Source organism: Coregonus clupeaformis, unplaced genomic scaffold (genome assembly GCF_020615455.1).
Source record: "Coregonus clupeaformis isolate EN_2021a unplaced genomic scaffold, ASM2061545v1 scaf0284, whole genome shotgun sequence".
Lineage (NCBI taxonomy): Eukaryota > Metazoa > Chordata > Actinopteri > Salmoniformes > Salmonidae > Coregonus > Coregonus clupeaformis.
The window spans coordinates 100,529-162,500 of NW_025533739.1; the positions used below are offsets into that span (position 1 = coordinate 100,529).

The 61,972-nt window shown below is 46.2% G+C and overlaps 2 protein-coding genes across 7 annotated transcripts in view; one reads left to right on the top strand and one right to left on the bottom strand.

Moving 5' to 3' along the window:
* Positions 1 to 7,152, bottom strand: part of LOC121537315 (protein diaphanous homolog 3) — a 77,211-nt gene extending 70,059 nt beyond the window's left edge. Inside the window, exon 1 of the mRNA XM_045214605.1 lies at positions 6,609 to 7,152. Coding sequence (XP_045070540.1) covers positions 6,609 to 6,728 — 120 coding nt within the window. The 5' untranslated portion in view covers positions 6,729 to 7,152. The remainder of the gene's footprint in view (positions 1 to 6,608) is intronic.
* Positions 7,153 to 23,937: 16,785 nt separating this feature from the next.
* On the top strand, positions 23,938 to 58,359 carry tdrd3 (tudor domain containing 3). 6 transcript variants are annotated; one of them, XM_045214609.1, is made up of 16 exons: positions 23,938 to 24,148; positions 24,864 to 24,948; positions 26,151 to 26,216; positions 27,849 to 28,009; positions 36,088 to 36,229; positions 38,563 to 38,634; positions 42,225 to 42,374; positions 42,623 to 42,826; positions 45,944 to 46,115; positions 47,548 to 47,694; positions 53,301 to 53,485; positions 53,534 to 54,210; positions 54,405 to 54,915; positions 55,973 to 56,098; positions 56,523 to 56,662; positions 57,930 to 58,017. In XM_045214609.1, the coding sequence occupies exons 1-15, from the start codon at positions 24,111 to 24,113 to the stop codon at positions 56,631 to 56,633; spliced, it is 2,847 nt and encodes a 948-aa protein (XP_045070544.1). In that variant the 5' UTR covers positions 23,938 to 24,110; the 3' UTR covers positions 56,634 to 56,662; positions 57,930 to 58,017. The 6 variants fall into 6 exon arrangements, with proteins under 6 accessions (XP_045070544.1, XP_045070542.1, XP_045070543.1 ...); XM_045214607.1 differs by having other exon boundaries at positions 53,301 to 53,475; positions 53,512 to 54,210; XM_045214608.1 differs by having other exon boundaries at positions 53,301 to 53,403; positions 53,440 to 54,210.
* The last annotated feature ends 3,613 nt before the right edge of the window (positions 58,360 to 61,972 follow it).

A 61,972-nucleotide genomic window follows, 5' to 3' on the forward strand; every position in this document is an offset into this window, starting at 1 on the left:
GGATTTCACCCCAAATACGGTATAAATGTGTGAACTGTGTAAGAGTTATAATGTAGTGTCAACCCACTAACAGAGAGGGGGGGAGTTAGAAACTGTTGAGACAAACATTCAGGAAGGAAGGAGACTTAGAAACTATTTAAACATTCTATCCTGTGGAAATGTACAGACCGCCTAAAGGTGGGCGGAGCAAAGTTCCTTTGTGTGAAGTCACATATAAAAAGCTGTACATGTGTTTTTTGGCGGCAGAGCTCTCCATGATTAAATTACACAGATCATTCTTGCTGGTTGTGGACCTTGAATCGTTCATGATTAAAACCAGAGCATTACAACCTCTGGGAATTATTCAAGCTGGAGTTTAATTAGAGATAGAAATTCTCGTGACATTGACCCAAATTGACTGATTGAAAGAAGGAAGAAAGCCTATCTCGTGTTGCCGTCATTTGAAGATGTTTTTTCTCCCCCAACTCGTGTAAAATTAGCGAATGTAAGATATGCAGGTTAGACCGAATGTACAAAAGCCACCGCAGCCTTATAAATGTAAAAAGGTTTGGACACTGTGGCAAGTGTTTGCAGAAGAAACAAATATGTAGTTGTTGAAGAATCTGAGGAAGCACTGTACTGTAATTATAATGAAATTCACGCTTCTGAGTTCCCTGAGTGCGCTGTTAGGGTAAAATAAGTTGCAGTAGCCTGAGAGTGATGCCCCCACAGCCTGAAGTGAACGTCCTTCATCAGAGACCATATAACAGCGAACAAGGTAGACTTTGTTGTGTTCATTGGACAAGTGATAAATTGCACTGGATAAACTAATACAAAATCTAAGAAACTAGAAATCATTGTGAAGGTTGCTAAATTATTTTTTGGGATCTTCAGGACTTCGTGGCCGAAACGCTACAGGGAATAGTGAAGAGGTCCCCCCCCCCCCCTCCCAGGCTCCTGGGGATGTGTAGGGATCGGAGTCGTCATTTGAATCCGATTGAAGGATTTGTTTTTGTTAGCCCGTCGCCTATTATTTCTGCGTTAAAGTTGATCCGTTTTAACCCCATCCAGTAGGTGGTGGCATGCACCTCTAAAGTTTGCTTGCGGACCACCATAATACCATAGAAGAAGAGACAGGTGGGTCCACCCTAATGTACCCCATGTCATGATGACACTCACCTGTCTCGATCAATGAGAGAAGATTTGAAATTGACAAGATGGCGGCGTACACATTGTTGGATTACTTCATGGAGCAAAAATTTTTTGATTTATTTTAATAACAGAGCATTTTCTAAATTCAAAACGCACCACTGCCACTGCCACTGGATATGGACATTTAAAAGATACATGTTTGGCCGAATCGAGAACGAAAATAGTAACGCCAATACCAGGTTAGTTGAAAAATCTATGGCAACGTTTTATATAGGCAAACCTGTAACGTCCAGTAATGGATACTAAAAATCTCAGGTGTACTATCAGTAGCCATGTTGACTGTTTTATATACTACAGACGACCATTAGACAAGAGAGACGAACGTCCCTTTCATTTGAAGAGAGGGAAGAGAGAGGCTTTGCAGCATTTGGCACAGAGCAAATCCTTGGAAAATGATTCATGTCAACATTTACATCATCAGTGCAGAAAGGATCATATCACCTCCACCTTCCCTGACACCCTGGAGGAGGGGGGGGGGGATACTGAGACCCCACAATGGCCTCTACCTTACCTGACACCCTAGACCCCACTTCAATTTGCTTACCGCCCCAATAGATCCACAGACGATGCAATCGCCATCACACTGCACACTGCCCTATCCCATCTGGACAAGAGGAATACCTATGTAAGAATGCTGTTCATTGACTATAGCTCAGCATTCAACACCATAGTACCCTCCAAGCTCATCATTAAGCTCGGGGGCCCTGGGTCTAAACCCCGCCCTGTGCAACTGGGTCCTGGACTTCCTGACGGGCCGCCCCCAGGTGGTGAAGGTAGGAAACAACATCTCCACTTCGCTGATCCTCAACACTGGGGCCCCACAAGGGTGCGTGCTCAGCCCCCTCCTGTACTCCCTGTTCACCCATCACTGCGTGGCCAAGCATGCCTCCAACTCAATCATCAAGTTGGCAGACGACACAACAGTAGTAGGCTTGATTACCAACAATGACGAGACCGCCTACAGGGAGGAGGTGAGGGCTCTGGGAGTGTGGTGCCAGGAAAATGACCTCTCACTCAATGTCGACAAAACAAAGGAGCTGATCATGGACTTCAGGAAACAGCAGAGGGAGCACATTCCCTATCCACATCGACAGGACCGCTGTGGAACAGGTGGAAAGCTTCAAGTTCCTCTGCGTACTAGGAGTGGGCGATATACCGGTTTGATAGTAAAAACCGGTATTGTGCCGCGCCATGATATGGATTTAGCAATATCATGGATACCGCGATTTATTCAGAATTCATAAATTCGAATTTTGCATCAATATTTTTTTGTTCCAAATTTCAACTGAGTGATAGTACTAAGTAGCTACATCTTTTTTTTTTTTTTTATCCAACCTTTCTTGGTTCTTACGAATAAAAGAATGTATGTTAATATGTTGACCTATTTTTATGAGCGCACGTCGCATGCACTTGTTGCACGCATGTAGTGCTAGCAACAAAGAAGTGTGCAGGCAGCTGCAGTTAGGAGGCAGGTTAACTATTGGGGGAAAACTTTACAATCCAGGATGAGCGAAAACACAGAAATTGATGTTGCTCAAGAGCAGGAGGATAAATTGGTTAAGAAGAAAGGGGGCACCTCTGTTGTTTGGAACTGGTTTGGCTTTAAAATCTCCGACCCCGACCAAAACACTACCCTATGCAAGTTGTGTCGTCGTGTTGTCTTAGCAAAAGGTGGAAACACGACCAACCTGTTCAATCACTTAAAAACATACATGTCCGTGAGTATGAACAATGCACCAGAATGCGTGAGACAGTAAGCCCAGGAGCTCGCCCGAAGACAAGCCAGACTCGCACTCAACAATCAATTATATCATCATTTGCTGCCGGTACTTGCTATGAGAAGACGAGCAAAAAATGGATAGACATCACAGCTGCGATTACAAATCACATAGCGAAGGACATGGTACCGATTCAAACTGTGGAGAAAGAGGGGTTCAGAAAGTTGATTCAAACTCTGGACCCAAGATATGAGATCCCGAGCCGCAAATATTTTAGCCAAAAATGCCTGCCACAGCTTTACACAGAATGCTGGGACAGAGTTTACAGTGAGATAAATAACATTCCATTCTTCTCCACTACTGCCGATCTATGGTCAAGTCGTACCCACAGAACCTTATATAAGCCTCACAATCCATTACATAGACGGTGACTGGAAACTGAAAAGTAAGTGCCTACAGACGTCTTATTTCCCAGACGACCACACCGGGGAAATAATTGCAGGTGGGCTGAGGGACATACTGTCGTCCTGGGGATTAAAAGAGTCGCGTCAAGTTTGTATGACGACCGACAGCGGATCGAACATGATCAAGGCATTGCAGCTGAACAAGTGGGCAAACCTTGGATGTTTCGGACACAGGCTGCACAATGCTATTGGTAAGTTTCAGGACTGTAGCCTAGGCCTACCCTGTATGATGCTTATTATTAAGAAAAATACAGCTCACATCAGCCATGTACCGTAGGCTAAATCTAAGCACATCAGATTTGTAAAATGTGTAACAGTTGAATGTAAATGCCGTAAATCCTCAAACAAAGATTAAAAGTTATATTGTATTGTGATTTCTATATAAAAATGCATTATTATTAATTATTATTGTATTGTGATTCGATTATTTTTCACCCTATTATTTTGATTTCTTATTCCCAATTTCCAGAGAGGAGTGTCCAAAACGCTCCCGGGCCACAGGGGTGTGCGATTTCCCGGGCCACAGGGGTTTGCAAAAAGGTGGTTAGCACGTTCTCATACAGCTGGAAAAAGCAGAAGGCCCTGATGACAGCACAGAATGAACTAAGCCTGCCCCTGCACAAGCTCATCACAGAATCTCCGACAAGGTGGGGATCTCGTCTGAAAATGATGGAAAGAGTCCTGGAGCAGGAAAAGGCCATTACACAGGTCCTGGCAGGGGACAAAAAGACACGGCACCTTGTACCTACCTGGCAAGACATCCAGGTCTTGGAATCAGTCACAGCAGCACTGAAGCCACTCCAGGACTTTACAGATGCCCTGTCAGGAGAAGCGTATGTGAGCGTGTCCTATTTGAAGCCTGTCATCAATCTGTTAAATGCAGAGGTTCTAAATCTGAGCAAGGACGATACAGAACTGACCAAAGAGATCAAGATCAAGGTTCTTGATTACTTGAATAACAAGTACACTGACCCTGCAACAGATGAGCTGCTCTCCATGGCTACCTTTCTAGATCCAAGGTTCAAGACCAGGTACATGTCCGCTGAGAAACTGGAGGACATTAAGGTATTTATTCATTTGTTCTTGTTTTATTGCTTCAAATGTAAAGCACTTTGGGCTGCATTTTATGTATGAAAGGTGCTATACAAATAAAGTTTAATTATTTTCATTTTTTAAGGTGAGAGCTGCCTCAGAGACCGAAGCCCTCCTGGTGGAGAACACAGCCCTGGGAAAATCGTCTCTTGCAGAGGATCACACTGACAGGGAGAAAGAAGCTTCCACTGCTCATCAATCAGGCAAGAAGCCCAAGAAGAGCCTTGGGAGCTTCTTTAAGCAGACCAGCAGTGCACCTGCCTCATGTTCAGAGAGGCAGATCATTGAGCAAGAGCTGAATAGCTACATTCTGGCAACGGCAGCAGACAGCGAGTCTGATCCTTTGGAGTGGTGGCGATTTCACGGATCTAATTTTCCACGTGTGAGTTGTCTGGCAAAGAAATACTTATGCATCCCTGCCACAAGTGCCCCCTCTGAGAGGGCATTCAGCACTGGGGGGCAATGTGGTGACATGTCACAGGGCAGCACTAAAGCCAGAAACAGTCAACATGCTGGTATTCCTGGCACGGAACTTGTGAAGAAAGTTCTAGTGAAGATTTGTTGATATTGTTGATAATTGATGGTTGAGGCTTGAAAGGTTTAGTTTCAAACGGTTAGTTTTTTACATATCTACGGACCGTAGCCAAAACAAACACACGTATTTGAATTTGTAATTACCTTATTTTCTTTATCTCCTGTTATTTTTTATTTAATTTTACTTAATATCTAATTTATATATATATATATATATATATATATATATAGGCCTACCTACCTCATGTTTACGGAATGCATGTTTGCACAATACAAATAAAAACTTTTCAGGTCCATACGGTCCAATGCCTCACTCTTTCTGGTTATATAAGGTTCAAATACATATTTTTCCTTAACTAATATAATTTAACCAAGAAGGGATATTAAAATGTGATTCATATTTTTTTACGTCATATATTGTGATATCATATCGATATCGTCTGGACAGTGGAAAATATCGTGATATGAATTTTAGCTCATATCGCCCACCCCTACTGCGTACACATCACTGATGATCTGAAATGGTCCACCCACACAGACAGTGTGGTGAAGAAGGCACAACAGCGCCTCTTCAACCTCAGGAGGCTGAAGAAATTTGGCTTGGCACCTAAAACCCTCACAAACTTTTACAGATGCACAATTGAGAGCATCCTGTCGGGCTGTATCACCGCCTGGTACGGCAACTGCACCGCCCGCAACCACAGGGCTCTCCAGAGGGTGGTGCGGTCTGCCCAACGCATCACCAGGGGCAAAGTACCTGCCCTGCAGGACACCTACAGCACCCAATGTCACAGGAAGGCCACAAATATAATCAAGGACATCAACCACCCGAGCCACTGCCTGTTCACCCCGCTATCATCCAGAAGGCGAGGTCAGTACAGGTGCATCAAAGCTGGGAACGAGAGAATGAAAAACAGCTTCTATCTCAAGGCCATCAGACTGTTAAATATCCATCACAAGGCGGCTTCCACCCGGTTATGTAACCCTGCACCTTAGAGGCTGCTGCCCTATATACATAGACTTGGACTCACTGGCCACTTTAATAATGGAACACTAGTCTCTCTAATAATGTTTACATATTGCTTTACTCATCTCATATGTATATACTGTATTCTATTCTACTGTATTTTAGTCTATTCCACTCCGACATTGCTCATCCTAATATTTATAATATTTATATATTCCTTAATTCCATTATTTTACTTTTTGGTTGTGAATTGTTAGATATACTGCACTGTTGGAGCTAGAAACACAAGCATTTCGCTACACCCACAATAACATCTGATAAACATGTGTTATGTGGCAAATAAATTTTGATTTGAAACAGGGATTTTGCACAATGTGAGTGCAGACAGCACAGATTGACTCTCATAAAACAATTATCAGTACATGGCATTGAACTGGAATGTCAGTTAGCAGGTTTATGGAACAAGTATTTAACTACCTAGCCTGAATCGTGGCATCGTGTAGGGTGGTCAATGTGCAGTGTCAAATGTCACCTTAGCTAGCCCTGAGAGCTACAATACAGGGCGAGTGGTGTGCCACTTGAGGTAAACTGTGTCGAGTCAGTGACACTTTCAGTGATTGAGTTTTAGAAAGGCCTACTTACAAATTTTGGTTTACGTTCTCCATCCTCGCATCCAGACGATCCCCCTAGTCCGGCGTTGAATCCTTTCTTTCGCTGTTTGTCTCGTCCACCGGACTGAAGATTATTCCACTGGTTCTCCATGATAACTAGGGTAGCAAGCTAGCTGGGCTACTCACTGTAACTACTGTACCCGACCTTGCAAAAACGGCGAAACATGCAATACGGTTGGTTAACAAAAGCGATTCTTGGGAAACGTTACTTAAACCTGCCAATGCAATGTGAACGCGAGGACAAACGGGGACAAGAGACCCTTCAAAGATGCCAACGAGGTGGCTAATGAGCTAGCTAACTATCACAGGCGGATTTCCTTAATCCAATTTGTGGCTTTTCATGGAAGTTTGCCTTCCAAGACGTATAGAAAAGATCAACTACAGTTATCAGCACATTTCTCTTGAATAAAATTGTCGAAATATTTGCAAAAACGATGTTGACAAAAGTTAGTTAAGCTTTTCAGACAACCTTAAAGCGAGTTGACATTCTGACAGCTCAAACTTCTAACTGTATTATTTTTTTCAGTCCAAAAAACCGCGCCACCGGAAGTTGTCAGTTTGACGTCATTTCATTCTAGCCAATTGTTTTCGCCGACAACAGAAACGCCTTTAATATTGAGGTAAACGATTGGCGGTTCGTCATGTCACTCATTCCATTCAAGAGACGAGCTTCCTGACAGAAAAAACGACGCGGGAAAAAGCTCGGGTTAATTATTAATCTACAACAGCTCTTTTGACTCAACTTTGACAGTTTTTAAAATGACCTTGTAGACTAAAACATTTTCCCCTGGTTGGTCCAACTCTTTCATGTGTCAAAGATACACAGACACTTGGACAAATCTTACTGTGTGTAGTCTGTCGGAATCATCAAACCTCTCTTTGGTTAGTTAGTGGTTGTTTGTAGCGGGTCTGGACAGAGATCATTGCCGCGCGGTCGTCATTTTTCATGCTGCGGGCGGTCAGACAGACATACGACTTTGGGATGAAAATGTTTTTGTTGTCACTCAGATTATTTGGAAACTGTCGTCTTTCTGCTTTGTATGCGTTAGCCCAATTCTACCTATTGTATTAAAAGCACATCTTTTGACTTTTTCGCACTCAGAATTCAACTTCAGTAGCCTACCTCTCTTCTCCTAGTCGGGCTTGCGAGTTCAAGTGCGCCTACGTGTGGTCTCATTGGAATAGAGTAGGCTGCCTGCACGGCGGAGAAACACGTGGCAGTTAACTTAAATATGAAATTAACTTAAATATGATTAGACTATAATTTACTCAAGTAAATTGGTCCTCTGTAGCTCAATTGGTAGAGCATGGCGCTTGTAACGCCAGGGTAGTGGGTTCGATCCCCGGGACCACCCATACGTAAAAATGTATTCATACATGACTGTAAATTGCTTTGGATAAAAGCGTCTGCTAAATGGTTTATTATTATAAAGTGTCTGTAAATACATATTGATAATAGAAAGAAGTGGAGGGCGCTCAACCAACGTGAGTTGAGGCGCAATCAAAAAATGTAATCATCATTGAAAAGGAAAAGGCACCTTTTCCTTTTCAATAAGTATTTGATTACCCAGGCTATAAAAATAGCTCAAGAGAAAGTGCAAGTCTCTCCAACTCTGCTCTCTTCATACTACATCTAGCATATTGGCTGATATAGTCCAGTAATACAATTAGCCAAAAAATAATGGGCCACGTGAAAATCTCTGGTAATTTAACCTATTTATTAAGTTATTTTAGAGCATTTGATATTGCCTTTAGGGCGCAAAATTGCTGGGACCATGGCTGGCACGTGAGCTGCGTCACATACGCCTAAAATAACATTGCGGGACTGCGGTTGGGTTTGGGACCAGTTGGGTTTGGGACCAGTTCTTGGGACCAGTTCTTGCGGTAGCGAGTGGGAGTCTGACGTAAAGCCAGGGGGGTGCGGTATGAAAAGCTGCTTACTCACTCTCAAACCTAGGCCCTAACTAACTGAATTCCTCGTGGATATGAAATGACTGGATACAGGATAAAACAGTTCCACCTAGGATGTAAGAGCGTCTGCTAAATGACTCTAATGTTCATTTAAATCAGGGTGTAACAAGTGTGCTGTTGTAGCCAAATATGTTCACCTTCTCTGCCCAGTGCAGCCGTGCGTGCGAGATTCACAGAGGCCCGTCAAACCATACAAGGATATCAAGAATCAATTATTTTTGTATCAGTGATCTTTTGTCAAAGGACAGGACATTCGTTTTTGGGTAGGCTATAGTTCAGAATTCATGAGTGAGTGATTCGTCCATTCCAGTGTCCCGGGAGGTGCCTGAACAAAAAGTGAGCGTGAAGGGGGGTGACTTGGGGGACTCTGAGGTAAAAAAAAAATCACATTTATAATGAATGCATATCATCACATTTGCGTAGTGGCACAGAGCAGTAGAGAAGAGGCACTTACAGAAGTTGCAAACATGGAGAACATTTTTTTGTAGCCTAGTGTCCGAGAAAAAAGTGTCCTTTTATTTTACATTTTGCAGACGCTCTTATCCAGAGCGACTTACAGTTAGTGAGTGCATACATTTTCATACTGGCCCCCCGTGGGAAACGAACCCACAACCCTGGCGTTGCAAGCGCCTTGCTCTACCAACTGAGCTACACGGGGCCATTTCATGCAATTCTATGTCATTTTACATGACTGGAGACTTTGTCAGAATATTTTTTAATACTGCACAAATTATCGAAATGTCAGGCTACTTTGACACTGACAAACGGACAATCTGAGATCAATAAAAACAACCCTGTCTTGAATCCATCAATAGCCTAGGCCTAGGTGTGTGGAGACATATTGTAGGCTACAATATGAGGAGGAAATTATAGTCCTTAAAATGCTTTCAAGTTTCACTAACTGACCCAATGATGCGCAGCTCACTCGTTGGTGATGGCGGATGCGCTGGTGCCAAAAGCCTATCTCTCTCTAGTTTTACTTTGTAAAATAATATTTGGAAGTTGATGAAATATTTTGCTAGCCTATAGCAGACATATTAGAGTGTTCTCTTTTCAGCAGGAGTCCATTTGCTTTCCAGCCTGCGTTTTCCCGCGATTGTATTTGAAATATTGCAACAACAAAAAAAGGCCTGTTTTGTCTGCATGCTGTTTGTTCGCTGACAGATTTGCAGCGCGTTCCCGACTGTAAATTGAGTGTGAGATTGTGTGTTTGACTGTAGGCTAATGCCTTGTTATTGGCTGCATCCACAGCTTGGCTAATTTTTTTTTAAGAAGCTGTGGGTAAATTATAGGCCTTCTCATGGTGGATGCCTCAATTATAGGCCTTCTCTGAATGAATATTGGTCATAAATATTGGTCTTTCTAAACAGACAGCAGTAATTCTATAACTTTGGCAAATTGATTTCAATTTAATCAGTGGTGCTGCAACTCCTCCAGAACCCTTCGCGCGGCTATGATTCTATAAGTGAACACATGATGAAGTGCAACGCTGGAGAGCTGAGAGTTACAGGTTCATGTCTATCGGAGAAGAGAGAGGGAGAGATTCTCGATACAGGCGCGCTTCTCACACAGCCACCGCATTTACATTTACGTCATTTAGCAGACGCTCTTATCCAGAGCGACTTACAGTTAGTGAGTGCATACATTATTTTTAATTTTAAAAAAATTCATACTGGCCCCCCGTGGGAATCTAACCCAAAACCCAGGCGTTGCAAACGCCATGCTCTACCAACTGAGCTACATCCCAAGTGTTGGCCTCAAACAAATTAGTTACAATGTTGCGCAAACCATAAACCCGGTCCGGCCCAACCCGAATTGACTGTTAGAATATCAGGCAGGGCTGAAAATCAACTTTTTCACATTACGTTTTTTTTTGGGGGGGGGGGGGCAGGAGAATTAAAGAACAGTCAACTCAAATGAACTTTGATATCTTTTATTCGAATTTTTACATTGCAAAAAGTGACAATTATTTTTCATGCCACTAGAGGTACCAGATCAGGCCAAATAGGTTCCGGAACGAAACAGTCCAAAATGGAGAGGTGCCGGATCCTGTTCTGGCACCTCTGCTGGGTTTTGCACGCTCAACAGTTTCCCGTGTGTATGAAGAATGGTCCACCACCCAAAGGACATCCAGCCAACTGGACAGAACTGTGGGAAGCATTGGAGTCAACAAGGTCCAGCATCCCTGTGGAACGCTTTCGACACTTTGTAGAGTCCCATGCCCTGACGAATTGGGGCTGTTGTGAGGGGAAAAGGGGGGGGGGGGTGCAACTCAATATTATGAAGGTGTTGATAATGTTTTCTACACGAAGTGTAACAAATATTTACAGGATTAAAATAGATTGTCACACCCAAGTGTGAATGTCAGGAGACAATGGACTCACGCTTGAACACGCACACATACAGATGTAAACAGTTACATTGTTTGTTTCTTGTCGATGTTTCACAGGGTGTCTGGTCTGTGGCAGTTGGGAATTCCCTTGGAATCTTCAAGAAGCAAGGAGTCTCTCGCTCTCTCACTTGAGTGGGATAAACGTAGAAATGGAAGCATCTGGGCAGGCCAATATAACGGCAGGTCTGTCAGTCTTGAGGAATACACGTATTAGACAATGGTTAATCTAAGGCACACGTTCTAGCGGTAAAGATAGCAGAAAAACAGAAACATGGAGACATTGGGAAAGCAGCGGAGGCCATGACCGAAGCTGTCTTTCATTTGGCCCCCCCCCAAAAAACAGACCTTTTTCTGATCACGAAAAGGGATAAGCTGTACCTCTCTATATAGTATGTCAAACAAAAAATGAACGTGAACTCAAGAGGTGCAGCAGCCGAAGTAGACTCACAACTTATTCGAATCGGCAGTGTTGGATGTCTGCTGGGTCGCCAGCAGTTTTGGTTCTGTCTGGACATCGCTGGGCAGCACTTGTGCAGCACTTCTAAAATACTTGTGCAGATGAGAGGAATAGCAACAAAGATAAACAAATATACAAAGGGTTAATAGACCGTGTTCAGAGTCCAGCATTTCTTTGCGACCTTGGGCTTTATGCACTGCATGAACTAAGCGTTAACATCGTTCTATAGCTCTCCTCAGAGCAGAGCAACTGCTAAATCACACAGAGGGATACGTTCCTTCAAGGGGAGTCCAGGAGAGAAGTATGCAGAGGCTTTAGAAGCGAAAAAGAGTGGCGAGTATCGGTCTATAGCCTTCAAACCAAACGCAAAGCTCAAGTCAATCAATGCGGGTCAGTTCCTACAAAGCCTCATTGACAACTTGGGAAAAAAACGCTTGCCTTTTTGAGGATGAAATAATCAAAGACCTCAACATTCTGGATCAGACTAAATGGCCATTAAACCCCAACCTCCGCCATGATGAAGCAGAAGTAAGACGACTGTGCAAGCGTTTTAACTTGTTCCCAGACCAATCCCTGAATGGGATAGGGCCCTAATAGAAGATCCCAACAGTGAGCCCAAGGACCTAAAACCGCTAATGAACTGTATGCAAACATTCCCTGTCAGCACAGCGGAGTGTGGGAGGATCTTTAGCCTTATGAACAATATCAGCACAGACAAGAGGGCTACCCTACTGGCCACAAACATATCAAACTTAATGATGAGTAACATAAATGGTCCCCCTACTTCCCGGTTTGCAGTGGTGTAAAAGTACTTAGTAAAAATACTTTAAAGTACTACTTAAGTAGTTGTTTGGGGTATCTGTACTTTACTTTACTATTTATATTTTTGACAACTTTTACTTTTACTTCACTACATTTTAAAAGAAAAGAAAAGAAAATAAATATTGTACTTTTTACTCCATACATTTTCCCTGACACCCAAAGACCATTTTGCATGGTTAGCAGGACAGGAAAATGGTCCAATTCACACACTAATCAAGAGAACATCCCTGGTCATCCCTGCTGCCTCTGATCTGGCGGAATCACTAAACACAAATGCTTGGTTTGTAAATGATGTCTGAGTGTTGGAGTGTGCCCCCTGGCTATCCGTAAATGAAAAAAACAAGAAAATGGTGCCATCTGGTTTGTTTAATATATGGAATTTGAAATGATTTATACTTTTACTTTTACTTTCAATACTTAAGTATATTTGAGCAATTACATTTACTTTTGATACTGAAGTATATTTGAAAGTAAATACTTTTAGACTTTTACTCAAGTAGTATTTTACTGGGTGACTTTCACTTTTACTTGAGTAATTTTCTATTTAAATTATCTTTACTTTTACTCATGAATGACAATTGGGTGCTTTTTCCACCACTGCCGGTTTGACCCCTGAAAGCGTACCAGGACTTGGTTAAAGAGCCACCGTGCTGTCTCTGCTTTGGGTCTTAGACAGTGCAGTCTGAAGACCCCTGTAGAAAGCAAGTCTGTCTGGAATATACTGTAATGTTGCAAAGTGAAAACAATTTTGTACACCTGAGAAAGGTGTTATGTTTGAATAGCCTAGGGATTTCATGTTTAATATACAGTTGTAATGCAGCTTCATGTGCTGCTATGTGAACCACTGTTGCAATCTTCTGAATGCCAGAGATACATCACAAACACAGGTGTGAACATGTTGAAAGGTGTGAAACAGGACTCTGTTAATTACCAATATTTAGCACTTGGATTTTGATGTTTGTTGAAAATGTATTTTGATAGATACACCATACACTGAGATTGTCACGCCTACCTCCGCTCCCCCGGATCCGGCGCTCGACGTCGCCGGTCTACTAACCACCGGTCCTGGCAGCCATCATTACGCACACCTGCTCCCCATCGTTGCACACACCTGGACCTCATCGTCACCTTGATCACGCTCCCTTTATTTAGCCCTCAGTAGCCTCAGTCAGCCCTCAGTAGCCTCAGTCAGCCCTCAGTAGCCTCAGTCAGCCCTCAGTAGCCTCAGTCAGCCATCAGTAGCCTCAGTCAGCCCTCAGTAGCCTCAGTCAGCCCTCAGTAGCCTCAGTCAGCCATCAGTAGCCTCAGTCAGCCATCAGTAGCCTCAGTCAGCCTTCAGTAGCCTCAGTCCGCCCTCAGTAGCCTCAGTCAGCCCTCAGTAGCCTCAGTCATCAGGCAGGTTTTGGTCACGTTCGGTACTCTTCTCCTGTGTTTGTTTATCTGCCTTACTTATCACCAAACTCACCTGCTGCACCTGCTTCCTGACTCCAAGCATCTACGTTACAGAGATGTACTGTACTGTTACAATGTTGACATGAAATTGACATGAAATTCTTAAGTGACCAAAACAATGCTATTTCTTTTGTAAATATTGAATACTTTTAATACCATAACAGTCGAGGTGTTGAAATGTATGAATATGATATAAAGTCAAATGTGTCAAACTACCTAATAATCTGTCTGAAACGCCGTTATATGGCTCTTGAGTACATCTTGGTATATTCATGCATTAAGCCTATTGTATGTTCTGTAATTCCATCCAAAAGTATTTTATCTTCTCCAGTTATCCAACTTGCTATCCAGGTGTATCTATTTGTAATTATTTATAGAAGGGGTACAGTGCAGCTTACTAGCCTATATTATGCAGTACTGTCACTGAACCCCTTTTCTCACATTGTCAATTTCCAGCACAGTTCCAGGCTTCCAGCAACTGTTGGAACGACTAACCAGGCCAGCCTAGTTCAGCTTGGCTCTGTAGTGTGAAGAGAGCTACGATCTTTTTTCTTTTTTCTTTTTCTTTTCTTTTTTTAAACAAGGTGATATCTACGAAAACAAGGTGATATCTACGATCTAAAAACGGTTCTTCGGCTGTCCCCATAGGAGAACCTTTTGAAGAACCCTCTTTGGTTCCAGGTAGAACTCTTTCAGTTCCACGTAGAACCCTTTTGGGTTCCGTGTAAAACCCCAGGACTAAAGCTGACACTGAGCCATGCCAAGTCAAGCCCAGATGAGTTGGCCTGAATATGCACCCACCATAATAATATTCTGAACCATGCTAGAAATGTTCAGTGTGAAGAAAATATCCAGGCCAGCCCAGTACAGCTTGTGTTGGCCTTGTTCTGACTGTGAAAGAGCAATAAGGGATGTATACATTTCAGGTCAGTCAGAGCACACGGCACTGTTTCAAACAGGAAGCCTTTCCTTTGTTGGGCTGAAATGTTTGGGTCTGGAGTCTGGACCCACTTCTCCAGGTACCAATGTACCACTGCCTTTGTTAGTTAGAAAGTCACACACACACGCACGCACGCACGCACGTACGCATGCACGCACGCACGCACGCACACACACACACACACACACACACACACACACACACACACACACATACACACACACCAGGTATCCCCAAAAGCAATGCTATAGGCCTAGGACTACCATTCTAATGGCCGTATGGTGCGTTGTCCGGACACCGAATGGCGTTAACTCTCTTGGTACTGTCACTGAATGTGAAGACAATCCCCGTCAGGCTGCCCCTTCAAAATTTGCTACAATGTTACATCCTCAATTCCAACACCTTTGCATATATTACAGAGAGTCCACAGCTATATCCTAGCCGACATGTCACAACGGAAGGTTCATTTACATGATCTGTTGCGTAATGCCATGGTGTTTTACGTAGGCCCTACACTTCCAATGAAGTAGGCCCAGCCTCATATGGATTATTCTCTTGTAGAATGTACCAGCCCTAATGTACGGACTGAGTCCAGAAGGCTGTCGGGCTCACCGGCTGTCCCTGTGATGGACACCTGGCATGGCCACGGGGGCAGGGAGCGTGTCAAATAATGACACGAAATATGTTTTAGTTTTTAATTTAAGTGTTTTATTGACGGTGGAGAAAACCTTGTTAGTTTTAAAGTTAATTTATTTTCTACAACTTTAAACTCAACTTTGAGTTTCAAACTCAAAAACATGATTTCCCTGTGTCTTATGTATATTTCTACACTATGAGGTTGGCATAATACTGTGAAATTGTGAAAATGATGATAATGGTGTTTTGAAAAGACCGCCTGAAATGTCAGCCTGTTTTGGTGGGATGGAGTTTTGGCCTTCCATGGTGACATCACTATGGGGTAAATTAGTTAATAGACCAATAAGAAAGAGAGTTCCAAACCTCTCTGCCAATAAAACAGCTTCTTTATAGTTTCCCCCTCCCCACTCAGACCACTCCCAGACAGTCCTAACAACATTCTTGCTTGAGAAATTGCTCTATGCTAAGAAACTATTTTTGTTTATTTTTTGACCCAAAAAAAAAACAATCACAGTAAGATGCTTAATTGTTACCCAGAAATTATTTGATACTGAGATCAAAATGGCTACATTGGACCTTTAAAGCAAGAAAATGTCGCGATTTTATAACTCATTTTATGCAATTCTACTCATTTTTTTTTTTTTTTTTTTTTTTTTTTTTAGTCATTTAGCAGACGCTCTTATCCAGACCGACTTACAGTTTAGTGAATACATTTTTTTATTTTTTTTTATTTTTTTATTTTTTAATACTGGCCCCCCATGGGAAACGAACCCACAACCCTGGCGTTGCAAACGCCATGCTCTATCAACTGAGCTACATCCCTGCCGGCCATTCCCTCCCCTACCCTGGACGACGCTGGGCCAATTGTGCGCCGCCCATGAGTCTCCCGGTCGCGGCCGGCTGCGACAGAGCCTGGATTCGAACCAGGATCTCTAGTAGCACAGTTAACACTGCGATGCAGTGCCTTAGACCACTGCGCCACTCAGGAGCTTCATGCCATGGACCAGAGAGAAATCTTTGTCGTTTTAAAGCTAATTTCCTGCAATTCTACTCATTTTGTCATGACCTATGCCTGGAGGTCAGAGCCCCTGGAGGTCAGGGCCCCTGGAGGTCAGGGCCCCTGGAGGTCAGAGCCCCTGGAGGTCAGAGCCCCTGGAGGTCAGGGCCCCTGGAGGTCAGAGCCCCGACAGGTCAGGGCCCCTGGAGGTCAGGGCCCCTGGAGGTCAGAGCCCCTGGAGATCAGAGCCCCTGGAGGTCAGAGCCCCTGGAGGTCAGAGCCCCTGGAGGTCAGAGCCCCTGGAGGTCAGGGCCCCTGGAGGTCAGAGCCCCTGGAGGTCAGGAGCCCCTGGAGGTCAGAGCTGGAGCGAGCCCCTGGAGGTCAGAGCCCCTGGAGGTCAGGGCCCCTGGAGGTCAGAGCCCCTGGAGGTCAGAGCCCCTGGAGGTCAGAGCCCCTGGAGGTCAGGGCCCCTGGAGGTCAGAGCCCCTGGAGGTCAGAGCCCCTGGAGGTCAGGGCCCCTGGAGGTCAGAGCCCCTGGAGGTCAGGGCCCCTGGAGGTCAGAGCCCCTGGAGGTCAGAGCCCCTGGAGGTCAGAGCCCCTGGAGGTCAGAGCCCCTGGGCACGAGCCCTGCGTGCCCGGTCGATATTCGGCCATGATTATTAAAAGTTTAGATAATTGGCTAAACTAAGTTAGCGATCCAAAAAATGGTTAGATGACATGGCTAATTGAGGGAGAAAATGCTGATGCACAACCACCTGGTCGGCGGAGGAGGGGGTGAAGCTGGCCTGGGATGGCTGGGCTGAGGAGAGGACCACTGGTACAGCTCCAAACTAAAACAAAGGAGGAGGGGGTGAAGCTGGCCTGGGATGGCTGGGCTGAGGAGAGGACCACTGGTACAGCTCCAAACTAAAACAAAATGGAGGAGGGGGTGAAGCTGGCCTGGGATGGCTGGGCTGAGGAGAGGACCACTGGTACAGCTCCAAACTAAAACAAAATGGAGGAGGGGGTGAAGCTGGCCTGGGATGGCTGGGCTGAGGAGAGGACCACTGGTACAGCTCCAAACTAAAACAAAATGGAGGAGGGGGTGAAGCTGGCCTGGGATGGCTGGGCTGAGGAGAGGACCACTGGTACAGCTCCAAACTAAAACAAAATGGAGGAGGGGGTGAAGCTGGCCTGGGATGGCTGGGCTGAGGAGAGGACCACTGGTACAGCTCCAAACTAAAACAAAATGGAGGAGGGGGTGAAGCTGGCCTGGGATGGCTGGGCTGAGGAGAGGACCACTGGTACAGCTCCAAACTAAAACAAAGGAGGAGGGGGTGAAGCTGGCCTGGGATGGCTGGGCTGAGGAGAGGACCACTGGTACAGCTCCAAACTAAAACAAAATGGAGGAGGGGGTGAAGCTGGCCTGGGATGGCTGGGCTGAGGAGAGGACCACTGGTACAGTTTCAAACTAAAACAAAGGAGGAGGGGGTGAAGCTGGCCTGGGATGGCTGGGCTGAGGAGAGGACCACTGGTACAGCTCCAAACTAAAACAAAGGAGGAGGGGGGTGAAGCTGGCCTGGGATGGCTGGGCTGAGGAGAGGACCACTGGTACAGCTCCAAACTAAAACAAAGGAGGAGGGGGTGAAGCTGGCCTGGGATGGCTGGGCTGAGGAGAGGACCACTGGTACAGCTCCAAACTAAAACAAAGGAGGAGGGGGTGAAGCTGGCCTGGGATGGCTGGGCTGAGGAGAGGACCACTGGTACAGCTCCAAACTAAAACAAAATGGAGGAACAAGATTATTAACATCAACTACAAATATGGACACCTTTAAAACATTTTTTTTTTTACATTTTAGCAGACGCTCTTATCCAGAGCGACTAGGGTTAAGTGCCTTGCTCAAGGGCACATCGGCAGATTTTTCACCTAGTCGGCTCGGGGATTAGAACCAGCGACCTTTCGGTTACTGGCACAACACTCTTAACCACTAAGCTACCTGCCGCCCACCGGATGTATTCTACTATTCTAAATCTCAACAGTAAGTTGAGACACCGACTGAGTTCTTTCAAAAAAATACAACAACAAAAAATAATAAAAAATTGTTGGGGGTCGGGGCCCTAAGCGACCGCTTATGTCATTTATGTCTGGAGCCGGCCCAGCCTATAGGCCTATAATGCTACAGTTGAAGTCTGAAGTTTTACATACGCCTTAGCCAAATACAATTAAACTCAGTTTTTCACAATTCCTGACATTTAATCCTGGTAAAAATTCCCTGTCTTAGGTCAGTTAGGATCACCACGTTATTTTAAGAATGTGAAATGTCAGAATAATAGTTGAGAGAATTATTTATTTTCTGCTTTTATTTATTTCATCACATTCCCAGTGGGTCAGAAGTTTACATACACTCGATTAGTATTTGGTAGCATTGCCTTTAAATTGTTTAACTTGGGTCAAACGTTTCGGGTAGCCTTCCACAAGCTTCCCACAGTAAGTTGGGTGAATTTTGGCCCATTCCTCCTGACAGAGCTGGTGTAACTGAGTCAGGTTTGTAGGCCTCCTTCCTCGCACATGCTTTCTCAGTTCTGCCCCAAAATGTTCTATAGGACTGAGGTCAGGGCTTTGTGATGGACACTCCAATACCTTGACTTTGTTGTCCTTAAGCCATTTTGCCACAACTTTGGAAGTATGCTTGCACCCATTTGCAACCAAGCTTTAACTTCCTGACTGATGTCTTGAGATGTAGCTTCAATATATCCACATAATTTTCCTTCCTCATGATGCCATCTATTTTGTGAAGTGCACCAGTCCCTCCTGCAGCAAAGCACCCCCACAGCATGATGCTGCCACCCCCGTGCTTCACGGTTGGGTTGGTGTTCTTTGGCTTGCAAGCCATAACCTTTTTCTCCAAACATAACGATGGTCATTATGGCCAAACAGTTCAATTTTTGTTTCATCAGACCAGAGGACATTTCTCCAAAAAGTACAATCTTGTCCCCATGTGTAGTTGCAAACCGTAGTCTGGCTTTTTTTATGGCGGTTTTGGAGCAGTGGCTTCTTCCTTGCTGAGCGGCCTTTCAGGTTATGTCGATATAGGACTATTTTTACTGTGGATATAGATAGTTTTGTACCTGTTTCCTCCAGCATCTTCACAAGGTCCTTTGCTGTTGTTCTGGGATTGATTTGCACTTTTCGCACCAAAGTAAGTTCATCTCTAGGGGACAGAATGAATCTCCTTCCTGAGCGGTATGACGGCTGCGTGGTCCCATGGTGTTTATGCTTGCGTACTATTGTTTGTACAGATGAACGTGGTACCTTCAGGTGTTTGGAAATTGCTCCCAAGGATGAATCTTTTTCTGAGGTCTTGGCTGATTTCTTTTGATTTTCCCATGATGTCAAGCAAAGAGGCACTGAGTTTGAAGGTAGGCCTTGAAATACATCCACAGGTACACCTCCAATTGACTCAAATTATGTCAATTAGCCTATCAGAAGCTTCTAAAACCATGACATAATTTTCTGGAATTTTACAAGTTGTTTAAAGGCACAGTCAACTTAGTGTATGTAAACTTCTGACCCACTGGAATTGTGATACAGTGAATTATAAGTGAAATAATCTGTCTGTAAACAATTGTTGGAAAAATTATATGTCCTAACCGACTTGCCAAAACTATAGTTTGTTAACAAGAAATTTGTGGAGTGGTTGAAAAACGAGTTTTAATGACTCCAACCTAAGTGTATGTAAACTTCTGAATTCAACCGTATATAAGGCTACAGTCAAATTGACTTTCACTTTCCCACTGTAACCTAACAGCGTACAGGTTATGGGTACTCAATCTAGTGCTGTAGCTTTTTTAATGTGCTGCAAAATAGCGGTATTGTAGCGAATTTGGAGGGCAGCTTGACATGGCCACATACACTCATAGCTCCTGGTCTCCAGGATCCCAAGATAATTTGTTTAATTGGGTGTGCTCACGGACTAGCCTACAGTCATTAGAAAGATACTGTAGTTGCCATAAGGGGGAAATACTACTGTTAGCAAAGCACCATGGATAAGGTCGTTAATAGTTGCCATTACACACATATTTTTACAGTGGTGTGTATTCATGGATGCCAAGGGAAGCCAGGCTTCCCACAATTTTTTTATCCAAGAAAACAAAAACAAAAAAAAACATATAAAATAATGTGTCTTTCGTCTCTCTGTGTTTCGTAATTTTTCTTGAATTCGCAAGAGGCTGAATGTATCTCATCGGAGAAAAGCATCAGAGCGAGCGAAACAGCGCCCCCTCTGTCTCTGTTTGTGTAGCCCGTCTATCTGATGCTGTCTGGTCAAAAATAGTATGACATGTTGAGTTGAGCTCAACTGTGAATGGTCCTGACACAACAACAAAAAAGTGTCAAGGGAAGCTAATTTGGATTTTGGCTTCACGTCAATCACATCACATCAAAAGCAAAATTGTCATTGACAGAAAAAACTTGAATTGTTGTGTGGTGTCGAGAAAACTTTGCTAATTATGCTGTGAGACCAAGGAAACCCGCTGACGCTGTACTTTCATCATAAAGGTTTATTCATAACAAAGGGTTCCAGCATCAATTTACAGATATCTGCTGATATCTGGAGAATAATCGCCCCATCTCAAATGTTATTCTGTCCTCCTTTGTTCAAAACTGTATTATTTATGCATGTAACATAATATGGGTGGTTTTTCCTACCAACCAATCCTGGAGGACTAACAGACTTTGGCTAGTTCAGATGCTCCCTTTAAGCTTAGTCAACATCCTCTAAAACCATTTAAAACCATTAGCAAAGTCATAAATTCCTCAGATACTACAGTTGCATCATGTTGTGTTGTTGTCCTCCAGTGGCTAGCAAATTCTTAGATTAGCCATGGATGGAGATAGGGATTTGGACTTGTGGTTTTACTTAATTCTCCGTACTGGCCAATGATTATAACAGCGATTCTGATTCCACCATAAATTCATACATTGTGCCCCTGGCCTGAGAGGTTGGAAGTTCAATATGTAGCTAGATGTAGTAGGCTAATGTTAACTAGCTGGCTAATCATTGCCCATGAAAGGAAGTTAGGTTAGCGAACAATCATTTTAGCCAGGTAGCCTAGGACAACACAAACTAACAGCGTCTACTGTATGACAGAGTCATAGACCTTTTCGTCAACATGAAAGAAAGGAGGATGGCATTGGCGTTTCTCTACAAGTAGGGTGAGTCAACATGTTTTTTCTACATGCAGGAATTCACGCACGCACACAACACACACACACACACACACACACAGAAATCAGAACGCTGTATTTGCCACTGTATTAGACTAAGCATAGGTGATTTGATGATGTTGAAATATTGAAGTTGAAATGGTGCTGGAATAGTGGAGGCAGCTCCTGTTTTCTTTGCGACTTGTGTTAACTCTCCATGATTCTAAATCAATAGCTGTTTAGTAAATGTCAGAAACATTAACTTGCTTGACCATGCTGTAGGTCATGTAACTGTTTGTTACATGCAATATGCTTTGTTGACTTCACCTGACAGTTGCTCTCCAGTTTTTTGTGATGAAACGGATGTGTGGTTGAATGTATCAAATGGCATATGAACTAAAGGTTATAGAGGCAAGGCATATGAACTAACAGGTTATAGAGGCAAGGCATATGAACTCACAGGTTATAGAGCAAACAACGCAATTATCACAACACATAGGCTTTTTTTCTGGCTTAGCTTCTCCAGTGATTTTACCCATGCATGCTACTGGATTTTTAGTTACCCCCTACTCTGAAGGGGCGGCAGGTAGCTTAGTGGTTAAGAGCGTTGTGCCAGTAACCGAAAGGTCGCTGGTTCTAATCCCCGAGCCGACTAGGTGAAAAATCTGCCGATGTGCCCTTGAGCAAGGCACTTAACCCTAATTGCTCATGTAAGTCGCTCTGGATAAGAGTGTCTGCTAAAGGACTAAAATGTAAAATGTTTCAACACTGCACATAGTCTATAATATAACGTCCCTTTTGTTATATAGGCCTAGCTGTTAGCCTTTCTGAGCTAGGCTATGCAAGGTGTTCGCCTAAATTATGCAGAAGAACGTTGTAGCTAATGCTGGGGGCAGACTGACAGGGACTCAACCCCAGGTCTCTTCGCAGTCAGTGACCCTAGACGTTAAAACCAGTCGGTGACAGTGCCAAGAGAGTTTCTTCATTTGGTTGTGCTCATAACCGTTATAAGAGTGTATGCCTGGTCTGCAGTAGCAAGGGGGAAACTGTGTGTGTGCGTGTGCGTGTGCGTGCGTGTGCGTGTGTGTGCGCAGTGGTGGAAAAAGTACCCAATTGTACCCAATTATAGATACCTTAATAGAAAGTTACTCAAGTAAAACTGAAAGTCACCCAGTAAAATACTACTTGAGTAAAAGTCTGAAAGTATTTGGTTTTAAATATACATAAGTATCAAAAGTAAATGTAATTACTAAAATATACTTAAGTATCAAAAGTAGAAGTAAAATATAATAATAATATAATATGCCATTTAGCAGACGCTTTTATCCAAAGCGACTTACAGTCATAAAAGTATAAATAATTTCAAATTCCTTATATTAAGCAAAGCAGACAGCACCATTTTCTTGTTTTTAAAATGTACGGATAGCCAGGGGCACACTCCAACACTCAGACATTATTTACAAAAGATGCATTTGTGTTTAGTGAGTCCGCCAGATCATAGTCAGTAGGGATGACCACGTGTTCTCTTGATAAGTGCGTGAATTTCACAATTTTCCTGTCCTGCTAAGCATTCAAAATATAACGAGTACTTTGGGTTATCAGGGACAATGTATGGAGTAAAAAGTACAATATTTTCTTTAGGAATGTAGTGAAGTAAAAAGTAGAAGTTGTCAAAAATATAAATAGTAAAGTAAAGTACAGATACCCCAAAAAAACGACTTAAGTAGTACTTTCAAGTATTTTTACTTAAGTACTTTACACCACGGTGCGTGCGCGAGAGGAATTTCTCCTCCAAAGGACCCCATTCATTTAGGCTGCCACTTTGGATGAGCAGAGTCTCTCCCTGCGCGCTGTAACAGTAGCGTCCACTTGAACCAAGTATTCACCCAGTTTTCCTAACAGCACCAATATCTCAACTTACATTTTTGAAATGACACAAGGTAAACTAGAATATTTGAAAAACGATATCAAAATCTAAATTTTACAGGGTAGAACATTTTGAAATCAAATCAAATGTTATTTGTCAAATACCCGTGTTTAGCAGATGTTATAGCGGGTGTAGCGAAATGCTTGTCTCAAATTGAAACACGGTTTCTATTTTTTACATTTTACGAGTGGATCAGACAATTTTGAAATTGAAACGTTGAAACTAATATTATTCAATTTGAAGGAGTGTATTTGATCATTGGATTGTGGTCCTCTGTAGCTCAATTGGTAGAGCACGGCGCCTGTAACGACAGGGGTAGTGGGTTCGATCCCCGGGACCACCCATACGTAAAAACTGAATGCACACACGACTGTAAGTCGTTTTGGATAAAAGCGCCTGCTAAATGGCATATTATATTATTATTATTATACAACACCGTACATGTAGTGATTTTCTTTGCCACTGGGGCTGCTGTTTCGGTTCCGTCCCTCTTTGCCGCCAAGGACCAGATTCATCTTTGACCTGTGACGTCTCGCCCAACGCGAGGTCATTTGTTTTAAGTCGGCAAACGCTAAAATATCCGGCTAAACTCATTGATTATCGGATGAGTTATTAAAGATAAAACAATGGATAATCCACATATTAAATAGTTCATCGACTATATTTGCATTTGATACTCCATTTTTAAAGAAAAATGTCTGAACTCAATTTAGCCCTCTCCAAAGAAGGCTGGTGGGTAGCTTTGGGCTAACGTTGTAGCTAGCTAGCTAAATTACACGTTCACTTTGCTAGCTAGCATAGCTTTGGCTTTTCAATTTGTGGATTAACGGTAACCTAGCTAGCTAGCTAGTTAATGTTAACTAAATTAACGCTTAATGTTAGATTTAGGATCACACATACTATGATGGCTGTAATAATGTAGCTAAAAGGTTTGTACGCCAGATGTGTGTAACTAGCTATGTTATTACATAGCTGGAGTACAAACTGGTAACAGTAGCTAGCTAATGTTAGTAGCTAATTATGATTCTTTTGGCAGTTGATGTTGCGAAGTTTGTCATTTATCTCGCAAATTGCTGTCAATTAGCTTAGCATGAATAGCTTTGATATGCTAACTACAGGACAGTTTTTGCTCATTTGAAGCTAGCTAGCTAAGTAGCTACCTAGCTTGCTACCTAAGTAAACAACTCTGACCACCGGTGTAGCTAGCTAGCTCTACATGACTGTAGCTAGCTAGCTGTTAATATCTCTTCAAAGTTGATCTGCTAGTCAGTTGTTAGCTAGTTAAGTACACTCAAGTCATATGAGATCTTAGCGAGCTGGCTGGCTAGCTTCTGAATGTCGATGTGTTTGTTCACCGTAGCTAGCTAGAGTGTTTTTTTGTTTAACTACAGTACATTGGTTATGCCATGGAATGTGAGCCCTTTCTTTTGGTTTACCTCCTACACAGGTACCTTACAGATGAAGGAATAGAGGAGTTGAAAGCCACTTCTGAGAAACCCTCAGCTAATTACATTATTCGCATTGCACTTAATGTAAGTAGCAAGTATTTCTCACATCACTCTTCTAGTATACAGAAACCCGTTTTCTCTTCACCAGTGTAGATGTACATTAACTGGCCCTGGGGGGTTTGAGTAGAGAAGAGGAATGTTTGTCAGTGCTTACAGTCAATCTCATTTTCAAAAATCAAATCGGCTTACAGAACAGGTTTGTGTAAGGCCGGGTTCTCTACAAGCTCACAAAACAGATCCCTCTACATTGCTTTTAATATTGCTTGTTGAATGTTTTGCCGGTATGTCAGTAAATCAAAGTCAGCCTAATATGGCTGCATTCCCATTCTCCACCCTAGTGTGTACTCACACACTCCCCGTCCCTCCAGCCAATGCTTACGACGATCTAGTCTGAAATACACACTTTTAATTGGTATATACAGCCTGAGACATTTGTGCACAATCGAGTAAATGTTCCTTACAAGCCAGAATGTTGATTAAAATTACATGTAAGCTTACTCTACCAGTTGTTTGTGCGGTTTGTCCTTCTACTGCTCGAAATTTGAGACAAAATATCCACAGGAAGTATTGTTTAACTGACTTTTTAGAGTGCTCAAACCCCAGGATCTCTCGTCAATAGCTATTGAACCAAGCATGCCATGACAATGAAAATGGTATATTCTGTCAATAGCTATTGAACCAAGCATGCCATGGCAATGAAAATGGTATATTCTTAATATTTTTTGAAGATTGAAATCCAAATATCCAATGTAAAACTTACTTTACCTCAGTACTGAACCACATACCTACCGGCTCTCTACAATGTCAGGTAAACAATACCTTCCTGTGGATATTTTGTCTCAGATTTCGAGCAGCCGAATGAGAAACCGGGAGAGTAAGTTTAAATGTAATTGTATTAAACATTCTGGCTTGTAAGGAACATTTACATGATTTTGCACACACGTCTGGCTGTCTATTCCAATTAATTGTATATTACAGCCTGATTTAATCAGACTTAACACCAATCCAATACTTTTTGAAGTCCATGACTGGGAGTGTGCACATGCACACTTTGGGAGACGTGTGGAGAGTCAGAATGCCAGTGTCTTCAAAACAGGTTTCTCTACACTGCTTTGAATTATGTTTATAGAGGTTTACTGGTGTCTCATTCAGTCAGCCTAATATGTTGGTTGGGCAAGTATTATTCCCCTTTTGTTAATCCCCTGTCTCTGTGACTGCCTCTGCAGAGTGACTTGAGGACTATTGGCAGGAAGTTTCTCCCTGCGGACGTCAACAGTGGCCGGGTGGAGAAGGTGAGGCGATGTGTGTACTGGCGCAGATATGTGTACAAGAAAGGGTCAGAAAAACTGTCACACCTTATCATAATGACTCAGTGCATTAGTCAGCGGATGAGGTTAGTCAAGCTACACTCCTATGGTGAGTAACCATGCTGAAGACACGTCAACTTAGAAAGCTAATTCCTAGGCTTTAGCTCTATCGCAGCCTTGAAAACATGCACATGACCCGGGTTTGATACCATGGTGGTTACGCTGTCTTGTGCACGTTTGAGAAATACAGAAATGCACTACTTCCAAAGGCCACTAGATGTCTCTGTCACACCAGCTTTAAAATGCCTTAATTCCTTCCTTCAGCCATGGGGAGTTGCACTGAGTTCAACTGAGAAAATGCCACAGATGATGACGAGGGAGATAATTAATTAATTTGTATGTGAGCAAATAACCCACAGTCCTCCTAAAGCTCAGAATAAGATATTGCACTCCTTTCAGGTAAGTACAACTCCCACTCTCTGCATATCTCTAACAGGGAAAGAGCCATCAATACTGGTAATTCAGAATTTCTCAGTGTGTCTGCATTGAGTTATTTTTTTGGCTCTTTTCCCAGAGTAGGCAATCACTAGACTGCAATTAATATGTACTGCATTTCCAAAGAGTTGGTTGAATTTGGAGCTGAGGTAAACTATTTTAATTGGAAGGTGTAAACCGCTGTTGGATGCAAAGGAGTGAACTAGAACCAGAGCTGGGAAAAGACGCAACATCTGAGTAGTTGTATTTCTTTATGGCCCTGTAGCTTAGATGCCACTGCTCTGTTTACAGCATGGAACTGAAGAACAAACACACTGTTTACATAAGCATTAAGGAAGGTCAGGTACATAAACGTAAAGGAAGGTCAGGTACATAACATTAAGGAAGGTCGGGTACATAAACATTAAGGAAGGTCAGGTACATAACATTAAGGAAGGTCAGGTACATAACATTAAGGAAGGTCAGGTACATAACATTAAGGAAGGTCAGGTACATAAGTGGTAAGGAAGGTCAGTTACATAAGTGGTTAGGAAGGTCAGGTACATACACGTTAAGGAAGGTCAGGCACATAAGCATTAAGGAAGGTCAGGTACATGAGTGTTAAGGAAGGTCAGGTATTTAAAAGCAGTAAGGAAGATCAGGTAAATAAACACATTAAGGAAGGTTTATGTACTTAAAAGTGTTAAGGAAGGTCAGGTACTTAAAAGCAGTGAGGTCAATTTGAGCGAGACTGCGAGGGTAGCTCAGTTCAATAAACGTTATGAATCCCAGAGGAGCAGTTATTGAAGCTGATGTAACCAGTTAGTGGTTACAAGGCTGATGTCTTTACTTCAACAAACCCTGGCATTAGGACACACCGTAGCAAAAATGTTTTGCAACGGAAAACTAAAAGAAACATTTCTTATTGGTCAAGTCCAGGTCCCTCTCGCTTTGTCTGTCTTTTATCAGTTTGGTTCCTAATGAATACGGCCCCCATCTCACTCTCTACGGTGTGCCTTAATTAACACCACCACTGTATTTCTCTCCCCCTACCCGTCCCCGTCCCCCGTCCCCCTACCCGTCCCCCTACCCGTCCCCCTACCCGTCCCCCGTCCCCCTGTCCCCCGTCCCCGTCTCCCCCAGGTGGAGGGTCCGTGTGTGCTGCAGGTGCAGAAGGTGAGGAACGTGTCGGCCCCCAAGGACCATGAGGAGTCTCAGGGAGCCCCCAGGATGCTGCGGCTGCAGATGACAGACGGACACACCAACGCTGTGGGCCTCGAGTTCAAACACCTCTCCCAGATCAGGTAGAGAACCACTACTAGTTGAAACACCTCTCCCAGATCAGGTAGAGAACCACTACTAGTTGAAACACCTCTCCCAGATCAGGTAGAGAACCACTACTAGTTGAAACACCTCTCCCAGATCAGGTAGAGAACCACTACTAGTTGAAACACCTCTCCCAGATCAGGTAGAGAACCACTACTAGTTGAAACACCTCTCCCAGATCAGGTAGAGAACCACTACTAGTTGAAACACCTCTCCCAGATCAGGTAGAGAACCACTACTAGTTGAAACACCTCTCCCAGATCAGGTAGAGAACCACTACTAGTTGAAACACCTCTCCCAGATCAGGTAGAGAACCACTACTAGTTGAAACACCTCTCCCAGATCAGGTAGAGAACCACTACTAGTTGAAACACCTCTCCCAGATCAGGTAGAGAACCACTACTAGTTGAAACACCTCTCCCAGATCAGGTAGAGAACCACTACTAGTTGAAACACCTCTCCCAGATCAGGTAGAGAACCACCACTAGTTGAAACACCTCTCCCAGATCAGGTAGAGAACCACTACTAGTTGAAACACCTCTCCCAGATCAGGTAGAGAACCACTACTAGTTGAAACACCTCTCCCAGATCAGGTAGAGAACCACTACTAGTTGAAACACCTCTCCCAGATCAGGTAGAGAACCACTACTAGTTGAAACACCTCTCCCAGATCAGGTAGAGAACCACTACTAGTTGAAAAACCTCTCCCAGATCAGATAGAGAACCACTACTAGTTGAAACACCTCTCCCAGATCAGGTAGATAACCACTACTAGTTGAAACACCTCTCCCAGATCAGGTAGAGAACCACTACTAGTTGAAACACCTCTCCCAGATCAGGTAGAGAACCACCACTAGTTGAAACACCTCTCCCAGATCAGGTAGAGAACCACTACTAGTTGAAACACCTCTCCCAGATCAGATAGAGAACCACTACTAGTTGAAACACCTCTCCCAGATCAGGTTGAGGAAAAACTTGTGCCCAGAATTACATAGAACAATGAATTATAGGATCTCGATGAACTACTTGTACAAACAGCTATAAGATCAGGTTGAGAACAGGCTTTTTAGGGTCTAGGCCAGGTTACTATAAATTACTTTGACAACTGTTAATGTAAAAAAGTGCATTCTAAAATAAATCTGATTTTGATTGATCAGGCAGAGAACAGCTAGTTCAAACAAAGATCAGTTTATAGAGATCACATACTTTAAACACCAGGCTAAGCTCAGAGGTAATTTGTATCAAGCTGCTTCGAGTAGGGGTGTGCTGATTTTTAAGATCAGTTTTGTCGTTTTAAATCACCATGAATAAGAGTAAATGGACAGGGGTGAACTGATCCCAGATCAGCACTACTACTCTGAGATACTTGATAGTTAGCATCAAAGGCTATCCGCTTCTTCTCCAAAGGCACAGAACAAGTTAGCATCAAAGGCTATCCGCTTCTTCTCCAAAGGCACAGAACAAGTTAGCATCAAAGGCTATCCGCTTCTTCTCCAAAGGCACAGAACAAGTTAGCATCAAAGGCTATCCGCTTCTTCTCCAAAGGCACAGAACAAGTTAGCATCAAAGGCTATCCGCTTCTTCTCCAAAGGCACAGAACAAGTTAGCATCAAAGGCTATCCGCTTCTTCTCCAAAGGCACAGAACAAGTTAGCATCAAAGGCTATCCGCTTCTTCTCCAAAGGCACAGAACAAGTTAGCATCAAAGGCTATCCGCTTCTTCTCCAAAGGCACAGAACAAGTTAGCATCAAAGGCTATCCGCTTCTTCTCCAAAGGCACAGAACAAGTTAGCATCAAAGGCTATCCGCTTCTTCTCCAAAGGCACAGAACAAGTTAGCATCAAAGGCTATCCGCTTCTCCTCCAAAGGCACAGAACAAGTTAGCATCAAAGGCTATCCGCTTCTTCTCCAAAGGCACAGAACAAGTTAGCATCAAAGGCTATCCGCTTCTTCTCCAAAGGCACAGAACAAGTTAGCATCAAAGGCTATCCGCTTCTTCTCCAAAGGCACAGAACAAGTTAGCATCAAAGGCTATCCGCTTCTTCTCCAAAGGCACAGAACAAGTTAGCATCAAAGGCTATCCGCTTCTTCTCCAAAGGCACAGAACAAGTTAGCATCAAAGGCTATCCGCTTCTTCTCCAAAGGCACAGAACAAGTTAGCATCAAAGGCTATCCGCTTCTTCTCCAAAGGCACAGAACAAGTTAGCATCAAAGGCTATCCGCTTCTTCTCCAAAGGCACAGAACAAGTTAGCATCAAAGGCTATCCGCTTCTTCTCCAAAGGCACAGAACAAGTTAGCATCAAAGGCTATCCGCTTCTTCTCCAAAGGCACAGAACAAGTTAGCATCAAAGGCTATCCGCTTCTTCTCCAAAGGCACAGAACAAGTTAGCATCAAAGGCTATCCGCTTCTTCTCCAAAGGCACAGAACAAGTTAGCATCAAAGGCTATCCGTCTTCTTCTCCAAAGGCACAGAACAAGTTAGCATCAAAGGCTATCCGCTTCTTCTCCAAAGGCACAGAACAAGTTAGCATCAAAGGCTATCCGCTTCTTCTCCAAAGGCACAGAACAAGTTAGCATCAAAGGCTATCCGCTTCTTCTCCAAAGGCACAGAACAAGTTAGCATCAAAGGCTATCCGCTTCTTCTCCAAAGGCACAGAACAAGTTAGCATCAAAGGCTATCCGCTTCTCCTCCAAAGGCACAGAACAAGTTAGCATCAAAGGCTATCCGCTTCTCCTCCAAAGGCACAGAACAAGTTAGCATCAAAGGCTATCCGCTTCTTCTCCAAAGGCACAGAACAAGTTAGCATCAAAGGCTATCCGCTTCTTCTCCAAAGGCACAGAACAAGTTAGCATCAAAGGCTATCCGCTTCTTCTCCAAAGGCACAGAACAAGTTAGCATCAAAGGCTATCCGCTTCTTCTCCAAAGGCACAGAACAAGTTAGCATCAAAGGCTATCCGCTTCTTCTCCAAAGGCACAGAACAAGTTAGCATCAAAGGCTATCCGCTTCTTCTCCAAAGGCACAGAACAAGTTAGCATCAAAGGCTATCTGCTTCTTCTCCAAAGGCACAGAACCCAGTAAATCATTTGCTTTTCTGGGCTGCAGAAAACTCCTGCATTCCAGCATACCAGGGATTCACTACATACAGTGAGCTCCATAATTCACTGGACAGTGACCATTATTTTGTTATTTTGGTTCTGTACTCTAGCACTTTGAGTTTGAAAGGATACAATGACAATGAGGGTGAAGTGCAGACTGTCAGCTTTAATTTGAGGGTATTTTCATACATATCGGATGAACCGTTTACGAATTATAGAAGCTTTTGTACATAGTCCCCCCCATTTTCGGGCATCAAAAAACATTGGACAGTATAACATAATGTAGAATAAAGTAATCATTGTTAATATTTGGTCGCATATCCTTTGCATGCAATGACTGCTTGAAGTCTGCGATGCATCGCCATCACCAGACGCTGGGTATCTTCCCTGGTGATGCTCTGCCAGGCCTGTCCTGCAGCCATCTTCAGTTCCTGCTTGTTTCGGGGACTTATTGCCTTAAGTCTCCTCTTCAGCATGTAAAATGCATGTTCAATTGGATTCAGATCTGGTGATTGACTCGGCCAGTCAAGGATTTTCCACTTTTTGGCCATCAAAAACCCCTTTGTTGCTCTAGCAGTATGTTTAGGGTCATTGTCTTGTTGCATGATGAAGTGCCGTCCAATGAGTTTGGAGGCATTTGGTTTTATCTGAGCAGATAAAATATTTCTGTAGACTTCAGAATTCATTGTTCTACTTCTGTCTGCAGTCACATCATCGATGAAGACAAGTGAGTCTGTTCCACTGGCAGCCATACAGGCCCAAGCCATAACACCCCCTCCACCATGTTTCATGGATGAGGTGGTATGCTTTGGATCATGGGCATTTCTTTTTTTTCTCCACACTTTTGTCTTTCCATCACTCTGGTACATGTTAATCTTTGTCTCATCTGTCCACAATACTTTTTTCCAGAACTCTTGGGGCTCTTTTAGGTGCTTTTTAGCAAATCTTGCCTCTCTGTTCTTCTGGCGTATCAGTGGTTTGCATCTTGTAGTGTACCCTCTGTAGTCCTGCTGGTGTAGTCTTCTGCGTATGGTAGACTTTGACACATCTACACCTGCATCCAGGAGAGTGTTTTTGATCTGTTGGGCTGTTGTCAGTGGTCTTCCTCGGTCTACCGGGTCTTTTGGACATAATTGAGTTCACCGGTTGTTGTTTTTTCTTGTTAATGATGAACAAAACTGTTGACTTGGGCATGGCCAGGGTTTTTGCAATGTTCCTGAATGATTGATTTTCATTTCTGAGCCTTATGACGGCCAACTTCATTTGCATCGACACTGCTGTCTTCCTCGTGTTGTCACACCCCAACAACAACCTCCAAAAGGCAATAGCAAAGTCTAGAATCAATGCTATTCATCAACAGCGCTCCTGCATTCACTAACGACACAAATTAATACACCTGCCTAACGACACACATCTGTGAAGCCAATTTAACAAATGCTTGTAGTACCTTAAAATGGGTGGACCATGTACAAAAGGTGCTGTCATTTCTAAACGGTTCATCCGATATGTATGAAAGTACCCTCAAATTAAAGCTGACAGTCTGCACTTCATGCTCATTGTCATTGTATCCTTTCAAACTCAAAGTGCTAGAGTACAGAACCAAAATAACAAAATAATGGTCACTGTCCAATGAATTATGGAGCTCACTGTATATACAGTGAAGGGAAAAAAGTATTTGATCCCCTGCTGATTTTGTACGTTTGCCCACTGACAAAGACATGATCAGTCTATAATTTTAATGGTAGGTTTATTTGAACACTGAGAGACAGAATAACAACAACAAAATCCAGAAAAATGCATGTCAAAAATGTTATAAATTGATTTGCATTTTAATGAGGGAAATAAGTATTTCACCCCCTCTCAATCAGAAAGTTTTCTGGCTCCCAGGTGTCTTTTATACAGGTAAAGAGCTGAGATTAGGAGCACACTCTTAAAGGGAGTGCTCCTAATCTCAGTTTGTTACCTGTATAAAAGACACCTGTCCACAGAAGCAATCAATCAATCAGATTCCAAACTCTCCACCATGGCCAAGACCAAAGAGCTCTCCAAGGATGTCAGGGACAAGATTGTAGACCTACACAAGGCTGGAATGGGCTACAAGACCATCGCCAAGCAGCTTGGTGAGAAGGTGACAATAGTTGGTGCGAATATTCGCAAATGGAAGAAACACAAAATAACTGTCAATCTCCCTCGGCCTGGGGCTCCATGCAAGATCTCACCTCGTGGAGTTGCAATGATCATGAGAACGGTGAGGAATCAGCCCAGAACTACACGGGAGGATCATGTCAATGATCTCAAGGCAGCTGGGACCATAGTCACCAAGAAAACAATTGGTAACACACCATGCCGTGAAGGACTGAAATCCTGCAGCGCCTGCAAGGTCCCCCTGCTCAAGAAAGCACATATACAGGCCCATCTGAAGTTTGCCAATGAACAACTGAATGATTCAGAGGAGAACTGGGTGAAAGTGTTGTGGTCAGATGAGACCAAAATGGAGCTCTTTGGCATCAACTCAACTCGCCGTGTTTGGAGGAGGAGGAATGCTGCCTATGACCCCAAGAACACCATCCCCACCGTCAAACATGGAGGTGGAAACATTATGCTTTGGGGGTGTTTTTCTGCTAAGGGGACAGGACAACTTCACCGCATCAAAGGGACGATGGACGGGGCCATGTACCGTCAAATCTTGGGTGAGAACCTCCTTCCCTCAGCCAGGGCATTGGAAATGGGTCGTGGATGGGTATTCCAGCATGACAATGACCCAAAACACACGGCCAAGGCAACAAAGGAGTGGCTCAAGAAGAAGCACATTAAGGTCCTGGAGTGGCCTAACCAGTCTCCAGACCTTAATCCCATAGAAAATCTGTGGAGGGAGCTGAAGGTTCGAGTTGCCAAACGTCAGGCTCGAAACCTTAATGACTTGGAGAAGATCTGCAAAGAGGAGTGGAACAAAATCCCTCCTGAGATGTGTGCAAACCTGGTGGCCAACTACAAGAAACGTCTGACCTCTGTGATTGCCAACAAGGGTTTTGCCACCAAGTACTAAGTCATGTTTTGCAGAGGGCTCAAATACTTATTTCCCTCACTGTAGACTGATGCTGCTTCACTCCTCTCTACAAATCAGCCAGTATCGTAGCTAGATCCTAATTTTCAACCAAAGTACTTGTCTTGCTTTTGGAATGGAAGCACAGGCAGATGTGGGTGACTTTCTGAACTTCCTCAGCCCCCCCCATCCCCCCCCCTCCTCCGTCCCGGTCTCCATCTCTCTCGCTTTCTTCTCCTCCCTGCAATTTCCACTCGTCAGCGGCTGATCTGCTACCAATCCCCCTTCCTTAATTACAACTCCATCCAAGCAGCGGCCGTGGCGACGGCTGCCATGGCTACCAGCCAGCCCCTACAGGTGGAGTGGCCGGAGAGGAAAGTAGAGGAGAGCGCCGTGTCCCAAATGGTACCCTATTCCCTATGGGGCCCTGGTCAAAACTACTACACTATAAAGGGAACAGGGTGCCATTTGGGACGCAAGGTGAGAGCTTGCCCAGAATCCATCCTAGTCAGCCATGAGGAGAGAACAGTACAACCCTTTTATAATGACAACACTAACTAGTGTCTGTTCTGTTGATATCAGCTAGCTCTGATAGTGGAGGAGAGAGGGAGGGAGAGAGAGAGAAAAGGAAACAGAAAGAGATGGATGAGAGGATGGATAGGAGGAAAAAGAAAGGGTTAGTTTGTAACGACATGCAGCTCCGTTCCACAGTGTCATTCTGAGGCAGTATCCTGAGAGGACCCTGCTCCAGCCCCAGCTAGCTCAAACCTGTCCCAAAAGGCACCCTATTCCCTATGTAGTGCACTACTACTAGCCCTATGGGGGGGGGCTCTTGTCAAATATGATGCACTATATAGGGGGACAGGGATCCATTTGGGACACACGGGGGCCATTGGGTTGGAAGTGAAATCCCTAATTGCTGCGCGGCGCTGCATCAGTAGCTGGAAATCCCTCTTAAGTCCCTGTGCTTTTTAATGAGAGGACTGGGGGGGCTGAGTCTCAAATGGTACCCTATTCCCTATTGGCCCTGGTCAAAAGTAGTGCACTACATAGGGAATGGAGTGCCATTTTGGGATACGGGCTGGGGGGCTCAGAGCTGGTGGTGATCAGTACACAGAACTGGGGCTGTTAATTTAAGATGAGTACGGCCTGCACCGCGGATGGGATTATTCCTAGGGTGTGTCCCAAATTGGCTTCATATTCCCTATATAGTGCACTACTTTTTGACCGTAGGCCATTGCCCAATCCAGACCACTTTTCTAAATGACACGCTGTGTTGCAAAAACAGGTGCCATTTGGGACCCAACACCCTAGTCCCGATAGTCGCACCATCCTTACTGCAACACAGCGTGTCATTTAGAAAAGTGTTCTGGGTAGGGCAATGGTCGAGGGTAGAGGGGGAGAGGTTTGGGGGGGGGGTAACGTAAGCTAAGCTAAGTCCTTTTGGCATGGCTGCCCCTGTTGGACTGGAGCCACCACAGGCATAGCCGGCTGGATGAAGAGTTTAGGAGGGAAATGAATCATGATGATTTCTGTTTCTCTTCTAATTAAAGCTGGGCCAGACTGCTTTCATATCAGTGTCCTGTTTGGTCCGTCCGTCTGTTGTGTTTTCATTCCGTTGTTACAGATAAAGACATCTATTGTTTATCAATCTCCTGTTTTGTTTTTGCCCTGTCAATATTAGGTTAACATGTGATCTGTGCTTCCATTCCATTGTTGTAGCCAATGGTTATTAAATGCAACAGTCAACATATTCCATATGAACCTATTATAGTCAATCTCCTGGTTGTTTGATTGTTTTGGCATTGGTTTAAGCTTCCTTAACTGCTTAGTTAGAGCTCGCCACATAATTAAACATTGGTTCTCTATGGAGCTGTCCTCTGGCCTCCCTAATTCACCCCCTGTGTTGCTTTCAGTCTGAACACCCCTCCAGGAACCAAGGTGAAGGTCCTTGGTACGGTCCAGGTGAAGAATGGCATTCTGCTTCTGGATGACTCAAAGATCTCCGTCCTCGGAGGGGAGGTCGACCACATGATGGAGAAATGGGAACTGCAAAGGGTGAGGAAGAGGGAGTTTTACCCTTCGTTTTACAGCAGAACGTCTCTGTGAACGCGTCCCAAATGGCACCCTATTCCCTACATAGTGCATGCACTTCAAAAGTAGTGCACTAGACTATATACTATATAGGGAATAGAGAGGCGGTTAAACCAATGTGTATTATATTAGCATATACACTGTTACTGGACAGTTGTTCGTCCTATCTGATTCCAAGGACCATGACAAAGGATATGCTAAAGGATATATTAAGGGGTGTACTAAAGGGTGGGTGTACTAAGGGATGTACTAAAGGGTGTACTAAAGGGTGTACTAAAGGGTGTACTAAAGGGTGTACTAAAGGATATATTAAAGGGTGTACTAAAGGATATATTAAAGGGTGTACTAAAGGGTGTACTAAAGGGTGTACTAAAGGATATATTAAAGGGTGTACTAAAGGATATATTAAAGGGTGTACTAAAGGGTGTACTAAAGGATATATTAAAGGGTGTACTAAAGGATATATTAAAGGGTGTACTAAAGGGTGTACTAAAGGATATATTAAAGGGTGTACTAAAGGATATATTAAAGGGTGTACTAAAGGGTGTACTAAAGGATATATTAAAGGGTGTACTAAAGGATATATTAAAGGGTGTACTAAAGGATATAGTAAAGGATATATTAAAGGGTGTACTAAAGGATATATTAAAGGGTGTACTAAAGGATATATTAAAGGATGTACTAAAGGGTGTACTAAAGGGTGGGTGTACTAAAGGATATATTAAAGGGTGTACTAAAGGATATATTAAAGGATGTACTAAAGGGTGTACTAAAGGGTGGGTGTACTAAAGGATATATTAAAGGGTGTACTAAAGGATATATTAAAGGGTGTACTAAAGGGTGTACTAACGGGTGGGTGTACTAAAGGATATATTAAAGGGTGTACTAAAGGATATATTAAAGGGTGTACTAAAGGGTGGGTGTACTAAAGGGTGTACTAAAGGATATATTAAAGGGTGTACTAAAGGATATATTAAAGGGTGTACTAAAGGGTGTACTAACGGGTGGGTGTACTAAAGGATATATTAAAGGGTGTACTAAAGGATATATTAAAGGGTGTACTAAAGGGTGGGTGTACTAAAGGGTGTACTAAAGGATATATTAAAGGGTGTACTAAAGGGTATATTAAAGGGTGTACTAAAGGGTATATTAAAGGGTGTACTAAAGGGTGGGTGTACTAAAGGGTGTACTAAAGGATATATTAAAGGGTGTACTAAAGGGTATATTAAAGGGTGTACTAAAGGGTGGGTGTACTAAAGGGTGTACTAAAGGATATATTAAAGGGTGTACTAAAGGGTATATTAAAGGGTGTACTAAATGATATATTAAAGGGTGTACTAAAGGATATATTAAAGGGTGTACTAAAGGGTGGGTGTACTAAAGGGTGTACTAAAGGATATATTAAAGGGTGTACTAAAGGGTATATTAAAGGGTGTACTAAATGATATATTAAAGGGTGTACTAAAGGGTGGGTGTACTAAAGGGTGTACTAAAGGATATATTAAAGGGTGTACTAAAGGGTGGGTGTACTAAAGGGTGTACTAAATGATATATTAAAGGGTGTACTAAAGGGTGTACTAAAGGGTGGGTGTACTAAAGGGTGGGTGTACTAAAGGGTGGGTGTACTAAAGGGTGTACTAAAGGATATATTAAAGGGTGTACTAAATGATATATTAAAGGGTGTACTAAAGGATATATTAAAGGGTGTACTAAAGGGTGGGTGTACTAAAGGATATATTAAAGGGTGTACTAAAGGGTGGGTGTACTAAAGGGTGTACTAAAGGATATATTAAAGGGTGTACTAAAGGATATATTAAAGGGTGTACTAAAGGGTGGGTGTACTAAGGGATGTACTAAAGGGGGTACTAAAGCAGTGGTATTCAAACTTTCTCTGCAGGGACGCCATTTTTTCCGCATTCATTTCTCGTGACCCCACCCCGTCCCAAATATAATGACCCAACCTTAACATCGGTACATCTAGATCTTTACTTCACCAATGAACCTTCAATTCATTACATTTTAATCTGTTATCAAAATGGAAAGAGACTTAATAAATACATTTACTCAATGACATTTTTAAATGTGTTATTATCTTTTGTATATTGTCCCACACAATAATGTGTACTCTGAATTATTTTGTTCCTAAAAAAAAAAAAAAGTGTACAAAAAATTGCAGACTCCACTGCAGTTCCCCAACGACCCCGATTTTGAATACCACTGTACCAAAGGGGTGTACCTAAGGGGTGTCCCTAAGGGGTGTACTAAATCCCCCTTCTCTTCTCCCCTTTGACCTCCAGAGCTTGGCCAAACACAGCAGGAGTAACATCGGAAGAGAGGGTGGAGCCCCTCCCTTTGTGCCCTTCGGACAGGTAAGGCCTGTCACACACAGCCAATCAGACTGTCTTTTTCTGTTCACTAACCAATCAGACTGGTTCTCTCTCTGTTGACTAACCAATCAGACTGATTCTCTCTCTGTTGACTAACCAATCAGACTGATTCTCTCTCTGTTGACTAACCAATCAGACTGATTCTCTCTCTGTTGACTAACCAATCAGACTGATTCTCTCTCTGTTGACTAACCAATCAGACTGATTCTCTCTCTGTTGACTAACCAATCAGACTGATTCTCTCTCTGTTGACTAACCAATCAGACTGATTCTCTCTCTGTTGACTAACCAATCAGACTGATTCTCTCTCTGTTGACTAACCAATCAGACTGATTCTCTCTGTTGACTAACCAATCAGACTGATTCTCTCTCTGTTGACTAACCAATCAGACTGGTTCTCTCTCTGTTGACTAACCAATCAGACTGATTCTCTCTGTTGACTAACCAATCAGTCTGGTTCTCTCTCTGTTGACTAACCAATCAGACTGATTCTCTCTGTTGACTAACCAATCAGACTGATTCTCTCTCTGTTGACTAACCAATCAGACTGATTCTCTCTCTGTTGACTAACCAATCAGACTGATTCTCTCTCTGTTGACTAACCAATCAGACTGGTTCTCTCTCTGTTGACTAACCAATCAGACTGATTCTCTCTGTTGACTAACCAATCAGACTGATTCTCTCTCTGTTGACTAACCAATCAGACTGATTCTCTCTCTGTTGACTAACCAATCAGACTGATTCTCTCTCTGTTGACTAACCAATCAGACTGGTTCTCTCTCTGTTGACTAACCAATCAGACTGATTCTCTCTCTGTTGACTAACCAATCAGACTGGTTCTCTCTCTGTTGACTAACCAATCAGACTGGTTCTCTCTCTGTTGACTAACCAATCAGACTGGTTCTCTCTCTGTTGACTAACCAATCAGACTGATTCTCTCTCTGTTGACTAACCAATCAGACTGATTCTCTCTCTGTTGACTAACCAATCAGACTGATCTCTCTCTGTTGACTAACCAATCAGACTGATTCTCTCTCTGTTGACTAACCAATCAGACTGATTCTCTCTCTGTTGACTAACCAATCAGACTGATTCTCTCTCTGTTGACTAACCAATCAGACTGATTCTCTCTCTGTTGACTAACCAATCAGACTGATTCTCTCTCTGTTGACTAACCAATCAGACTGATTCTCTCTCTGTTGACTAACCAATCAGACTGGTTCTCTCTCTGTTGACTAACCAATCAGACTGATTCTCTCTCTGTTGACTAACCAATCAGACTGATTCTCTCTCTGTTGACTAACCAATCAGACTGATTCTCTCTCTGTTGACTAACCAATCAGACTGATTCTCTCTCTGTTGACTAACCAATCAGACTGATTCTCTCTCTGTTGACTAACCAATCAGACTGATTCTCTCTCTGTTGACTAACCAATCAGACTGGTTCTCTCTCTGTTGACTAACCAATCAGACTGATTCTCTCTCTGTTGACTAACCAATCAGACTGATTCTCTCTCTGTTGACTAACCAATCAGACTGGTTCTCTCTCTGTTGACTAACCAATCAGACTGGTTCTCTCTCTGTTGACTAACCAATCAGACTGGTTCTCTCTCTGTTGACTAACCAATCAGACTGGTTCTCTCTCTGTTGACTAACCAATCAGACTGATTCTCTCTCTGTTGACTAACCAATCAGACTGGTTCTCTCTCTGTTGACTAACCAATCAGACTGATTCTCTCTGTTGACTAACCAATCAGACTGATTCTCTCTCTGTTGACTAACCAATCAGACTGGTTCTCTCTCTGTTGACTAACCAATCAGACTGGTTCTCTCTCTGTTGACTAACCAATCAGACTGATTCTCTCTCTGTTGACTAACCAATCAGACTGGTTCTCTCTCTGTTGACTAACCAATCAGACTGATTCGCTCTCTGTTGACTAACCAATCAGACTGATTCTCTCTCTGTTGACTAACCAATCAGACTGATTCTCTCTGTTGACTAACCAATCAGACTGATTCTCTCTGTTGACTAACCAATCAGACTGATTCTCTCTCTGTTGACTAACCAATCAGACTGATTCTCTCTCTGTTGACTAACCAATCAGACTGGTTCTCTCTCTGTTGACTAACCAATCAGACTGGTTCTCTCTCTGTTGACTAACCAATCAGACTGGTTCTCTCTCTGTTGACTAACCAATCAGACTGGTTCTCTCTCTGTTGACTAACCAATCAGACTGATTCTCTCTGTTGACTAACCAATCAGACTGATTCTCTCTGTTGACTAACCAATCAGACTGATTCTCTCTCTGTTGACTAACCAATCAGACTGGTTCTCTCTCTGTTGACTAACCAATCAGACTGATTCTCTCTCTGTTGACTAACCAATCAGACTGATTCTCTCTGTTGACTAACCAATCAGACTGATTCTCTCTGTTGACTAACCAATCAGACTGGTTCTCTCTCTGTTGACTAACCAATCAGACTGGTTCTCTCTCTGTTGACTAACCAATCAGACTGATTCTCTCTGTTGACTAACCAATCAGACTGATTCTCTCTCTGTTGACTAACCAATCAGACTGATTCTCTCTCTGTTGACTAACCAATCAGACTGATTCTCTCTCTGTTGACTAACCAATCAGACTGATTCTCTCTCTGTTGACTAACCAATCAGACTGATTCTCTCTCTGTTGACTAACCAATCAGACTGATTCTCTCTGTTGACTAACCAATCAGACTGGTTCACTCTCTGTTGACTAACCAATCAGACTGATTCTCTCTGTTGACTAACCAGACTGGTTCTCTCTCTGTTGACTAACCAATCAGACTGATTCTCTCTCTGTTGACTAACCAATCAGACTGGTTCTCTCTCTGTTGACTAACCAATCAGACTGATTCTCTCTCTGTTGACTAACCAATCAGACTGATTCTCTCTCTGTTGACTAACCAATCAGACTGATTCTCTCTCTGTTGACTAACCAATCAGACTGATTCTCTCTCTGTTGACTAACCAATCAGACTGATTCTCTCTGTTGACTAACCAATCAGACTGATTCTCTCTGTTGACTAACCAATCAGACTGATTCTCTCTCTGTTGACTAACCAATCAGACTGGTTCTCTCTCTGTTCACTAACCAATCAGACTGATTCTCTCTCTGTTGACTAACCAATCAGACTGGTTCTCTCTCTGTTGACTAACCAATCAGACTGGTTCTCTCTCTGTTGACTAACCAATCAGACTGATTCTCTCTCTGTTGACTAACCAATCAGACTGATTCTCTCTGTTGACTAACCAATCAGACTGATTCTCTCTGTTGACTAACCAATCAGACTGATTCTCTCTGTTGACTAACCAATCAGACTGATTCTCTCTGTTGATTAACCAATCAGACTGATTCTCTCTTTGTTGACTAACCAATCAGGCTGATTCTCTCTTTGTTGACTAACCAATCAGGCTTATTCTCTCTTTGTTGACTAACCAATCAGGCTGATTCTCTCTCTGTTGACTAACCAATCAGACTGATTCTCTCTTTGTTGACTAACCAATCAAATTCTCTTCTCTCTGTGCTCCTCAGAAGTGTATAAGGAATGAGGAAGTGGACTGTAGAGAGCTGGACAGCAGGAAAACCCTGGTCAGCACCAGTGTGGTGAAAACAGCTGAGGAGAATGAAGAGTTTGAGAAGCAGAGGCTAGCAGCCATCGCTGAGGTCGCCAAGAACAAAGAGGTTTGTGTGTGCTTTTATCCCTGTTGTCATAGCTACAGTAACTGCATCACTTATGTCTGTTAAACTGTATCCGTGTCCACTGTGTGAGTTGGTGCTGTTTCTACTGGCTTGTTGTATATTAAAGGGCCAGTTTCCCAGACACAGATTAGGTCTAGATTATCCATTGAAACAGTTTGCTAGTCCAGGATTAGGTTTAGTCTGTCTGCCTGGGGAAACCAGCCCTGAGTGTCTTTTGACCTCTTCTGAAGGGAACTCGTACGTTTGGCGGCGGAGGCAATGCGGGGGGGAACCTGGTTAACACGGGCAGCCGGGACAGCTACCGACGAGGAGACCGAGGAGACAGGGACTCGTACCGGCAGAGACGAGAGGAGAGGACAGAGGAGCCCGGCCGACCAGAAGGAAACTACAGAGAGCTCGGGAGTTACCGGGAACTAGGAAATTACCGCGAGCTGGTGAGGGCTTTGACCTTTGACCCAGTGTTTCCCTTAGTTGTGTATAGCCGTGTGGGTCTCTTTCCCTCTGTCTAAAAGCTCCTGCCCCCCCTGGCTCCTATCAGTCTTGAAAATGTTTGTGCCAGAGACACTGGATGTTTTGAGGTGTTTGTGGTCAGGAGAATAATTCTGGGGAAATATGCCTTCGCTCTCTGGTCTTGGGCTGATCAGTTTAGGCTTCACTACAACAACTTCATTCATTTGTGTAATCTACATTCCTGGTTTGCAGTAAAAATGTCTCTCATTGGGTTTTATTGATCAATTTTGGTGTCGGAGTCAGATGATGGCTTGGGGGTCTTTGTGGTCTGATTTTGAAAGTAATCTTGGGGACACAATCATTGCTTTAAGACTGTGTGGGGCTGGGCAGGCCTCAACAACAACAACAACAACAACAACAAGTCATTCAGTCAGTTGTGTAATGTAGACTCCTGGTTTGCAGTAAGACCCCTCCCTTCCCCCAGTAGACTGATTGTGTCACAAATTACACCCTATTCCCTATATAGTGCACTACTTTGGACCCTATTCCCTATATAGTGCACTACTTTGGAGGGGAGGAGGGGAGAGGAGGGGAGAGGAGAGGGGAGGGGAGAGGAGAGGAAGGGGGAGAGGGAGAGGAGAGGAGAGAGGAGAGGGAGGAGAGGGGAGAGGAGAGGAAGGGGGAGGGGAGAGGAGAGGAAGGGGGGGAGGGGAGAGGAAGGGGGAGGGGAGAGGAAGGGGGGAGGGGGAGGAGAGGGGGAGGGGGAGGGGAGGGAGAGGGAGGGGGAGGAAGAGGAGGGGAGAGGAGAGGGGAGAGGAGGAGGGAGAGGAGAGGAGGGGGGGAGAGGAGAGGAGGGGAGAGGAGAGGAGAGGGGGAGAGGAGAGGAGAGGGAGGGGGAGAGGGAGAGGGAGAGGAGGGGAGAGGAGGGGAGAGGAGAGGGAGAGGAGAGGGAGGGGGAGGGAGAGGGAGAGGAAGGGGGAGAGGGAGGGAGAGGAGGGGAGAGGGGAGGGAGAGGAGAGGAAGGGGGGGAGGGGAGAGGGAGAGGAAGGGGGGGAGAGGAGAGGGAGAGGAGGGGAGAGGGAGGGGAGAGGAGAGGAAGGGGAGAGGGAGAGGAGAGGGGGGAGGGGAGGGGAGAGGAAGGGGGGAGAGGAGGGAGAGGAGGGAGAGGGGAGGGGAGAGGAGAGGAAGGGGGGAGGGGAGGGGAGAGGGAAGGGGGGGAGGGGGAGGGAGAGGAGAGGGGGAGGGGAGGGAGAGGAGGGGAGAGGAGGGAGGGGAGAGGAGAGGAAGGGGGAGAGGGGGAGAGGAAGGGGGGAGGGGAGAGGAGAGGAGGGGAGGGGGAGGGGGGAGAAGGAAGGGGGGGGAGGGAGAGGGAGGGGGGAGGGAGGAGGAGGGAGAGGGGAGAGGGAGAGGGGGAGGGAGAGGGAGAGGGAGAGGGGGAGAGGAGAGAGGGGGGAGGGGAGAGGAGAGGAGGGGAGAGGAGGGGAGAGGAGGGAGGGGAGAGGAGGAGGGAGGGGGAGGGAGGGAGAGGAGGGGAGGGGAGAGGAGAGGAAGGGGGGAGGGGAGAGGAGAGGAGGGGGAGGAGGGGAGAGGAGGGAGAGGGGAGGGGAGAGGAGAGGAAGGGGGAGGGGAGAGGAGAGGAAGGGGGAGGGGGAGGGAGAGGAAGGGGGAGGGGGGGGGGAGGAGGGAGAGGGGGGGGAGGGGAGAGGGAGAGAAGGGGGAGGGGAGAGGGAGAGGAGAGGAGAGGAAGGGGGAGGGGAGAGGAGAGGAAGGGGGAGGGAGGGGAGAGGAGAGGAAGGGGGAGAGGAAGGGGGAGAGGAAGGGGGGAGGGAAGGAGGGGAGAGGAGAGGAAGGGGGAGAGGAGGGAGGGAGAGGGGGAGAGGAGAGGAAGGGGGGAAGGGAGAGGAGAGGAAGGGGGGAGGGGAGGGGAGAGGAGAGGAAGGGGGAGGGGAGGGGAGAGGAGAGGAAGGGGGGAGAGGGAGAGGAGAGGAAGGGGGGAGAGGAGAGGAAGGGGGAGAGGAGAGGAGGGGAGGGAGGGAGAGGAGAGGAAGGGGGAGGGGAGGGAGAGGAAGGGGGGAGGGGAGGGAGAGGAGAGGGAAGGGGGGAGGGAGGGGAGAGGAGAGGAAGGGGGGGAGGGGAGGGAGAGGAGAGGAAGGGGGAGAGGAGAGGAGAGGAAGGGGGAGAGTAGAGGAGAGGAAGGGGGGAGAGGAGAGGAAGGGGGGAGGGGAGAGGAAGGGGGAGGGGAGAGGGTAACAGATTAAGTAGATAATCTGAGGAGTGTGAATAGAAAGGCTGTTAATCTGGAGCAGACTACAGAAGTGATGATGAACTATGGTTTAGCTTTATGGAATGGATGAATGGGAGAGGTGACGCACTTCTCTCTCTGGTCTTCATTTACCCCTCCACTCCCACCCCTTCCCTGTTTGAACTTCCCCCCCTCTCTCTCTGGTCTTCATTTACCCCTCCACTCCTGCCCCTTCCCTGTTTGAACTTCCCCCCCTCTCTCTCTGGTCTTCATCTACCCCTCCACTCCTCTTTATCTCTCCCTTGTCCCTCCCTCCAACCTCTTCACCCCTACATTCTTTATCTCTGCTTCTATCCTCCTTTGTCTCTCATCCCCCTCTTTCTCTCCTCCCTTGTATCCTCCCTCATCCCATCCCTCCATCCTCCCTCCCTTCGGCCCCCTCCCTCCCCCCTCCTCCCTCCTCCCTCCATCCTCCCTCCTCCCTCCCCTCTCCCTCCCCTCCCTCCCCTCCCCTCCCTCCCCCCCTCTCCCCCCCCCCTCTCCCTCCCCCCCTCTCCCCCCCTCTCCTCTCCCCTTCCTCCCCCTCCTCCCCCTCCTCCCCCTCCCCCCTCCCCTCCCTCCCCCCTCTCCTCCCCCCCCTCCCCCCTCCTCCCTCCTCCCCCCCCCCCCCCCCCCCCCTCCTCCCCCCCCCCCCTCCTCCCCCCCCCCCCCCCCTCCCCCCCCCCCCCCCCTCCCTCCCCCCCCTCCTCCCTCTCCTCTCCTCTCCTCTCCTCTCCCTCCCTCCCTCCCCTCTCCCCTCCCTCCCCCTCTCCCCCCCCCTCCCTCCATCTCCCCTCTCCCTCTCCCTCTCCCCCTCTAGGTGGATGAACGGGCCCTAAGGGACATTATGGAGATGGGGTTTGATAAGGAGGATGCTCGCCAGGCCCTGATGGACAACAACAACAACATGGAGGTGGCTCTCAACAGTCTGCTGACGGGGACCTTCAAACCCCCCCCACCCCCAGAGGAACCCAACCGTCCCCCACCCAGAGGTAAGACCTGCTCCCCACCCCCAGAGGAACCCAACCGTCCCCCACCCAGAGGTAAGACCTGCTCCCCACCCCCAGAGGAACCCAACCGTCCCCACCCAGAGGTAAGACCTGCTCCCCACCCCCACAGAGGAACCCAACCGTCCCCCACCCAGAGGTAAGACCTGCTCCCCACCCCCAGAGGAACCCAACCGTCCCCCACCCAGAGGTAAGACCTGCTCCCCACCCCCAGAGGAACCCAACCGTCCCCCACCCAGAGGTAAGACCTGCTCCCCACCCCCAGAGGAACCCAACCGTCCCCACCCAGAGGTAAGACCTACTCCCCACCCCCAGAGGAACCCAACCGTCCCCCCACCCAGAGGTAAGACCTGCTCCCCACCCCCAGAGGAACCCAACCGTCCCCCCACCCAGAGGTAAGACCTACTCCCCACCCCCAGAGGAACCCAACCGTCCCCCACCCAGAGGTAAGACCTACTCCCCACCCCCAGAGGAACCCAACCGTCCCCCACCCAGAGGTAAGACCTACTCCCCACCCCCAGAGGAACCCAACCGTCCCCCACCCAGAGGTAAGACCTGCTCCCCACCCCCAGAGGAACCCAACCGTCCCCCACCCAGAGGTAAGACCTGCTCCCCACCCCCAGAGGAACCCAACCGTCCCCCCACCCAGAGGTAAGACCTACTCCCCACCCCCAGAGGAACCCAACCGTCCCCACCCAGAGGTAAGACCTACTCCCCACCCCCAGAGGAACCCAACCGTCCCCCACCCAGAGGTAAGACCTACTCCCCACCCCCAGAGGAACCCAACCGTCCCCCACCCAGAGGTAAGACCTACTCCCCACCCCCAGAGGAACCCAACCGTCCCCCACCCAGAGGTAAGACCTACTCCCCACCCCCAGAGGAACCCAACCGTCCCCCACCCAGAGGTAAGACCTGCTCCCCACCCCCAGAGGAACCCAACCGTCCCCCACCCAGAGGTAAGACCTACTCCCCACCCCCAGAGGAACCCAACCGTCCCCACCCAGAGGTAAGACCTACTCCCCACCCCCAGAGGAACCCAACCGTCCCCCACCCAGAGGTAAGACCTGCTCCCCACCCCCAGAGGAACCCAACCGTCCCCCACCCAGAGGTAAGACCTGCTCCCCACCCCCAGAGGAACCCAACCGTCCCCCACCCAGAGGTAAGACCTACTCCCCACCCCCAGAGGAACCCAACCGTTCCCCACCCAGAGGTAAGACCTACTCCCCACCCCCAGAGGAACCCAACCGTTCCCCACCCAGAGGTAAGCGCTGTCCCTCCCTGAAGAGATGCTTAAACACATGCACTACGACTACGTAATAACTCTAATATCCCATTGATAATGCTCTTGTCCAGAATAAACCATTTAGTTTATATGTGACTTTTTTTTGTTGCTGCGTCTGTTTCCTCCATGCTGCAGACAGAGGAAGGGGTCGTGGCCGGGGTCGGGGGAGGTCCAGCAGGTTTGGGGGTGAGGATGAGGAGGAAGGAGCAGGAGGAAGACCGTCAGGACCCAGCACTCTGTTTGACTTCCTGGAATCCAAGATGGAGAGCTTCTCCATACAAGGTACAGTTAGGGGTCCTGTCCTTCCTTTACCAATAGTCTTCATCAGGGTTTTTGGCTACAGTTGAAGGGCGTTGGTTTTAACAATAAAGAAGCAATTTTTATCAACTTCCATTGTCCTCCAAGAGTTGCTGAATGTCCTCTCTACTTCACTGTGCTCCTGGTTAGAGAGCAAGGTAGCAGCAGGGATCTCTCTCTCCCTCTACCATTATCCTGCTGTGGTGCTTCTCCCTCCCTCTGCCATTATCCTGCTGTGGTGCTTCTCCCTCCCTCTGCCATTATCCTGCTGTGGTGCTTCTCCCTTCCTCTACCATTATCCTGCTGTGGTGCTTCTCCCTCCCTCTGCCATTATCCTGCTGTGGTGCTTCTCCCTCCCTCTACCATTATCCTGCTGTGGTGCTTCTCCCTCCCTCTGCCATTATCCTGCTGTGGTGCTTCTCCCTCCCTCTACCATTATCCTGCTGTGGTGCTTCTCCCTCCCTCTGCCATTATCCTGCTGTGGTGCTTCTCCCTCCCTCTGCCATTATCCTGCTGCGGTGCTTCTCCCTCCCTCTACCATTATCCTGCTGTGGTGCTTCTCCTCCCTCTGCCATTATCCTGCTGTGGTGCTTCTCCCTCCCTCTACCATTATCCTGCTGTGGTGCTTCTCCCTCCCTCTACCATTATCCTGCTGTGGTGCTTCTCCCTCCCTCTACCATTATCCTGCTGTGGTGCCTGTAGAACAAGCTTTTAAGCCCCAACCTGAAGTTTTCACAAAGCATCATAGCAGTTTGTTAGACCAATTTGTGACATTTATCGAAAGGGGAATGTTCTATCACAGGTAGATAATCGTCTTTTGATTCTGGGTATTTTCTTCGTCCTGTTTGTCTCTGGTGCTGTAGTCCTGTCTCTGGTGCTGTAGTCTTGTCTCTGGTGCTGTAGTCCTGTCTCTGGTGCTGTAGTCCTGTCGCTGGTGCTGTAGTCCTGTTGCTGGTGCTGTAGTCCTGTCTCTGGTGCTGTAGTCCTGTCTCTGGTGCTGTGGTCCTGTCTCTGGTGCTGTAGTGCTGTCTCTGGTGCTGTAGTGCTGTCTCTGGTGCTGTAGTCCTGTCTCTGGTGCTGTAGTCCTGTCTCTGGTGCTGTAGTCCTGTCTCTGGTGCTGTAGTCCTGTCTCTGGTGCTGTAGTCCTGTCTCTGGTGCTGTAGTTCTGTCTCTGGTGCTGTAGTCCTGTCTCTGGTGCTGTAGTCCTGTCTCTGGTGCTGTAGTTCTGTCTCTGGTGCTGTCGTCCTGTCTCTGGTGCTGTCGTCCTGTCTCTGGTGCTGTAGTCCTGTCTCTGGTGCTGTAGTTCTGCCTCTGGTGCTGGAGTTCTGTCTCTGGTGCTGGAGTTCTGTCTCTGGTGCTGTAGTGCTGTCTCTGGTGCTGTAGTGCTGTCTCTGGTGCTGTGGTCCTGTCTCTGGTGCTATAGTCCTGTCTCTGGTGCTGGAGTTCTGTCTCTGGTGCTGTAGTCCTGTCTCTGGTGCTGTGGTCCTGTCTCTGGTGCTGTAGTCATGTCTCTGGTGCTGTGGTCCTGTCTCTGGTGCTGTAGTCCTGTCTCTGGTGCTGTAGTCCTGTCTCTGGTGCTGTAGTCATGTCTCTGGTGCTGTGGTCCTGTCTCTGGTGCTATAGTCCTGTCTCTGGTGCTATAGTCCTGTCTCTGGTGCTGTAGTCCTGTCTCTGGTGCTGTAGTCCTGTCTCTGGTGCTGTAGTGCTGTCTCTGGTGCTGTAGTCCTGTCTCTGGTGCTGTAGTCCTGTCTCTGGTGCTGTGGTCCTGTCTCTGGTGCTGTAGTCCTGTCTCTGGTGCTGTAGTCCTGTCCTCTCCTCTGGTGGTCATAGTGAGGAGCCAGCCAGATGGTCTGTGTGTCTCTCTCTCTACAGAGGGAATTAAGCTGTATAAAACAGTGCTGCTGTTAGTTAAGTCTCTGACATCAGTGGTTAGGCATGGGGACAAACTGACATATGGTTCACCACAGAGGGAAATGGACATAGCCAACAGACAGGGATGGGTTTCATTTCCTGCCTCTTATGAGGAGAATTTACTGTTTGATGTTTGGGCTCAGTTTTACTAACTCTGGCATTGACTTTTGTTTCCCCCTTTGTTTATTTACGGGTATATATTGACAGAATATAATATTGACAGAATATATGCAGAATAATGGTCCTGTTAATTCACAATGCAGAATAATGGTCCTATTAATTCACAATGCAGAATAATGGTCCTGTTAATTCACAATGCAGAATAATGGTCCTGTTAATTCACAATGCAGAATAATGGTCCTGTTAATTCACAATGCAGAATAATGGTCCTATTAATTCACAATGCAGAATAATGGTCCTGTTAATTCACAATGCAGAATAATGGTCCTATTAATTCACAATGCAGAATAATGGTCCTGTTAATTCACAATGCAGAATAATGGTCCTGTTAATTCACAATGCAGAATAATGGTCCTATTAATTCACAATGCAGAATAATGGTCCTGTTAATTCACAATGCAGAATAATGGTCCTGTTAATTCACAATGCAGAATAATGGTCCTATTAATTCACAATGCAGAATAATGGTCCTGTTAATTCACAATGCAGAATAATGGTCCTATTAATTCACAATGCAGAATAATGGTCCTAGTAATTCACACTGCAGAATAATGGTCCTGTTAATTCACAATGCAGAATAATGGTCCTGTTAATTCACAATGCAGAATAATGGTCCTATTAATTCACAATGCAGAATAATGGTCCTGTTAATTCACAATGCAGAATAATGGTCCTATTAATTCACAATGCAGAATAATGGTCCTGTTAATTACCGCCAGGGCCGGACAATGAAGTCGTATCTACTGCAGTCATATCCCCTTGAAAGCGCCTCTGCTACAGTGTTTGTTTGTAAGGGTACACTACGGCTTTTTAAATGCCAACACGAGACCTCCTCTGGAGATGGAAGCGCAGCTGAACGGGTGTTTTTACTTGCCCTGTAATGTCGCTTCTGAAGTGGGACTAACGTCCATCACGAGGCGACCAGGGCGGCAGGTAGCTTAGTGGTTAAGAGCGTTGTGCCAGTAACCGAAAGGTCGCTGGTTCTAATCCCCGAGCCGACTAGGTGAAAAATCTGTCGATGTGCCCTTAAGCAAGGCACTTAACCCTAATTGCTCCTGTAAGTCGCTCTTGATAAGAGCGTCTGCTAAATGACAAAAAATATATATATATAAAATATAACAAATAAAAAAAACTGTCCATCAAATTAATCTCGAGCTGCTTTGGCTGCCTGCGCACGGACCAATCTCTCCTAAAAAAAAAAAAACTTAACATTTAGTTAAATACCATGACTTACCAAGACATTTAGTGGAAAGAAAATCCATCTTCCTCTAGGAATGGCCTCCTAAGATTCAGTGTCTTCGGAACGGAGACTGATTAGTTGCCGTTCTTCTGAGAACACAAACACTCGCATCTTTCATAGCGGGCTGGCGAGGGACGGAGAGAGAGGGGAGGGGCACAGTATAGGCAGGTCAGCCACCAGACAGACAGAACCCTGCACTAGGACTATCTATCAGTATAGGCAGGTCAGCCACCAGACAGACAGAACCCTGCACTAGGACTATCTATCAGTTTAGGCAGGTCAGCCACCAGACAGACAGAACCCTGCACTAGGCCTATCTATCAGTATAGGCAGGTCAGCCACCAGACAGACAGAACCCTGCACTAGGCCTATCTATCAGTATAGGCAGGTCAGCCACCAGACAGACAGAACCCTGCACTCAGGCCTATCTATCAGTAAAGGCAGGTCAGCCACCAGACAGACAGAACCCTGCACTAGGCCTATCTATCAGTATAGGCAGGTCAGCCACCAGACATACAGAACCCTGCACTAGGCCTATCTATCAGTATAGGCAGGTCAGCCACCAGACAGACATAACCCTGCACTAGGCCTATCTATCAGTATAGGCAGGTCAGCCACCAGACAGACAGAACCCTGCACTAGGCCTATCTATCAGTATAGGCAGGTCAGCCACCAGACAGACATAACCCTGCACTAGGCCTATCTATCCAGTATAGGCAGGTCAGCCACCAGACAGACAGAACCCTGCACTAGGCCTATCTCATCAGTATAGGCAGGTCAGCCACCAGACAGACAGAACCCTGCACTAGGCCTATCTATCAGTATAGGCAGGTCAGCCACCAGACAGACAGAACCCTGCACTGGCCTATCTATCAGTATAGGCAGGTCAGCCACCAGACAGACAGAACCCTGCACTAGGCCTATCTATCAGTATAGGCAGGTCAGCCACCAGACAGACAGAACCCTGCACTAGGCCTATCTATCAGTATAGGCAGGTCAGCCACCAGACAGACATAACCCTGCACTAGGCCTATCTATCAGTATAGGCAGGTCAGCCACCAGACAGACAGAACCCTGCACTAGGCCTATCTATCAGTATAGGCAGGTCGGCCACCAGACAGACAGAACCCTGCACTAGGCCTATCTACTCAGTATAGGCAGGTCGGCCACCAGACAGACAGAACCCTGCACTAGGCCTATCTATCAGTATAGGCAGGCCAGCCACCAGACAGACAGAACCCTGCACTAGGCCTATCTATCAGTATAGGCAGGTCAGCCACCAGACAGACAGAACCCTGCACTAGGCCTATCTATCAGTATAGGCAGGTCAGCCACCAGACAGACAGAACCCTGCACTAGGCCTATCTATCAGTATAGGCAGGTCAGCCACCAGACAGACAGAACCCTGCACTAGGCCTATCTATCAGTATAGGCAGGTCAGCCACCAGACAGACAGTCAGAACCCTGCACTAGGCCTATCTATCAGTATAGGCAGGTCCAGCCACCAGACAGTCAGAACCCTGCACTAGGCCTATCTATCAGTATAGGCAGGTCAGCCACCAGACAGACAGAACCCTGCACTAGGCCTATCTACTCAGTATAGGCAGGTCAGCCACCAGACAGTCAGAACCCTGCACTAGGCCTATCTATCAGTATAGGCAGGTCAGCCACCAGACAGACAGAACCCTGCACTAGGCCTATCTATCAGTATAGGCAGGTCAGCCACCAGACAGACAGAACCCTGCACTAGGCCTATCTATCAGTATAGGCAGGTCAGCCACCAGACAGACAGAACCCTGCACTAGGCCTATCTATCAGTATAGGCAGGTCAGCCACCAGACAGACAGAACCCTGCACTAGGCCTATCTATCAGTATAGGCAGGTCAGCCACCAGACAGACAGAACCCTGCACTAGGCCTATCTATCAGTATAGGCAGGTCAGCCACCAGACAGACAGAACCCTGCACTAGGCCTATCTATTTGCAATCAAAAGCTGTATCTTGCAATTTCTTGCCTTGCAACGTCTGTTCAGTAAAGCAGGGCCGATCATCAATGAATAGGCTGGATATTGTCCAGGCAACAGACTGACGACTGAACACACTGGCCTCATTACTGATGAGAAGGAGAAGTCCAGCCAGCTCGGATTTACATTTCCTGGGGAAAAAAGGATCCCGGTTTTGTTGCAATGTTTTAACGTCTAAAGGTCCACACCCCGTGTGTGTCTGAATGTCTAACCTTTTTCTCTGGGTCTCTCCTCCAGAGCCAAAGGGCCAGTCCTCTCAGAGGCACCATGAGGGTAAGATGACGTTCCCCCCCAACGACCAGTATTACCCCCAACGCAGCGACAGCCAGTCCCAGGGCAGGTACCCCCAACGCAGCGACAGCCAGTCCCAGGCCAGGTACCCCCAACGCAGCGACAGCCAGTCCCAGGGCAGGTACCCCCAACGCAGCGACAGCCAGTCCCAGGGCAGGAACCCCCAACGCAGCGACAGCCGCAACGACAGGTCAGACAATAGGAATGACTCGTCCAGGAACGACACATCACGCAAGGAGAGAAATGAGAGAGCAGACTTCAGGAAGGAGAGGAACGGCGGACCGCCACGCTTCCAGAGGGATAGTGAAAAGGATTTCCCTAAACCTGGCCACGACCCCTCCACCACCCCATCCAGCCCTTCCCCAGCTCCGGCTCCAGCAGGGGGCCAGCAGGGCCAGGAGAGAGCCCAGGACAGAGGCCAGGAAAGGGGCCAGACACAGGAGAAGGCCCCTCCTGGAGGTGGAGGAGGGTCAGAGAGGTGGAGAGAGGCCCAGAATGAGAGACAAGCAGCCAGGGAGGCAAGAGGACAGACATCAGTGTTCTGCCCTGCTACGTACCCCGCCCCTGGCCAGAGGAACAGAGAACCCAGAGACAGAACCCAGGGGGATCCTTCTGGATCTGGAACATTCCAGCAGGGAATCAGAGTAGGTTCTAGTTCTGGGTCCGGAGGGTTCCAGAACCAAAGTCGGAGAGAGCAGCACTCGGTACCTGATCTGTCGTTTAATAAAAGAGGAGGAGGAGGGGTGAAGCAGGACAACGGACCAGCACCAGCTGCCTCTAAACCAGGCCAGCACCAGACAGAGTCCAGTTCTAACACTGTATCAGAACATAAAGGGATCCACAGATCTGACAGCAGGTATGGACACTTTGATTAGACTTAATTATGAATGTCCTCCCAGTGTCAATGTCATCTGTGTTTATGAACACGGTGTGCGAGGCTGACTGTTTTTTAATGTGTACGCAATGTTTTTCATCCTTGTACGGTGATGATGCCAGTAGAAAAGGTGCATCCTGGGATGGACAGTGAAGTTGTGTTGTTGTGTGTTGTAGAGCTGAGCCCAACTGCAGAAGGAGAGGAGGGGGGAGGTTCCACAGGGAAAGGCCCAACTCTGACAACTTTGACCGTTACCGGGACAACGGACCGTTGAACTCTTCGAACTCGTGGGTTGGCCAAGAGAAGGACTCTAGCGCTGGGGCGCAGGACGGGGGCGTGTCCCGTGGTGAGTCTCGTCCAGTGAAAGGCCAAGTGGGCGGCGGACCGGGCTCAGGGCCACACCTCCAGAACGGTGACTCGTCAACGGAACACAGGACAGGGCCAATCAAACAACAGAACTCCTCCTCTGGTCCTGCCCCCACGGAGAGGGAGGAGTCACATAACTGGAACAGCACTAACCCTGCCCATAACAACTCCAACACCGCCCCCAAGAAGAGGTCAGGGCAGATCAAAGGGCAGAGGTCAGACCAGGGTCAGGTTGGGTCCATGGAGCCTGCAGTGTGTCAAGGCCCGGGGAACTGGAAACCAGGAGACCAGGTTTTAGCTCTCTACTGGGAAGATAACAAGGTAGGAGGGAGGCTGCTTCAACAACTATATTAACACTGTAATGATGTTTACATATCAATGGAAGGGACGACAATCAGTTATATTGGAATCTCCTCAAGTAAATAAACCAAATAGCCCTTTCAGAAGGCAATTCATTTGACGATATTAAACGCTGTTTACATTATTGAGTTTGATATAACGTTCAACACTTTCCCAAAGCTTTACATACATGTTAGACGTGTTCCTGGACAGAATAGACTGGTTGTATGCTGTGTATAATGAAACCTCTGTCTAGTTCTCCAGGTCCAGGATAGATGCTGTGTATAATGAAACCTCTGTCTAGTTCTCCAGGTCCAGGATATATGCTGTGTATAATGAAACCTCTGTGTCTAGTTCTACAGGTCCAGGATAGATGCTGTGTATAATGAAACCTCTGTCTAGTTCTACAGGTCCAGGATAGATGCTGTGTATAATGAAACCTCTGTGTCTAGTTCTCCAGGTCCAGGATAGATGCTGTGTATAATGAAACCTCTGTGTCTAGTTCTCCAGGTCCAGGATAGATGCTGTGTATAATGAAACCTCTGTCTAGTTCTCCAGGTCCAGGATAGCATGCTGTGTATAATGAAACCTCGTGTCTAGTTCTCCAGGTCCAGGATAGATGCTGTGTATAATGGAAACCTCTGTCTAGTTCTCCAGGTCCAGGATAGATGCTGTGTATAATGAAACCTCTGTCTAGTTCTCCAGGTCCAGGATAGATGCTGTGTATAATGAAACCTCTGTGTCTAGTTCTCCAGGTCCAGGATAGATGCTGTGTATAATGAAACCTCTGTCTAGTTCTCCAGGTCCAGGATAGATGCTGTGTATAATGAAACCTCTGTCTAGTTCTCCAGGTCCAGGATAGATGCTGTGTATAATGAAACCTCTGTCTAGTTCTCCAGGTCCAGGATAGATGCTGTGTATAATGAAACCTCTGTCTAGTTCTCCAGGTCCAGGATAGATGCTGTGTATAATGAAACCTCTGTGTCTAGTTCTCCAGGTCCAGGATAGATGCTGTGTATAATGAAACCTCTGTGTCTAGTTCTACAGGTCCAGGATAGATGCTGTGCATCCCTCTGGTTCCACGGCGGTCGTGACCTTTACTGAGTATGGAAACTGTGAGGAGGTCCTTCTGCACAACATCAAACCTGTCAACATGGACTTCTGGGTAAGTATCTATGGGACTGCAGGGTTCTATCTCAACTCACCTTTCCATATGATGCCTCACAATCCTCTCTCCTCTCCAGCTTCTCAACCGTATTGGACGATAAGGTCCAAGGTCCCTCCCCCTATACCGTCTCCTCTAATAGGGGTTTGACGATGAGCCTACAGTATGTTCTGCCTAAAGGAAATCCTCCGTTCCGTCTAAGATGAAGCTACATATTTAGTTGTGAATACATAGACTGAGACAACATGGTTTGCCTTAAGGAAGATATCTATCAGTCGGCCTGATATATAGAATCTGATAAACCAGGGCCCTGTATTCACGGTGTCTGATCTAGGATCAGGGTCCTGCCTGTCAAAATACACTCTTTATTCAGTATGATCTAAAAAGCCCAAACTGATCCTAGATCTGTTATGTGTGGTGGCAGAAGGAAGAGGCGGGGTTAGAGTACCGGCGCGGGGGCGACGGTCAGCCTAGGAGCGCCACGAGGACGCGGCCCACAGTCCTGTATTACCAGCCGCCCAGGGCCAGGGACTGACTGACCGATCACAGCATGACTGGGTTACGGTACGGACACGCACCACATGACTGGGTTACGGTACGGACACGCACCACATGACTGGGTTACGGTACGGACACGCACCACATGACTGGGGTTACGGTACGGACACGCACCACATGACTGGGTTACGGTACAGACACGCACCACATGACTGGGTTACGGTACGGACACGCACCACATGACTGGGTTACGGTACGGACACGCACCACATGACTGGGGTTACGGTACGGACACGCACCACATGACTGGGTTACGGTACGGACACGCACCACATGACTGGGTTACGGTACGGACACGCACCACATGACTGGGGTTACGGTACGGACACGCACCACATGACTGGGGTTACGTACGGACACGCACCACATGACTGGGGTTACGGTACGGACACGCACCACATGACTGGGTTACGGTACGGACACGCACCACATGACTGGGTTACGGTACGGACACGCACCACATGACTGGGTTACGGTACGGACACTGGGTTACGATACGGACACGGGGTAACACTTGGACCCCTGGCCAGATAAACACTAAAGCAGTTTATAGACACAGCAGAGAACACACCTGTGAGTCCCAAATGACACCCTATTCCCTATGTAGTGCACTACTTTTGACCAGAGTCCTATGGGTTAGTCCTATGGGGCCCTGGTCTAAAGTAGTGCACTATATTAGGGAATATGGAGCCGTTTTGGACACATACCCCGTTCTGAGAACCACCAAGCTAACCGTTCACACTAGATCCACTCACTACACGTCTAGTAAGCAAAGGAAGCAAGGACACCTCGGCACATCTTTTCTTGTGAGTGAAGTGAATACATGAATACTGCATGCGTGAACAGACCGTATCGCTTAACAGCGGAAGTGCTCCATCCCCTCCCTCCCTGCACACACAGTTAGTCAGTATCTAGCCTGCGGACCTTATCGTCAAGTAAACAGCCCAAACTGCAGCGGCAGCCGTTACCATGGTTACTAGCGCTATGCCCCGATAATATGATGGGTAGGTTTGTGTGTTTTGATGAAAAAGATGTTTACTCCCCAAGGCAGGATGATCTTGGACAAAGCAGTGTGAACTGAACACAGGTTTGATGGTGGATGGATGGATGGAAGGATGGATGGAAGGATGGAAGGAAGGAAGGAAGGAAGGAAGGAAGGAAGGAAGGAAGGAAGGAAGGAAGGAAGGAAGGAAGGAAGGAAGGAAGGAAGGAAGGAAGGAAGAGTGAACTGATGAACTGACACTCTTATCTGTCTGTTTCCTTTCTCCCTCAGACTGAGTCCACAAAGGATCCCAGAGGTCGACGCATCTGACCCCAAAACTACATCTCTCTTCTCTATGGGTTGCAAAATTCCGGCAACTTTCCCAGGTTTTTCCCAGAAATCCTGGTTGGGAGGATTCCAGATATGCTTATTATTCCGGAATCTTTCAACTGGGATTTCTGGGAAAACCTGATGACTTTGGGAAAGTTAGTGGAATTTTGCAAGCCTTCTCTCCTCTTCACCAATACACGATGACAACTCTTCCTCGTGTGTTCACTTGTGTGTCCATATCAAGAAGTGTGAAACGATCAGGAGAAGGGCTTGTTGCGCGAAGACGCTGACAACAAGGACTGTAGCTAACGAACTTTGTAAAGTGCACAGCCGCTGTACACGGGGAAGACTTGTAAAATAGTTTATTAGACTAATAAAAACGCTGCTCCTCTATTTGTCTGGTTTCTATTTGCCTGATTTGAAAGCTCTTTATGTAATGAACTGTCTCAGGTTGCATCCCTAATGGCACCCTCTCCCCTTTAGGCCCTGGTCTAAAGTAGTGCACTATAAAGGGAATAGGGTGTAATTTGGGACGGAGCCTCAGTCTGCCACTACAGTCCATGTGTTCCTCTCTTCTCTGACAGCTCAGTCTGCTACAACAGTCCATGTGTTCCTCTCTTCTCTGACAGCTCAGTCTGCTACAACAGTCCATGTGTTCCTCTCTTCTCTGACAGCTCAGTCTGCTACCACAGTCCATGTGTTCCTCTCTTCTCTGACAGCTCAGTCTGCTACAACAGTCCATGTGTTCCTCTCTTCTCTGACAGCTCAGTCTGCTACAACAGTCCATGTGTTCCTCTCTTCTCTGACAGCTCAGTCTGCTACAACAGTCCATGTGTTCCTCTCTTCTCTGACAGCTCAGTCTGCTACAACAGTCCATGTGTTCCTCTCTTCTCTGACAGCTCAGTCTGCTACTACAGTCCATGTGTTCCTCTCTTCTCTGACAGCTCAGTCTGCTACAACAGTCCATGTGTTCCTCTCTTCTCTTCTCTGACAGCTCAGTCTGCTACAACAGTCCATGTGTTCCTCTCTTCTCTTCTCTGACAGCTCAAGCTCAGTCTGCTACAACAGTCCATGTGTTCCTCTCTTCTCTGACAGCTCAGTCTGCTACAACAGTCCATGTGTTCCTCTCTCTTCTCTTCTCTGACAGCTCAAGCTCAGTCTGCTACAACAGTCCATGTGTTCCTCTCTTCTCTGACAGCTCAGTCTGCTACAACAGTCCATGTGTTCCTCTCTTCTCTGACAGCTCAGTCTGCTACAACAGTCCATGTGTTCCTCTCTTCTCTGACAGCTCAGTCTGCTACAACAGTCCATGTGTTCCTCTCTTCTCTGACAGCTCAGTCTGCTACTACAGTCCATGTGTTCCTCTCTTCTCTTCTCTGACAGCTCAGTCTGCTACAACAGTCCATGTGTTCCTCTCTTCTCTTCTCTGACAGCTCAAGCTCAGTCTGCTACAACAGTCCATGTGTTCCTCTCTTCTCTTCTCTGACAGCTCAGTCTGCTACAACAGTCCATGTGTTCCTCTCTTCTCTTCTCTGACAGCTCAGTCTGCTACAACAGTCCATGTGTTCCTCTCTTCTCTTCTCTGACAGCTCAAGCTCAGTCTGCTACAACAGTCCATGTGTTCCTCTCTTCTCTGACAGCTCAGTCTGCTACAACAGTCCATGTGTTCCTCTCTTCTCTGACAGCTCAAGCTCAGTCTGCTACAACAGTCCATGTGTTCCTCTCTTCTCTGACAGCTCAGTCTGCTACAACAGTCCATGTGTTCCTCTCTTCTCTGACAGCTCAGTCTGCTACTACAGTCCATGTGTTCCTCTCTTCTCTGACAGCTCAGTCTGCTACAACAGTCCATGTGTTCCTCTCTTCTCTTCTCTGACAGCTCAAGCTCAGTCTGCTACAACAGTCCATGTGTTCCTCTCTTCTCTTCTCTGACAGCTCAGTCTGCTACAACAGTCCATGTGTTCCTCTCTTCTCTTCTCTGACAGCTCAGTCTGCTACAACAGTCCATGTGTTCCTCTCTTCTCTTCTCTGACAGCTCAAGCTCAGTCTGCTACAACAGTCCATGTGTTCCTCTCTTCTCTGACAGCTCAGTCTGCTACAACAGTCCATGTGTTCCTCTCTTCTCTGACAGCTCAGTCTGCTACAACAGTCCATGTGTTCCTCTCTTCTCTTCTCTGACAGCTCAAGCTCAGTCTGCTACAACAGTCCATGTGTTCCTCTCTTCTCTGACAGCTCAGTCTGCTACAACAGTCCATGTGTTCCTCTCTTCTCTGACAGCTCAGTCTGCTACAACAGTCCATGTGTTCCTCTCTTCTCTGACAGCTCAGTCTGCTACTACAGTCCATGTGTTCCTCTCTTCTCTGACAGCTCAGTCTGCTACAACAGTCCATGTGTTCCTCTCTTCTCTTCTCTGACAGCTCAGTCTGCTACAACAGTCCATGTGTTCCTCTCTTCTCTTCTCTGACAGCTCAAGCTCAGTCTGCTACAACAGTCCATGTGTTCCTCTCTTCTCTGACAGCTCAGTCTGCTACAACAGTCCATGTGTTCCTCTCTTCTCTTCTCTGACAGCTCAAGCTCAGTCTGCTACAACAGTCCATGTGTTCCTCTCTTCTCTGACAGCTCAGTCTGCTACAACAGTCCATGTGTTCCTCTCTTCTCTGACAGCTCAGTCTGCCACAACAGTCCATGTGTTCCTCTCTTCTCTGACAGCTCAGTCTGCTACAACAGTCCATGTGTTCCTCTCTTCTCTGACAGCTCAGTCTGCTACTACAGTCCATGTGTTCCTCTCTTCTCTTCTCTGACAGCTCAGTCTGCTACAACAGTCCATGTGTTCCCTCTCTTCTCTTCTCTGACAGCTCAAGCTCAGTCTGCTACAACAGTCCATGTGTTCCTCTCTTCTCTTCTCTGACAGCTCAGTCTGCTACAACAGTCCATGTGTTCCTCTCTTCTCTTCTCTGACAGCTCAGTCTGCTACAACAGTCCATGTGTTCCTCTCTTCTCTTCTCTGACAGCTCAAGCTCAGTCTGCTACAACAGTCCATGTGTTCCTCTCTTCTCTGACAGCTCAGTCTGCTACAACAGTCCATGTGTTCCTCTCTTCTCTGACAGCTCAGTCTGCTACAACAGTCCATGTGTTTCCTCTCTTCTCTTCTCTGACAGCTCAAGCTCAGTCTGCTACAACAGTCCATGTGTTTCCTCTCTTCTCTGACAGCTCAGTCTGCTACAACAGTCCATGTGTTCCTCTCTTCTCTTCTCTGACAGCTCAGTCTGCTACAACAGTCCATGTGTTCCTCTCTTCTCTTCTCTGACAGCTCAAGCTCAGTCTGCTACAACAGTCCATGTGTTCCTCTCTTCTCTGACAGCTCAGTCTGCTACAACAGTCCATGTGTTCCTCTCTTCTCTTCTCTGACAGCTCAAGCTCAGTCTGCTACAACAGTCCATGTGTTCCTCTCTTCTCTGACAGCTCAGTCTGCTACTACAGTCCATGTGTTCCTCTCTTCTCTTCTCTGACAGCTCAAGCTCAGTCTGCTACAACAGTCCATGTGTTCCTCTCTTCTCTGACAGCTCAGTCTGCTACAACAGTCCATGTGTTCCTCTCTTCTCTTCTCTGACAGCTCAGTCTGCTACAACAGTCCATGTGTTCCTCTCTTCTCTGACAGCTCAGTCTGCTACAACAGTCCATGTGTTCCTCTCTTCTCTGACAGCTCAGTCTGCTACAACAGTCCATGTGTTCCTCTCTTCTCTTCTCTGACAGCTCAGTCTGCTACAACAGTCCATGTGTTCCTCTCTTCTCTGACAGCTCAGTCTGCTACAACAGTCCATGTGTTCCTCTCTTCTCTGACAGCTCAAGCTCAGTCTGCTACAACAGTCCATGTGTTCCTCTCTTCTCTGACAGCTCAGTCTGCTACAACAGTCCATGTGTTCCTCTCTTCTCTGACAGCTCAGTCTGCTACTACAGTCCATGTGTTCCTCTCTTCTCTGACAGCTCAGTCTGCTACAACAGTCCAT

Bases quoted from the DNA above. Each gene is read 5' to 3' on its own strand.
- tdrd3 (XM_045214606.1), top strand. From the start codon at position 24,111: ATGTCTGAACTCAATTTAGCCCTCTCCAAAGAAGGCTG. The intron at 28,010-36,087 runs GTAGAGAACCAC...TGTTGCTTTCAG, and splicing joins AAACACCTCTCCCAGATCAG to TCTGAACACCCCTCCAGGAA. The intron at 42,827-45,943 runs GTGAGGGCTTTG...CTCCCCCTCTAG, and splicing joins TAGGAAATTACCGCGAGCTG to GTGGATGAACGGGCCCTAAG.